Below are 72,089 nucleotides of genomic sequence, written 5' to 3'. Positions count from 1 at the left end.
TACAAGAATTTGGACCCTAAACTACTTTTTCTCAACATCATTACTTACCAGAGTTTGCAACTTACTTTCCTCCTTAAAATGAAACTATCTTTTAGTGTTGTGATTGCAAGGAAGGAGAGAAAAGAAATAATAAATAAATAAATAAATAAATATTGAAAGGAAAAAAACCTCAAATTTGTTGAACTACAAACGACTTTTATGTTATTCAGTGGCTACCTATCAGTCACATTAGTTCCTGTAATGGAAGGTGATGTTTCGCTTTTACAGTGAATTAATTTAATTTGAGTGATCCTTCTAAATCAGTTTATCTGTTTCACAGAGGTGTTTTAAAATATCAGTATTTAAAATTTATAATAGTTTATTCAGTGGGCAAATCATTACAGTTCGAAGGAACTGACAGACCCCTCACTATCTTTTCTGGAAATAACAGTGATTTCCCTATTTCTTTTTTTTGTGTGAATTTATACCATGCATTGAAATTAACAGGCACAACATATCATTAAAAATTAAAATGCAAAACATATAATTACATATTTAATAATTAATTTAGAACAGTTTAGAGCTAGTGTAGTCAATATCTAGACATAACTTGTTACTTTGTTTTCATGCAAAGTAAGCATTACTCAAACACCAGAAATATTTAATTTCCATTTGCAATTAAAAATAGTGCTAATTCATATTAAAAAAGCTTCTGTTTCAGTTTGACTTTCAAAACAGGATACAAATTTTGCTGTGCATGAAACTTAAATACTGTGTTTTTAAAAGGAAAATGATATAGCAAATCTATTTTCATTCAATCTTACAACTAAAATTCATTTTGGAGAAAGCACCCTTCTAATGTCCTTATAGTGCAGGCCACATACAAAAGGACAAGTATTAGTGATTCTTGTTTGTATACATAAAAGTGATTAAATAAGAATTAAATGCCCAGCTCTGATGAAATTAATTTTGTGTCTTTATGTTCACTTCCATTCTGAAGTGCTTAACTATCAGTGAGAACACTTAGAAATATCTTATATAATAATTTTAAAAGGTGTGAGACATACAAATGAGACGTCTCAACATGTGCATTTTGTTCATTATTTGTCCCTTGCTTACATATTTTGCCCTTGGATTCTTTTGCTGTCATTTCTATTTCCAGCAAGTCAATAGGATAGATAGCCAGACTTCAAAAAGCTAATATAACCCTTCCTGCAAGCAAGGTCATTTCTGAGGATAAAATGTCACACAGTGTAATTTGCTTAACTGTATCAAATGTCAAGCTATAGTTTATACTGTTGGAAAACTTTCTTCAGAAAACTGACTGTAGTGGTTTGGTCTAAAATACTCATTACTGTTTATCTTCTGTGAGATAAGAATTAGGAGAAATGCAAAGCAGGCACCAATCTTGAAAGAATATAAAGAAGTTTATTAACAGACCTAAAAGAAGGGGAAAAAAAATTATACCACCTTCAGAACTCTCCTCCTCCCCCCACCTTCCTCCCTTCTCCCACTGACAATGTAAAAAGACAACCCTTAAGATGTTCAGTCTGTTTACCACTTCCATAATAACCGTGTTCAGTCCATTTAGAAAGAGAAGTCTCTTCTTGCTCATGCTATGAAAACATTATCACAACGAGACAGCCGCCCACTTCCAAATATTGTTCAGTCCATTCAGGAAGAGGAGTCTCTCTGCCTGCGTGTGAGTCCTTTCCCCCGACTTGCAGCTTTTCCCGCAACTGCTTTTGAGGGTCCACTCTTGAAGTTTTTTGGGGTACAATTTTAAGGTTGAGCCGTTCAGAAACAAAAACAGAGGCCCTTCTCCTTCCCTGAGAGCAAAGGGTCTTCATCATCTTCATCATTAGAACTATCTCTGGGAGCATCTCTAGGGACTGAGGTTTCTCCTTTCCCATTTGGAGCAAAAGTCCTCATCTGGTCCATCTCTCCCTGTCCAAACTTCTCATGAAATTACAGCTGCGTCAGCATCTGCCTATCTCAGCGCAAGTGCTTTTGCTTACGAGTTGAACACTCCACCCCCCATAGCTTCATGGAATTACAACAGGATACTCTGATATATCATAGCTTCACAACAGAATTTCAGCTTTAAGCATCTCTTCTCTCTCTTCCCTGAGGTTTTCAGCTCTTCACAGCAATAAAAGGGTTAATCTCACCTCGGCCTTGCAGCTTTGCAGCTGGAATGTTGAATTTTTCTTATCGCAGTGGAGAGGGGGGAGAGCCGAGCCGCTCCGGCTGCCCACGGCAAGGCAGTAGGGGAGGGTTCCACGGCTGGAACAGGTCCATGGCTCCAGGATGGCCGTGGCCCGGCCCGGCCTGGCCCAAGCAGAGCCTGGCCAGGCCCGCTGGCCCCCACACGGGGCCCGCAGCCACCTGTCCCAGTGCTGGAAATGAGAGAGAGCTGGGGGGGGAGTCTGTCTATTCTTACGTGTGGATCACAGAGATGGTCACAACTTTAAGTGGCTTAGAGAATTGTCCATATTCAAACTGGCCAGCTGATAGGTTCTATCAGGTCCCAGTGGAAACTGTAAGCACCCCTTAGCAAGGACGTCCCTTCCGGGACTATGCTTGCTAACCTATGACACTGACTGTATGCACACCTATATACACACTATATATTCCTGATGATATCCTTATTGTGCATAAAAAAAGGATAGCCACATAACTGAAGAGTAAAAACAACACCTCACATCTGGGAAAACCACCAAGGTATTATACCAAGTGGGATTAAAGAATTATTGTTTTTCCCTTATATTCTGTATCATAGGTGCAACTTTTAAAAAACCTTATCACAGCCTAAAGTTTGTGATTGAGCAAGATTAAGTATGAGCAGTAGTTTCATCCAGCAATAGGGAGGATATTTCTTATCAGAACATTCACTTAAGTAAATGTTAATATTCAACAAAAGTTTGGTTGTGTTTTATTTAGTTATTTATTTAGTTTGGTTTGATTTTTTTGTTTTGTTATTGAATATTTCTGAGTGGTTAAGCTTATTAAACTTGCTTTCAAAATGCTGTCAACCTTATTTTGCTTCTGCATTGATCAGAATAAAATTAAATCATGCTGGTTTTTTAATGTTTATCTGCACACTTCCCCCAGAAGAATTAATAAGAAATGGCGAAAGCCAAACTGGATGGTGCTGGTAATTTGAAAAGACAGTTCAGGTTTAGAAAATTCATTTAATAGAACATTAGTGTATATAGCTTAAAGACTGCATTTTTAACTCTTTGTGACTAAGGAAGTAATCTGGAGTAATGAAGGACCACAGGGATGCAGAGATCCACCTGCAGCCTATGGAGGAGCCCCATGTTGGAGCAGATGGATGCCTGAGAGGAGGCTGTGAACCCATGGGAGGCCTGCGCTGGAACAGGCTCCTGGCAGGGACCTGTGGACCTATGGAGAGAGAAGCCCACACTACTGCAGGTTTCTTGGTAGGACTTGTGACCCTGTGGGGGACCCACACTGGAGCAGGCTGTGCCTGAAGGACTGCACCCTGTGGAAGAGTTACCCACACTTCAGCAGTTTACAGAGAACTGTTTCGTGTGGGATGGACTCACATTGGAGAAGTCCATGGAGAACTGTCTCCTGTGAGAGGCACACCACAGTGAAGAAGGGGAAGGACTCATCTCCCTGAGAAGCAGCAGAAACAACATGTGATGAACTGACCTTAACCCTCATTCCCTGCCTCCCTGCACTGATGGGGTAGGAGGAGGCAGACCTGGGAAAGATGAAGGGGTGGGGGGAAGGTGTTTTTAAGGTGTTATTTTACTTCTCATTATCCTGCTCTGATTTTGTTAGCAATAAATTCAACTGATGTCTCTAATTTGAATCTGTTTTGCACATGACAGTATTTAGTGAATGATCTTTCTCTGTCCTTATCTCAACTCACAAACTCTTTGTTATGTTTTCTCTGCCCTGTCCATGTGTGGAGGGGAGGGATAGAGAAGCTTTAGTGGGTGGCTGGCATCCAGCCAGGGTTAATCCAATAAACCAGTCAGTGAGAATCCTGCTTACCTGGATCCATCACACTGGTTTTAAGTGGATTTAGAGAGGCAGTGACCCTGACTGGTATGTGTGAAGTGTGTGTCTTGCAGAACAGAAATCTGGGGTTTGGAGTCACCACCCACCTAGTATATACATCCTGCATATTAAATGAATTTTAGACCTTATGTCACTGATTGGTGCGGTTTTGTTCTTGCACCCACCCCACTTAAATCAGAGAATAGAATCACACAATCATTTAGGTTGGAAAAGACCCATAAGGTCAATTTAAATGGGAAAACACTGCCAAGTCCACCACTAAACGATGTCTCTAAGTGCCACATCTACACATCTTTTAAGAACCTTCTGTCTTGGGAGCTCCACTGCTTCCATGGGCAGCTTGTTCTAATGCTTGACATCCCTTTTGATTACGAAAGTTTTCATAATATCTAATCTAAATCTCCCCTGGCACAGCTTGATGCCATTTTCTCTTGTCTTACTGCTTGTTACTTGGGTGAAGAGCCCTCATCTCACTACAATTTTATTTTAGGAAGGAAAAAGGTTTCTCCTGAGCCTTCTTTTCTTCAGGCTGGACATCCCCAGCTCCCCCACCACTCCTTATAAGACTTGTGCTCCAGACCATTCACCAGCTTCGTTGCCCTTCTCTGGACATGCTTCAGTGCTTCAACATCTTTCTTATAGTGAGGGGCCCAAAACTGAACACAGGATTTGAGGTGCAACCTCAGCAATGCCAAGTACAGGGGAATGATCTCAGTCCTGTTGGCCATGCTATTTCTGATGCAAGCAATCCCTTGTATCAGAAAACCCTCTTTATCAGAAATGTCTACTGTCTAGTTCTGGGCTACATGTAGCACATTCACAGACCTGGATTTATACTACATTTTATATTTTATCAATATGTTCCTTAATTTGTGAGTTATTAAATTTTTTTTCAGCTGCAATGTTTTTTTGATTTTGTTTTGCAGCAGTGAAGCCAGTTAGTAGTTGATCAGTGAACAGTAAAATAGAAATTAACTTGAAAATCCAAAACAACAGGTTTTAAAACGCATACTCTAAAAGCATAATAAAAATACTATATATTTTCCTACCAAAACAAGGTCTAAATCTAGTGTTGCTCTTTCATAAACTGCAAAAAGGTTTTTTTTCTGTGGAATAATAACCATTTTGTTAGCTAGATACCTCTTATTTTGTTTAACACTTTCCTGTCTGTTACAATAAATACAACATACCTCTCTAAGAAGGATAATGAGGAAGATGCATCCCCCTAATTGCACTAACTTAGAAATATTTTTTTTCCATACCTGGGCAGCTTCCTTTGTGAATGCTTCATCAATTAACAGAAGTTCAGGGATCATTATTTTGCCCGAGGAATGATTTATTTTTTCCCAACTGAATTATGCATTATTATGTTGCCCATATTATGACTTCAGCCTTGCTATACTTTCATTAGTATTCTTAAGATGAGACAACAATTGCAATTTCAAATCAAACTTTTTTAGACATTACACTTGAATAAGCCTAATTTTGATACCAGAAATAAACTAATAAATTTCCTGAAATATATCTCACTACAAATTAATGGCATTGTAGAAAAATGAACTTGAACACATGTGAAGAATTTGAGGTGACATTTTCATTAACTGTTAGCTAATGTGTTTCCTCCAATCCAAACTAAAATGAAGTTATAGAAATGCGTGATTTGCAGTCACTGGCAGTACAGACAAACCTGCTGTATTCACAGAGGTAAATGCTTAGCAGTTATACAAGTCTCAACCCCACAATTTCTCTTCCTTTCATAAGGGTTTGTTCTGTTATTTAGATCATGAAACTAAGTCCTCCTTTTTTCAGTATTAAGAAAAAAACTTGCAATTCAAGAAACTGAATCATTACTCACAGTTCTGTTACATCATAGTCTTTCAGAGAGAAATTTGCCTAGTTACTGAATGGCAGTATGTACCACACTGTTCATTCTATTCCTTTTGCTTTATCTATATTATCTCCACCTCAAGACTGATCATATATATTAAATTTTTTTAACTGCTAAGTTGACCTAATTCCTTTAGACTATTTCATTCACCTTCGTATGTGTTTTTGTATCAATGAAATTGCTGTTTCAAATTTATTTCTATAAAACACAATGGTGACCAAGCACTTAAGTAGTAAACTATATTCAAATGACTGGTTAAGTTTGCTGAAGATCGTGGCAGTGTCAGCCCAAAGACAGTAACATCTGAGCATAAGTACAAGTACATCCAAACCAACTGTGTGTGTTGCCTGGGAATTTGTTGGCCACACCAAAACACATCAGAGTGTGTGCAGCAATTAAATAGTATAGGTAAGTGTCTGTGTTTTTTCCCCTTTTAGACTACTAGTACAATGTAGTGTATTTGTTTGTTAGTATAGTATAGTGTAAGTAATTTCTGTTTATTTGCCATCATAGCATTTAAATAAAGGGAAAAAAATGTTGTGTTTGGACCAGTATGAATATATCTACAGAGGATTGTCCTGATAGTTGTAATGCCCTGGTCTACCCAGTGGCTTTAGGGAAAGGTAGTTGGATTTACTCTGGGCAGTGAGCAGGAGAAACAACAAAATTCTCAGGAGGTTCAAAAACAACTTTTACTTGCAAACTTTAGCACTCCAGGGGAATAAATCACTTTGCAAAGTTTACCTTAACAAACGTTAACTTGTCTCCAGACACAACAAGGCACTTGTCAAGGCAGTGACTAGAATTTTTCTTGGTCTGACTTACAATATAATTCGAGGAGAAGAAGACATGAAGAAGAAAGGGAAAGGGAGAGGGAAAGGGAAAGAGAAAGAGAAAGAGAAAGAGAAAGAGAAAGAGAAAGAGAAAGAGAGAAAGAGAAAGAGAAAGAGAAAGAGAAAGAGAAAGAGAAAGAGAAAGAGAGAGAAAGGAAGATAATCACCACCCTAACATTCAGCATGACCTCAGCAGGTTTTGAATCAAGGGTAGTGGAACATGCCATGTGGCACATCTTTTGCCACACTCTTCTCACTTCTATTCTGCTGGGGCCCTCCCCCATACAAGTTTATGCTAATTTCAGTACTAAAGTCTCGTGCCTGCATTTTACACAGTTCCAGAATGTTCCCAGCTGGCCCATGCAGTCGACCACCCTCATTGAAGTGGAAGCTGGCAGGGACTTTTCAAATGCTCATGTGTTTCACAGCGCAGTACAGGGTGCCAGGGGAGGCCATGCACCATCCCACCTATGCAGGGCTCTCCCTGTTCCCTACCATTTCCCACCTGGTTGTTTTGACCCTGTCAGCCACTTCTCCCATCTCCTGCAATAGTAATTTTAAAGAGAAAATAAGCAGTATTTTTGTTGCATAATATGTATACTCCAAAAGCTAAAAACAAACCAGAAAACTATAGCCAAAAGAAAGGAGGAAAAAACCTTTTCCTTTTCTTTTCATTCTTGACTGTTGAATAATCATCAATTCACATCTTGTTTGAGATTGGTAGGCTACATGGAATCATAGAGTCCTTAAGGATTGGGCAGTCTTCATGTAAGAGTTTTGCCAGCTCTGTCTTCCACATACCCTTGCACTCTTCTTTCTTATATTGATGAGTGGAAAAACAAAGTATGCATTGGATGGTCTTGGGGATGATCTCAGACAAAAGCTATCAGCTTCTGATATCATCTGGACAGGGATTTTGAAGGTCTACAGCATTGGAAAAGGCTGGAAGGAGGAGTGATAGAAGAACTGTTGTGAGAAAGAAAGCAGAAAAGCTCTTAGGTGGTGCTTGGGAGGAGATAAAGGTTGACCAGGTCTCTGGCTCTCACTGTGAACAACCTTTACAGCTGTGATTTAGGATTTTTTGCAGCAAAAGGGAGAAAATAATGTCAGTTAATGTACAATCAGCATAGACCTGAGTATCATTCTATGTTTCTATTTAAATGATAAATTAGACAAGTATTAAAGTGATAATGGGGGTATGATGGGGTTTTGGGGGGGGGGTGTTGGAAGTGAAGATGAGTTATTTGTGGTGGTGATGGAGAATAATTTTTTTTCATCTAGTTAAAATAAATCTTGATAGTGTTAGAAATCATTGTGCTCAGGTTGTGGAGAGAAATATCAGAAGAAATAAAGATTTAATATATTTTCAAGTTAATTACAGTTTAAAGTAAAAGCACTCTCAAAGAGTAATTCTTCTCCTACTTCATGTATTCCCAAAGTACAGTACACCACACCAAAATAAGCCACCAAGGAGTAAACAATGAGAGAGAGAGAGAGAAACTGTAACTAAAGAATTAGTTCAACTACCCTATACTTCTTAACCAACATTTTAGGTAAGGGCATGTAATTAAGCAGGCAAAATTTACAGAGTATTCTGAGTTGGAAGGGAGCTTCAAGGATCAAGTCCAACTCTTAAGTGAATCACCTATACAGGAGTTAAACCTGCAACCTTGGTGTTATTTGCACCATGCTCTAAACAGCCGAGCTAATGACAGAGATACAGTTCTAACTTTTCCCATTCCCCCGCCTACACTCCACGTCCATCTCTAATTTTGAGATTAAGCAATGAGTGAAGGAATTGAAGTAAAAATATGATATGAAATTAGTAGGTGTTTCTAAAATCCCAATGGATTGAAGGCAACCACAGTTCATAATCTGTCTCATACTGTAAAATGGCAGTGACTTGACTTCTCTACAAATTCAGAAGACATATAAGAAAAGGTCCTTCAGATCCTTGACTTATGTTAAAATGAAAACTGAGGTCAAGAGCAAATGTCTCCTGAAGGGATGAAAATGCTTTTTCTATTTGCAGATGTTGGATGGTAGTAGAGTCTCTGCTAGAATTGACAGCTGTAGTTTTTATGTCTACTATGTTCCTCGTCATATCTTCCACTTCTGAATTTACTACCAAGGACAGATAACACAGCATTCTATTTTGCTTTGACCAAGAAGTGACTTTTTTTTAAAGTCCATTAATTTGTATCAACAACTAATCTGCTTATACTAGCTTTTGTTATTTTTATTTTTTTCATATTCAGAAATATTTTTATTTCTGACATGGACACGTGACCATTGACAAAGACTGAATGGAGGCTACCAAAATCTACATTATTTTTGATGTTTTATATGCTGTACACTACTGTGATTTTCATCCATCTATGGAAATTCCAGGATTACACTGTACATACATGATTCTTGAAAATACTGAAGAAGTGAAGAATGATTTTCTTCAAATGGTATAGGTGTTGCATTTACATAGCCAAGTACATTGTATCAGATAGGACAAATCATACCTCCATTTTTAGTATATCTAGACTTGAAATAGAAGTGGTATTTAAAGTTAATGTGTGCCTCCATTTCTTTTAATTGTCATACAATAAAGATTGTGCTCTCATAAGAGATCTGTGAGCTAGTACGGAGTTTAATTTGATCTTTTAGCATGTAATGAAAACACAGTCCCTAGGGATTCTGACATAATTGAAGTTCATCTCAAATGTTACTGAATTCAATTTTTGTGCAGTTTTCTTTTTTTTAATGAGAAACAATTATAAGACAATTATAAGACACATAAAGAGAAAGAAAGAGGAGAAAAATAAACATATAAATTCTCTCTTTTTGTACTTAAACATCAATGCTGACTAAAGTCTATTAAATGAAAATAAACATTGTACAATTTATACTCACCCCTCAATGTCTCGAGATAAGAATGAATTTAGTTTAAAATGTATTTTAATGAGGAAAACCATCTAGACCCATTAAAATATATCCTGAATATTATCCTTTTAATACAGTTGAAAAAAACACTTAAACCTGAGCACACAAGCTTCTGATGTTTGGCTTAATTTTAATAATTGCTAACAATGAAATGAAACATTTACAAAAGTTATGTGAATTGAAAGTGTTTTGTAAAGTTTGTTTCTGTCAATTTACTATGCGCCAGAATGCCATATGATTAAATAAATAAATAAATAATAAAGGAAAGAAAATAGAGGGGATGGGTGGAAAATAAATTGCTGTACTTTCAGGTATATAGGTCAGTGCTTATCTGCACTTCTAATGACTCACACACCTCTTTTCAAATGAGTTCTACCTATAACAGCCCTGAAGAAAAGGAGAAGGAGAAGGAGAAGGAGAAGGAGAAGGAGAAGGAAAAGGAGAAGGAAAAGGAGAAGGAAAAGGAAAAGGAAAAGGAAAAGGAAAAGGAAAAGGAAAAGGAAAAGGAAAAGGAAAAGGAAAAGGAAAAGGAAAAGGAAAAGGAAAAGGAAAGGAAGGGAAGGGAAGGGAAGGGAAGGGAAGGGAAGGGAAGGGAAGGGAAGGGAAGAAAAAAAGAAAATAGGAGAACCAGAACTAACAGAGTTACTAAGAAAGAAAGGAGGTATACTATAACAAAGCAGATACAAAAAATACGAAACAGAAGGACTTGGTAGAAAATGTCTCATTATTGCCATAAACAAATTCAATCTACACTGCTCAATCATAAGCTTCTTTCAGAAAATCTGGGAGTTACTTGCAGGAAATTTGGTAACACATACTATTTCTAAAGTAAGTAAGTATAGATTATGTACTGTGATATCACTGCTGTAGGCATCTTAAGTATAGACTTCCCGTATCTGTCATGCAGTTTTCTAAAAGAAGAGGGAAGAAGATACACACATTCTCCCAGCTACTACTTCCATGTAGTCAAATGTGGTTTTGCAGTTAGGTATAAAATGCTTTCATAAGGTGATGGATTCAAGGATAAAATTTGTTTAACTATCTTCTTCATCTTGATCTGTGTATCATCTGGAAAGGCCCGCGGTAAATCTTACCAAGGAAAAAAGTTACAAAATTTCATGCATTAATGAAAAAAATTCTGTTATGGTCAAGGTCTCTTTTGAGGTAACTGGACAGATTACAATGTCTTATACCCAGGGTTTTGTGTATGTTTGAACTTTGGTAAGTATGACAAAAAGCTTTATAGATGGAAATAATGCACATTTTTATACTTCAAAAACTTCTTTATAATCATTGGAGAGAACTCGGCTCTTCTAGGGTGAATTTAATGTGAAGTCTTGTAGACTATTAGTTTAGCAGTAAGGAAAAAATAAATAAATTTTAATTTGTGGCTGAGACTACAAAAGAAGAGAGAGTAGTTTTAGATGCCAGTTCAGAATTCATAGAGATGCCTGACTACATTCCTGAAATTTGTACCTAAGCTAAAGTGAAACATAAGTTACAAAGACTACATCTCTAACATATCCTATTATTTCATGTTTCTAACTGTATCTGAGCACCATTTTGTCTCACAGTCACTTTGAGCATCTACTTAAGCCAGTATTTATGCCTTTTTTTTTTTAATAATTCCTTCTACTGTCCTAGTGGCTACAAACAGCCACTCCACAGAGGCAGAAAGACTGCTTAAATTAGCATTATTGCTAAATAAATGAAAATTTCTAGTTGAAGATGTCCCTGGTCATTGCAGGGAGGGTTGGACCACATTATTTTAAAGTTCCTTTCCAACCCAAGCAATCCTACGATTCTGTAGTCACTGGCTCAAAACCAGCCAAATTGCTCTACAGATACTAACCAGATATGAGGCAACTTCACTTGGAAACTGAATTAAATCAGCCACATTAGGTGTTGGGGTTTTTCATTTCATAGATCTGGTTTTAGCTCAGCAAGCTCTCTAGGAATTTAAATTGGATCCACCTCTTAATTCCAGATGCTTAGAATGCACACAGACATCTGCGTTAGGCACTGCAGGCTATCACTACAGTCACTTACCCATTACTGTCAAGGGATAAATATGAATATGTTTAGGGAGTGATTCTTTCAATCCTAAACTAGCTGCCTGAAAAAGGCTGTACTAATTGCTCCTCAAAAGTATTTTTTTGTATTTATTGACCATAAGGTAAAATGGGGATTACTAGTTCAGTATATGGAATTATAACATTAGTGGAGAAAAGCTGATTCATTTGCACACACAGTGCTTCAGGAACTTTGACAGACTGCTGACTAACTTATGTAGGGCAGAAAATGTGTAGTCAACATGAGGAAATGGGCAACTAGAAAACTCTCTGAAAGTCCCCAAAGGGAAGGAATGGAAATCTGAGGATTACTTTGAATTGCTTTTTAAATTATTGCAGGGAACCTTGTATTTAGTTTTGCCAGATTTCTTTTCTTCAATTCATCAATAAGGTGTTAATTCAGACTGTGTTTTGCATAATCACAGGGAGATTTACCTTCAGCTACTTGCTATCAATAAATAACCTTTGTGTTAGCAATGTTTTGTATGGGGTTTTTTCTTCTTTTTCTTCTCTGAAAAGCACACACTTATAACTTATGAAATAGAAGTTTCTTTCTGCAAACATCAAGATTTTTTTCCCTTGAGTAGATGGACTGGCGTCAAGAATTAAAAAAAAAAAAATCAGGACCGTAACAGTATTGAAACTGACAATCCTCAAGCTAGTGCATGCAAATGCATTTACACAGTCTGTAGATCCATCTCCAGGCCTTTCTTCCCAATTCAGTGTGTGTTTGCAGCCTAGAGAGATCTGGTCTCATGAGGGATCTGCTGTGAATTCAAATAAAAGTTGTGGCCTGTCAGTGGGCACAGAAGCAGCTCCAAGTACAGCTGCCTGGGAAAGGGACACTGTATGGAAGACTTAGAGGCATGGGGTCACGGTAACCCCTGTTTTGGGGAGTTGAAGGTCACAGCCATCCTTGCTGAGCTTCAGAGGCAGAGCAGCAGTGGAGAGGTGGGGTCCAGGGAGAGGTGGTTGTTAATGCTACAAGGAGATCAGAGCCAAGGCAACAGTGTGGATTAGTGAAGGTAAATTCATTGGTTTTATAATAGGTTCCTTGTGTGTTTATTAACTGCTAAATTCATCCTGGTTGACATGACCTCTGTTCCCATGAACAATGACAAATTAAAACAGTAATTGATTCATATTTTGTCTACACTTAGCAAAAACAACTACAGCAGTACCAACAAAACCCTCAAACCAACTAAATGCAACACCTGTGAGCGAGACAATAATTTTTCAAAGTATTTCCTTGCCTCTCATGGAAGTTTTGATTAAGTGTTTTCCAGTAGCACTCCATCATATATAATATAACTGTGAGGACTGGAAAAGTTAATCATGTTACAAGACATGGTGAAAGTTTCAGAAAGAAAAACATAATTAATCCAGAAAAAGAAAGTCGGGGTTGGGTTTTTTATGGTTGTTGTTTGGTTGGTTTGTGGGTTTTTGTTTGTTTGTTTTTTTAAGTAACACCAGAACATGTTGCTATATGTATTTTTCCTACGCAGAAGTCATCAACCTGTTTATCTTCAGACTCCCCGTATTTAATTTTATACCATTTGATGTCTTCAGCACCTTATCAGAGTCAAGGGTTACTAATACCTACACCAAAGGGTGCTGTAAGAATAAATTATTATAAATTTTGAAATACTTTGGTAGAAGTTTTAAATATCTGAATAAGCAGAACCCTGGACAGTTCTATAATTAACAGAATAGAATAGATTCCTCTGGAGATAAAAGGTGAAAAAAATTCAATATGATTTTGCCAAGATGAAATTCAAAGAAAAGAGTGTAGTCCATAAAAACTAATATTATCAATATCACAGTGATTTTAGCATTCTTCCCAGATGCTAGTAAGGGTGTTTGTTGACCATCACGCGTATATTCATATTTTTCAAAATTATTTAATTCCTACAATTTCACAAGATTTTCTACAAGAAAATCTTTTTAGTTGTTGTTGAACTACTTAGCCCTTACTTTTTTTAATCAATCAAGTCAAAGCAGGCGAAACTGACTTTTTGACATGTGTTAGAATTTTGACATATGTTAAATTGACATATTAAGTTACAGCTATTGATCAATTCTTCGTCTGAAAGGTACAGTGAACATACCTGTAGTGTAAATCCCAGATAGCAGCTGATTCCATGTACTGCTGTATGGTGAATGAGGTCTATGAAATATTTCATGCTGATAAATGTACAGCGTGACAAAAGGAAAAATAAACAAGGTAGATGTTCCTTGTGATGTTAAAGAGACAAAACAAAGTAAAGAACAGCACAAAAGAAAACACACCAGGAGAAGAAAAAATACCAAATTCATTTGTATTGTCCTAGCTGTGAAGGTTACAGTGAGCTGCTTTAAATTTAAATTCTTGCCTTGCAGTGCTTTAGACGTAGTTATTTGGAATACTGCTTAGAACAACCTAAAGTATTTATCCAGTCATTGGATTTCCACACGCCATATAGTTGAACACATTTTAAATGCCAGAAGGTAGATCTTGGCACAAGACTAGTTCTGTTCTTTAAGCATTCCTTTCAGTTCTTGTTTCTGCTCTTCCAATTCTGTTAAAATGATTGTGTAGCTCTTCATATCAAAGGAAGTCAATGAACTTAAAGCACTCTCTTATTTTCTGCCTGCCTCCTAAATGCCACACATCTGTTTAACTAGGACAACAGGGTGGACATTTCCAGAATAAATACAGTTGTTCACACAAGGATATCTATATTCCCAGAAAGGAAGTTCCTCTTTGGAGATTTGCACTAATTAAAAATGTCTGTACAAATAATATTTTCCAACCAAAACAAAGATTACATTCTGCATAGCTAAATCAGGATTTGCATTCTGAAAAACTGTTTTGTCTTTCTTATTTCTGTTTACTTCTACATAGAAGCCAGTAACTCTTCAGTGAACAAGCACCAAGGAATTTTTGGCAAAGGCAGAATGATCATCAGCTTGTTCTAGCTGTTACTGCCCCTACTGAACAGAGGGCTTGGACTAGATCATCACAGGAAGCACCTTTCAACCTAGATGACTCTTTTTTTTCTATGTGTGTAGTGTTGATGATGCAATACATAATTTAAAAAAACCCAACAAACAAACCCTGTAATACTCTCACTTGCAAAGTTACTCCTAGATGTTTGATATTATACACCAGAAGAAAAATGTCAAGACCTTGCTCTGAGATTTTTCACTGCACTTTGATTAGAAAGGCATTCTGACCATATTTAGATATTCCTTGGTTTCTCCTCTGACAGTATTAGGCCAGAAAACATGAGTGTAAGACATTTTGAATTAATGACCCAGCTACTTAGCCTGCATATTATGTCTGTAGAGCTGTCATGATATTTGAAATTTTTCACTAGCTTACTTAGAATTGGTAACCAGTGTTTTGGAAAATTAAGGGACAGCAGTTCCATATCCATCTATTTGGGAAAAAGAAACTCTCCCTTAAGAAGCATTCTTGATGTAACTTTTGGAATTTTAGCTTTTGATGGAAAAAGCTTACAGAACACAGATTTTCTATAAGCCTTAGCTTCTATTGCAATACGAGGCACTGCAAATATAATTAATTTGATACTGCAGTTCCATTCCATCCTCATTCTTTCAGTAATATCATTAAGATATTTGAATGATACTCAGATGTTATCCACACCTGTTCTGGAAGAAGAGACTCAGAACAAAACAGCGACTGTAGATTCTATTACTAATTACTATGTGTAAATAATAACAGGCAATTTATTTTTGATAAAGATTTCATAGTGTAACTTAGATTAAAATTATCTGTTTGCTGAAATTACAGTGTGAATGGATACATTTTAAAGTATCCTGGAAATTATGTACACTAACAAAGTACACTTGAAATGTCCCTGTATTCTAGCTACGAAGAGGGGAAAAAAAAAAGAAAGCAACAAAACTATCAATTCCATTAAATGCTTGAGCTGAATTTCAATGCATAGAAAAGCAAAGCTCTGGCTTTTCCTCTTCCCAAAGATCCACTAATTTACAAAACAAAGCTTATTTATGTCACACAGCTCTTTACAAGATGATCTTTCATGAGCTTTTTTTAAACCTCCATTCAAGATTGAAGTTATTCACATTATTGACTTTCAGCACAACACGCTTTGATTGTAATCTCAGAATCTCATTTGAGATGTCATGGAGCAGTTTTATTTCTCAACAATAGTATTTATGAATTTCATTGTGAAATAATCAGTTTAACCACTGCAGGTAATACATGCTCTTTACAGTATTGAAAATCAAATTAGATTGGTGTTTTTCTGAACACCACTCTGATTCAGCAGATTAACTTATCCTAAGGCCTTATCCTCAACTAACAAAACCCAAAAGGAAATTACTTTTTGTCTGTCAACATCATATATATTTCTACTCCTAGATATCCTAGATGCCTTTCTAGTTATTTCTTTTAAAATAGCTAATCAAGTTTCCAACCAGGTAAGCTATTTTCATTCTATGTGCAAGGCTGCAAGTGCTTAAAATCCGAACAATGACCCTTACTTCAACAGGGATTGAAGCAGCTAAAATCAATATATGTTTTGTATAACAAAATGAGTAGATTAGATGTTTACAATTATCTATTTTAATTCCAAAATCTAAGAATTTTTGACCTTTTAATTAGTAGCAAGAAATAGTCGTTACTTGAAAGTAAAATATGGGAAAGAGGTCCAATTATAACCCATGAACCCATCCCAAACGAAACTTTTTTCTTCTTTAGAAATCTAGTCATTAATCACCAAAAGTATGTCATCATGAACTCATGGACCAACTTGATTATTTTCTATAATGACAAAAGATAGACTGTGGGGTTCTCCTTTGTCCCCTGCAATGTAGTGTTTTCTAAAAAAACACCCAAACTATAAACAAACAAAAAACCCTATGAAAAGAGCAGAAGGGCATAATGAAACTGACACTCAAATGCATAGCTATGTTAGTGATATGAATATCAAAGTATTTTTTCAAGCTGTATCAAAGGTAAAATTGCAATTAAACTACGTTCAGCTATATTAATGGACATTGTGAAAAATGATACTATAATATGAAGATAAATTCTCTTATGCATTACATTAACTTCAGAAAGGAGATGCTACTAGTAGGAGATATCTGATGATACTTGATACAAAAACAGAAAATCAATTGCCTATTTAAGACAAAAGTATCCAAATATGTATTGTGAGTTTGAATACAAACAATGTAAACTAAAGATTCTATGCTTTTCCTGAAACATAAAGGGAAGCAACATAATCTGCAATGGTTTCACATAATTAAATACTAAGCCCATATTAAAATTTAAAGATTAGAACTTACTCTAAAAAAAGGAAGCCATTTCCAAGCTGATGTCTTTCCCTTCTTAGCATAGCCTGACATTGTTTTCATGCAATGTTTCATAACAGTAGAAAAACCTGTAATATTCTATACTGCTTTTCTATCCAATTCTGTGAAGTTTTTAGGACTGGGCATAGGATTACAGTCAGAAGACAAATGAAACTACATCTATTATATTTTCTTCAGTTCAGAAATATATTGATTAGGAAAGTCATTGCTGAACTTGATTTCACGTAAGGAACTAACTGGTCTCCTGTAGCAAAATATATACCATTTTCAAGTACCATTCAGCCTATGAATATATATATATACCTATATTCAGGGTATACTCTTCTCTTTCACCAAGACCTAGGCTCCTTTTCTTTTTCCCCAATCTATAAACATCTTTTTCTGTTAAGATCTTGGAAAACCTTGGTGATAACGCTTTGCTGTGGATGTCTGTCCTTAACTGCAGAATGATTTCCTGCCAAATTTGATTAAGAACTCTGTCTTGAGGAGTGACTGAGTATATGGCAGACAATGTGTAGAAATCCCACTTTCAGAAACAGTAAATCAGGACATGCTCAACAACAGCAAAAGGGTCAATATTCTACCTCTCCAACTACCTCTCATGTAAAAGGTATTTGTATTCCAGTTTAAAAAAAAAGTTATCCTATATAACCATTATTTTGGAGTTGATGGATAAACTTCTTTTGTTTATATTCATATTGCATCTCTCTCGTCTTTCTATCTCAAAGGCAACTAAAAGGTACTAGAGATACTGGATATCTACAAAGATTTTAAATAATTTTCTCTCAGGAAATTCCCTGCACAGTTATCTGAACCACAGGAAACAATTAAGAGGTTACAAGTTTATGTTCTCTTTTTATACTTCCTGCAAGTTGCAAACTGCAACAAACTGAAGATCTATTAAGTTCAAAATATTGCATTTCCTTGTAAACTAACTGTGTTTGCATGCTTCTATGTGAATGGAAAAAATAACTTCATGGGATTCTGAAAATTTACCCCAAAGGATGCTGCACAGTCAGCAAGGGAGGACTAACTGACATAACCTACCTAGATTTCTATATGGATTTTGACACAGTCCCACAGGGCATCCTTATCTCCAAATTGGAAAGAAGGCTTTGAAGGGTGGATTATTCGGTAGATAACAAATCAGCTGGATGGACACAACTGCTGGAGGCTGGTGATGAGTAGTGTTGTCCAGGGCTCTGTCTTGGGAACGGTGCTTTTCAACAGCTTCAATGACACAGGCAGTGAGATCAGGTGTACCCTCAACTTCCCTTACAGAGCAGAATCCTGACAGCTTAGGTAAGGGGGTTTTTCATATTATATATATGCCAATTTGCTGGAAAATTTTCCAAAGTTCAATTCTATATTCCATATAATATTTCATACTAATTTATTTTAAAAGCACAGAATAGGAATGTAAGTAAATAGAACTTCAGAAGGCATTTTGTACAATTACTAAAACTAGGTTACAAAAAATGTTTATTCAACATTCCCTGTTTTCCTGCACTTTAAAATCATTCTTCATAAAGAGGATTTTTTTTGAGTTGAAATGCTATTTTCTTGATATCTGCATAAAAAATTATATAGATAAAATTCCCTACTACTCTCCACCTGTCACCCTTTCCCTGGTAAAAGTAGAAAGAAACATTTTTGTCTCATGAGGTAAACATATCTAGGAGATCTAAACATCCATATATATATTCCATCCATGTGTGCTTTTGAAAGCTCTGAGTGGTGATGACTTAATGGATAAGACACTATATTCAAATACTGAATTGTCTGACCTACTGAGGTGTTCAAATGACCTTAAACTTTTGAGTTCACATCATTTTGTGCTGGCTGGAAAAGAAAATCTTAAATAGAAAGATAAATAGTAAGTTATTTAGGTCTAAGATCTCTTTTCATATTTCTTTTTCTACATCATATTTCTTTTTCTACATCAGAGGTTGGTTAAAATTCAAGGTTACTTTCAATAACTGCTTTTGCTTTGACTGCAATTATTTTTTTGTACTTCTGGTCTTTCTCCTTGTATTGCAATGTCAGTCATGACACAATGACATAGCATATTACATGTATTAAGAGCTGACTAATGGATAAACCTCAGAAAATGGTAAATTAATTATCATGTGATATAATTTCAATTATTCATCCAACTTTTAGGTAAATATGGAACACTTCACATCAGAATAGAATTTTGGAATTGAAAAACACATTAAAGCAGAAAGTAAAAGCCCTTAGACAGTTAGCTGATAAATATATATGGAGTCTTCCTTTTTCTCTTCATGCTCAGCTACTTAAATAAATCTTGAAGAAATATAAATATCAACATCAGCTGTGTTATTATAATACTATGTATAATCTGCCTCATATATTTTCCACCTAGAGTTCAACCTATATGTACTGGAAGATATTCCAGTCATATTAGTTTTCAGGAGTAATAACCTAGCATTACAAGAACAGAAGTGAAAAAAATCCTCAGTCTAGAAACAAATAAAACCACCACCATAAAGTTTAAGTTGTCATTTTTGCTATAGCATGTGCATTCTTCTGTAATAAAAATTCCAAAGTGCACAGGTGCTGGACTTCCAATTTATTTCACCTTCTATTCAGTTAATAATCCATAAACTCCATCCATTTCATAGCTGTGTCCTCAGGCCACTTCAGTGAGTATTAAAAGATTTCTTTTTCCAGGCTCTTGTACAACTATAATATCCTAATAAACTTCACACACATCAGACTTGAGGTTGAAGTTAGATGCTGAACTCCTGTTTCATTCAGTGCTTCATCTTTCTCAGGATCTATGCAACTGAGGTTCTTCATTAAAAAAAAGTAAGGATATCATCTATTTCTTTACCTTTCTTTTCTAAGAACAATTTCTTTTTAGCTTTTTGTGATAATTTGGATTTGCGGGTCTGTATTTGTCAAATATGGATTATTTTTGCAGGTGAGAGTATGCTGACTCTAAGTCCTACAGAAGGACATTCAGTTAAAATATTTCCACTAAACCAAAAAGTTGGTGAATGAAAGGCAATTTTATAGCCCTGTTGGGGAGGCATGCAGGGTTATGGTGGACTGCAAGAGCATAGAGGGGTAGGTAATGGGTTCTGACTCTGAGTGTTAAAAGGAGATGCATCATGTGCAAATACAATCCATTGAAATACAGATTTGCATACCTCTTCTCTCCTAGTTCTTGTCATTAATCCTGATTTAGGATCCTGCTGACTATGCCAGTTTGTTCAGGAAAGAATGATTTAGATTGCTTAAAGGATCACCATCAAAGGTATTAGCAAAAGCCATTTTAATATGATGTCAAAGTGCAGTTTGGCAAAGGTTCACTTTATTACTGCATGGAAGAAACATACACAGGAAAATTGGATTAGAATTGAGCTAGAATGATTGATGTAGAGACTGGAGACAAGAACGTGTAAAGGGCTGTAAAAACTCCTGTTGAGTTGTGAGATTCAAAGTGGATTTCTTAACTCCTGATGGAGCTTAGTTATGACTGGGTCCAATCTTAGTCTCAGTCTTGGACAATGGTTTATGTGTAATGTAAGAAATGGAAACAAGGGCTATCTCTGCTTTGGATAAGGGTTTCTAAGTCTCAGTTAAAGAAGCTCAAGCCTTTAGTGTTTTTGCACAAGGATGGAGTTACCTGGTGTGCAATCCAGCAGCAATTCAGGAAGAGCTCAAATTGGGCTCATCCAAAGATCTGCCATTAATAAAAGTTCTCTCTGCCCCAAGAGCAACCCTGAGAGGTGTCCCATCTCAAGAGGATATTACTGCCATCCAGCCACACTGCCTAGAAGGGAGAGCTCAATGTATATATGTTCAGCAAACTACCATGTTTTTCCTAAGGGTTGTTAGCTGAGTGTTTTAACTTATTATTATGAGTCTGGACTCATAAAATAAATTCAAATGGGAATAATGTGGCCACAGGAATATAACTACAGAAAATAAGGTAAGATATTCAGTTAGGAGACCAGTATTTAACAGCAAGGAATGCTCTGGGACATGGTTTACATAACTGACTTTGAAATCTCTTGTGGTCTGCAGCTATTTGGCTGTTTGATATGTTTTCCAAGCTTACTGCCACAGGCAACTTAAAAAATAAAATAGAAAGCGTCCTCTCAAACTTGTAAATATAAGAATGTACAATGTCATAATATGATGCTGACTATTTCTTTCAGACAGAGGCCCTCGAGTTCTGAAGTGTGTGGCAGCACAGGTACATTCTCACCAGCTCTAGTATTGCCTTTTCCAGAGTCATGGGAAGAATAGCATTTTAGCCACATGCCTGTAGCAGTGTTGCTAGGTATTTAAACAGTTCCTTAGCATTTGGATTCTGGGAAGCAATTCACTATTTCTTGTGATTACATTTTATGTATCTATCTTGATATTCTTAAAGAAAGAACTTTTAATATGGCTTTATTTTATACATCTGTACAGTTTTTTGATTTTATGTAGCTGTACATGGAGATTAATCTCTATAGATGTTTAGGATTATTAATTTTTTTTTTCATTAAATGAAACCGACCATAGTACATCATGCATGCACATATACCTATGTTTATGTGTGTGTTTGCCTACACATATATGCACATCCTTTTAATATGAAAACAAGAAATAAGGTGCCAGATTGTGAAACAAAAAGTTAAAACTAGTTTCCTGGTCCTAACAGAATGCATGAGAACTTCTAAATCAATTGACTAAGCTGATCATGGGAAGTTCCTCTAACAGAGATCTGTTCTTGGTCCTGGAGAAGATATCCTGCTGAGGGAGGAGAATTTACAATTCCTAAGAACAAGTTTCCCACTCTCAAATGTGGTTTCTTTTCAATTGCTTCTTCCCCAAATTCTACTTGGAACATAGCCCAGCTCAGAAGTAAACCAAGAGGCAAGATAAAGCAGTTGAGAAAAGCTGAAAGAATCTTGATGAACAGCCTCAAAAGTGTCCTAGAAGGAACTGCCATGGTAGGAATTGCCAGTTCTGTTTTGCAGTCTTAACTGCTACTCAAAAATGAGAAGAAAACCTCCTGCTATTTTTGTTCTTACAACTCAAAATTATCCAGTCCATGTGTTCCTTGACTTTTCCCAGAGAGCTGATGTTAAGGAAGGATGGACCCACCCTCTCATCTTCATTTGAACCCAGCCAGGAACCAAGCCCCACATTGACACTCACTCACTCCCCCACCAGCAGGATTAGGGGGAGAATTGAAAGAGTAAAAGTAAGAAAACTTGTGGGTTGAGTTGAAGGCAGTTTAAGAGGGAAAGCGAAAGCTGTGCGTGCAAGTTAAGGAAAGCATGGAATTTATTCACTGCTTCCCATAGGCAGGCAAGTGCTCAGCCACCTCCAGGAAAGCAGGAATTGCATGTAGTGGTGACTTGCAAAGACAAACACCATCACTCTGAGTGCCCACCCCTTTTTCCTTCTTTCCCCCACTTCATATGGCTTGATGCCATACGGTCTGGAATATTACTTTGGTCAATTTGGGTCACCTGTCCTGGCTGTGTCTCCTCCCAAATTCCCAGATGCTCCCAACCCCTTGCCAGCATGGCAGTATGAATAGCAGAAAAGGCCTTGGCTCTATGTAAGCCCTGCTCAGCAATAACAAAAAAATATTTTTGCTATCAAGCTAGTGTTCAGTACAAATCCAAACTCAGCCCTACACCAGCCACTGTGGAGAAAACTAACTTTACCCCAGCACACCTGTACAAAGAGCAATCCAGAAAATACATCAACCAAATGAAAAGCTGTATTCAGAGAAGAGTTTAAACATTTGGTAGTAAAACAATTGAGAATCTTTTGAGATAGCTTTCTGTAAACAGAGACTGTATAGACAGAAACTGTCTCTGTAGACAGAAGCTGTAGAGGAGGATTTAAAGAATCACTTGTACATACTCAGTGAGTACTGATTATCCTGAGTATTTATGGAACTGGGTTCCTAGGGGGAAAAAAGTTGCACGCCAAGAAAATACGCATCATAATGGATATATTAGGACAGGAGTTGGGAGGTTATTAGATAGATAAGCAGCCATTCAGGCATTCTGTATGTTTTTTAAAGCCTGACTTTGTAATGTAAGTATTCCTACAATACTTTGTTTTTCATATTTGTTGGAATGAAATAATTCACACTTTCTCTCAAATATATATAAAGCTACTGCAAAGACAATAAATAGAAATTCTGATTACAATAGAAGTCCTTAGGTTTTTCAGTACTTTTGCTTCATTGAAAAATGTAACTGATAAATAAAAAACACCTCTGTGATGTTTTGGAGAGATACGCACATGGGCACACACACACACTCACATATATATATATATATGTATCTATGTCTATATGGAAAAAGTGTATCAATATCATATTCATCTTCTAGAAGTCCAGAAGATGGTGTCCACATGGAAAATTCTGTACAGGGAGTCAAAATTAAAATTACTTAAAAAACTAAAAATAGATAGAAAACTCTCCTCAAAGGTAGTAAAACAATAGGTTCTGCAGCAAAGACATGGTTAAGGGCTGTGATTTTGCTCCTGACACTATTGTTAAAAAAATACTTTTGAAGGACATGTCAACATGTCCTCAAATAAATATATAAAGTTATTGGATAGGATTTCATAAGCAAATCTGTCAAAATCAGGGAATATTTTGCTGCATGTGCTCAAGAACAGTTATCATGCTGGTCATATAGGAAAGAGTTTGAAATACAGAAATGCAACACGTCTATGCCATAGAGTCACTCAATCCATTTTGATGATGCTTACGATTTCTTTTATTTAGCATATTGCACTTACATTTTGTATTTCTTTCCTTAAAAATTGCTTCAGATAGTTTAGACAAGACTGCAGCAAAGTAAACAAATTTCTACCCTTTTGTTCAAGACAGTAAAAATCTTAAAATTTGAAGAGTAGATGGAGAGCAGTAGGGAAAACCTGAAAGACTAAAGACATGATTTTGAGACTTCCTCTTTAGTGCTCAGGAACAGAAATTTCCATAAAGAGAAATTAATTTCTGAAAAAAGATTAACTGATGTTATAAAATAATTTAATTTTTCTGATTCCTTATGAGTATATTCAGAGTTTTACCTGCCTATTTTAGTAATCTGAGAAAAGATTTTGAAGGAACAAAAAGCAGTCAAGCACGCAGCTTTAAATGACGTTTGAAAAATTTCTGTGAAATTCTCTGCCCAGTATAGGTTGTTACTTTCTTCTGAAGTGCCTTGACTCTTGGAATGCTCTTCTCTGGTTCACACCTCAATGTCAGAGTGTCCAATGAACTTCACACGACAGGCAAAAATCGTTTTTCTCCTTTTGTTGCCCATGATCTCATTCTTTATCAACATTTTTTTCCTCATGTTTTACTATTTGGAAAAGGGTTGTTTTCCAGCTATTTTTCCAAGTAAAGGATATTTCCACCAAGCAGTGGGGTTTTTTTAAGATATCCAGCTGCTGTTCTATGAGAAATGGCAACAATGTAGGTGGAGGATGCATTTGCTTTGCAGAATCTCTATGACAGATATTATACAATTAATATAGAAAAGGAGAGGTGAATAAATGGAAAAAGTAGGCAATCTAACAGCAAATTCCTCTTTAGCAGATGTCCCTGCAATTATTCAGTTGTTTTTGATTGATCTGGATTTTTCTTAATTCTTCCATATTGTTCTCTTCTACTGGAAATGTGTTGTGTAGTGAAAGCACCTGTAACCTCCAGAAATCTCAAAGTTTGCCTTGCTTGTCTAAAACCGAGCACCTCAGTTTGCATGAGATATCATATATGTCAAACAATTATGTAATTGCTTTAGAGATTTCTGGAGAGAGCTGATTAACTTACTACTTATCTTTCTGTTGAATAAATACTGCAGCTGAGTCAGGAATTCAGTCTGAGAGGAAAATTTCATAAGACTGGCAATTATGAGTAACTGATTATATTCCCACAGCAGAGGGTGAATGAATTAGTCCCTGGATCTCTCAAGACATCTTTGAGTGATCTTGCATTTCAGAAAATGTATTCCTCAGCTATTGATTTTGTCCTAACACTTCACAAGGGCCTTGATCCAGGGTAGTTCCTAGTGTGATAACTGATAACTAAGAAGGAATGGTTCACATAAACATGTTTTTCTTGTGGACTGATTAAATTTAAAGTCATACTTTCCAAAACCAGACATTAGGACTCCATTAAACTGAGTGGTACAGGGATTATTAAATATTTATTTTATTTGACTGAATTCTTTCCATAGAAGCAAAGATTTGAAAAATAATTGAGATTAGAAGAGTCCTCAATTCTCAATTTTCATATTTTGGGGTTTTTTTCAGTTGCTGAAAGAATCTGGAAGAAAGATCCCTTTAATTTTCTCTCTATACACACACACAACTCACTTCCTAAGAGCACTTCCTAAATGCTTTTCTTATCCCATGTACTGGAAATTTATATCTCTGAAATTCTGCATTTTACTTAGTTCAAGTAAAACTTTCTACGTAACACATTGTCATATATTTAAAGCATGTACTATTTCTCTGTTCTGCTCCAGAAACATAACACTGACATGTACATCTCAATATTTTTATTCATAATTTTTTTTGAGTTTTGAATTTTCATCTGGTGGCAGTAATTACACATATAAATAGTGTAAATAAAAATAGTTTTTCTTTTAGGAAATAGATTTTGAGTTATTAAATAAATTTCTGTTAATGTGGTAAGGAAACAGTTCTTGCTACTTTATGGAAATGCATCTGGAAAACATTTAGGAGAACTGATTTAAATATTATGGTATAGTGAAAATACAAGGACTATTTTTTTTTAATGTGCCAGTTACACTGATGCATCCTGGTAATTACATCAAAGCTTTAAGTACTGCCAAACTGACTATTCAGTGTAGTGCAGCCAGTGGAGTTCTTGTCTTACTTATATCTTTGGAAGTTGTGCTATTTGCTTCAGGAGTCTGAACACCTAATTTTTTTAATGCTTCTTTTTGTCTTTGTTTTTAATTTCCATCTTCCATTTAAGTACTGTGGTTTTTCCTGTTTAAGAATTTTAACTATGGATCGGATCCCTGACACTATGTGATGTATAAACCAATGATAAAAAAAAAAAAATTCTAAATCATAATTTGGGAAAACACTCTTATAAAATTACTGAAGCATTTAATTATCCGAAGTTAGTGAACAAGTACCTAAGTTCCACTGAACTTGTTTTCACTCCGTTTGTCTTTATCAAGGTAGCTTTTTTTTTTTGACTTGGCTGTATTTAGAGAAGTTATGTGCAAACATTTCAGGTAATTCTGAATTTCAAAAGAAGCAAAAAATACTACAGTAAGAAATTTTCAACAATATCTTTTACCCTTCTTGAACTATTGTTCTATTCAAAGATAGGCCCCAGGATATATTTCTTTCTTTGAAATAAAGGGCTAAGAAATAAAGGGCTTGATTCAGCCCATAACTGGAACTATCAAATGAATTCTTTTTTTTTAATAAATATTTGGAATTCCATACTAAACATTCTGAAATTGGGAATATTGTTAAAAAAATAAAAACAGCAGCAAAAACAACTAAGCTTTTCATCTACCCATATCTACTATTTATGTAGTTTTCAAACATCTCAGGCTAGGAATTTTTGTAAAAACATAGTCTAAATAATTCCTGACGTATTTGTTATAACAGTTGGTTTCTTTGTAAACTGCTGTTAAACCTTGGTCCAAGGTTCCTCTCTAGCCTCCTTCCTTAGATAAAATACAGCAACATATTTCAAAATGATAGCACTTGCTATGTTTCTCAGGTTTTTACATTTCTTTTCACCGTTTTTATGCACTGTCAAAAGGCACAAAAATATTGCTGCAGTAAGGCTCATATATGAACAGTGTACATATATTATTAAGATAAACGTAGAACAAGAGGTGTTATATGTTTTTCAGTTCTTGCTGTTGCTGCACTATCCAGCTGTCAAATTCTGAATAATACTCTAGCATTTTAAAAACATTACAAATGTGTTATGAGTGCTTTAATATCTCACAGGATAATTTTATATCCCAATAAAAGGAGCATTTACATTTTGTTGTTTGTATTTTTATGCTACTTAAGTGCTCAGAGAGTGAATATAGGACACTCTGTATTTATTGCAATGAGGTCAAGAGAGAGGCAATCTCTCTGCAAAGTTGCTGTACCTTTGCTTATCATGGTTTCATAGGTGCCCTTAGTCTAACCTTCAGACAGACAGCTATTCCCTGTGCAAACTGGGATGTCCCTCAGCAAACTGTCAATTATGTTAAACTGTGTCAACCTGTATGTATTGTGTACTTTTCCATTCTGAATTATTGTCTACTAAATAGAGTCAGCTGCAAACATTGAACTCTTGCCATACACTCTAGGGGAAGCATTGTAGAAAATTTATACATTCTTTCAACATCAGCCAACTGGCCTATTGCAGAGATGTGGAGGGTTATAAAAGTTATACAAAAGTATTGTGTATACTATAAAGCTTTATGAAAGCAACAAATACACTGTTTTTAATTTACTGTATTAACAACCCATTTAGTGCACTGTTGCCTTTGAGAACAAGTAATGTAAGTGTTTAACAGAAATATCTCCATATTTTCATTATATTGCAAGACAGATCACATGCTTTCATACCAGAAAAATTAGCCAAGGGGGGGTCTGATGCCAAATTCAAGTAAATTGCTATCCAACTATCAACTACAGAAATTCAGTTTACAGTTCAGTTTAGCAGCTGAGGATCTGCACTGTGATACTCTATCTGCCTTAGGAGCATAAATTCTGTATATGTAGTTTACATAGCTATTCAGTTTAACCATTACGCTTATGGTATTCTATGGAAAATTCTTATGCATTTTTTTTTTTTTTAAGAAATAATACATCAGTTATGCAATTATACAGGCATTAAAGATTTCATTAGCTGTAAGGGGGAATAGTCATAAAAATATTCAGCCAGGCAAACAGTAAAAATGAGACAACTGTAAATATGTGCTTAAAAATAATAGTTGATATAATTTTATAAATCTGCAGCATGCATCAATAGTCATATTTTTTTGTTTAGGTTCAGCTATTTTCCCCCCATTTTTTTTTCCTGATTGTTTACTTTACTCCATTCTTTGCAAAATACTTTGCAGAAATTTAGTACTCTCCCTAGAGATATCTTCTTACAGAATAGTTAGGCAAAAATGGGCCTTGAAATATTGTTTCCCTATTCAATGAAACAAATATTTAAACTATTTTTAGTACTTTTTTTTTTATTCTTTTTAATGTGTAAAGAAAATTAACTACATTATTAAAATCCAGAACAGAATTTCTCAATGTTCCTATTAAGAAGAAATAATTAATATGCTTATACTTGAGCTTGAAAGGAAACTATTGAAACCACCAAGGATAACAATATTCTTTTGCGGTGTAAACGAAGGCAATTCAATAAGTGTAACTTGTTAGCAATTAATTTAACCTGAACATTACTTAGACTACCTTCAAAGCAATATGTGGCTTATAAGTACATTCAGCCATGCATAACGGGAAATGTCAAAGGAAAAGGCTAACAGTTTCATAGGAAACCTTAAGAGAAACAATATATAATAAGCATCATGAGGTTTGACAGCTCTAATCTGTTGTAGGTAACCTTGAAACTTGCAAGGACAGGCTGGTACATTAGAATGTTTTATTTGAGCAGTCATAAAATAAACTGTTCAGACTTTATGGATGTATTTGCTTAAAACAAATTTATCAAATCAAGTTTTAAAAAGATAACTTAAAATAGTATCTTTGTGGAGTCTTAGAGAAAAGTCGGTTTTTCTTTAGCCTCAGTTTGAACCTTTTGTTTCCTTCTCTTCTGCACAATTCAGATCTTAATAGACATTACATAAACCTCGTTAATGAAATGTTTACTTGTGCTTTGAGGCATGACCCTTTGATAAAAAGTTGTTTTTTGATGAAAGCCATAAATAAAATATGGTTGAAGGACCTCCCACCCTTTCCTCAATTGCACTTTGGACTTTTTTGAAGAAAATAAATTAATCTTCCTCCCTCCCCTGATACCTCATTAAGCCGCAAGGTGTTTCTCCTCATAGGAAGAACTTACCAAAGCCGTTTCAAATTGCTTAGGTTAATTCCATGAAAGATTTTAAATATGGCAGAGCCTAATTGTTGGGTGTATTTTCACTTTATGAAATCTATTTCCCAAGTTGTACACAGCTCAAGTGGTAAGATGCCAAGGATCAATGCCTATCTATAGAAGGAGAAATTAAGCTCCTAACATTTTCCATGTACACTGATAACAAACGAGTTCCATGTTTCTTCAGGACTTAATGCAGCTCTCTCTGGTAGGGTACTTAATACTTCTGCCCAATACCAACTCATATTCTAGAAAACTTTCCTGTCTATTTCACAGAAATTATGAAACTTAACAATGGGAAGCTGGAAGAAACAAATTGCCAAGGGGAAGGAAAGGACTTATTCTCTGCCTTGTTACAGCAGTAGGCGTCTAATTGTGGGCAGCAGTGGGGATTCATCTGTCTGTTTTCTTGGGTCAGACTTCTTTCCTAGACTCCTGAAAACATAAGGCTCAGGCTTAACCTATTGATTAGAACAACAACTAGTCCTGTGGAATAGCAGACATAGGAGCATATATGTCCATTGTCATGTTTGGAACAGGCATCCTAACCAAATATTTTTAAAATTATGCCTTTTCTTGAAGCTGTTCCACTGGAACATACACAGAACAGCAAAACAAGAAAATCAGTCCAGTTGTTTAACAGGTTGTTATCTAAACTATCAGACTGTAGGACCACTCAGTTTTCCCAGCAAGACCACTCAAACTTTATCAAACCTGTTTTTCTTTTCTTTAGAGAAATGTTCCACAACTTAATTATTAAGACATTTAGCTCATAGTACCTTAGAGAGTAATGTTAAATAGATCATCTGCACCATGGGTTAGATGTCCTTCCTCAGTGGTTCCAAATATGGCAGAGAAGAAAGAAAACCTAGAGGTGAAATACATTGGCCCTTGTTATGCACTTGGATTTCTAAACACAAGCTTGACCTCTACACCTCTCTTTAGAAAGCAGAGTGTATGATGACCCACCTTTAAAAGGAAGGAAGCACTTAAGATTCAAAAATGCTCATTAGTCAAAAGGAACTAGGAAAGTCAGAGGGTCCACAAACACTCAGCATATTTAATTCATAAATTACACACTTGGCATGGAAATTGGTCTGTTAGACTGATCTTCTGTATAGGCACATGGCAATGGGTTTTGAATAAAGGGGTCAAGGGAAAAGAGTAATCAAGCAAACGGCAGTGGGTTTTGGATAAAAGGGTACGGTGAAAGGGAAAAGAGAAATTAAAGAGGTTAGTTAGAAAGGGAGAGATGAATTAAAGAAAGGCAAAGAGAAAAAAGAAGAAAATAAGGAGAAAGAGAGGGTAAAAAAAGAAATCACTAGCCCTTCTTACAGCACCAACACAGCCGATGGGATGCTGATCCTGGTCTCAGAGCTGACCCAGCTGAGGGAATGCCAGTTCTGGTTTCAGCATTGATTTAAGTGATAAGCAGCAATCCAGTCACACTGGTCCAGCTGATGAGACATTCAGGGTCCAGGAGCACTGCCTGGGCCATGAGTAGTATTCTTTTACAGACATGTTTCTCCACCCCAAAGACAGGTTTCCTGCTTTCTATGCTAATTAGTTGTCATGTGTACTCTGTTCTTTCAGGCCTTTTTGGAAAGGGGTCAGAGGGATTTGAGGGTCTTTGGTGGTCCCAGTCCCACCATATAGTCCATTTCCACTTCCTGCCAATCATTCCTGCACCTGGGCTGTACTGTGTTGTTTTTCTTTCTCATGGAAAAGTTCTGCCCTATCTTCACCTGGCACCTTCTCCAGCCAAAACTTGCTCTTTCTCACAGCATATTAATACCAACAGTCCTTGACTATTACCAACAATCTTGTCTGTTATTACTGACAGTCCTTGGCTGGCTTCTCAGCCATCTGGTTATCAGTGTTTTAGACATACTCAATTACCCTTTATCTTCTGGGAACTGAGGGGTCAAAAGGATCTTTGGACTGCTGTTTGTCGGGTTATTAGAGACTGGGCTTTAGAAAGTATCAAACCTTTATAGTGGTTTCAGAGGAGCAATTTTCATTAATTTAAAGGTGATCATCTAAACGGAATCAGATTTACAGCTTTCTAAAAATGAAGAGAACTCTGCTGGTTATGAAAGGAGATTATCTTCCAGTCACTAGATCCTAGTAAGTACTGGATGTATATAGGTAGAGCACATGAATTCTAATTTATTTGGTTTTTTTATACCTGATCTCAACGTCTACTTACTAGACTATTAAGTCTTGTATTTGTCCTTTATGTGAGTTAAACATTGAAAACTTACTTTGGAAACTGATTCAGAATAAAAATATTAAATTTCTAAGTCCTGATGGGTTTTGGAAACTGGTCAGCTGATAATGAGCTTCATCCAGGAGCAGAAATATGGAAGATTACGGGGAAAAAACCCACTATAACCACAAGGGAAACAGAAGCTCATGAATTTAGATATTTAGGTATTTTCAGGTTTAGGCAGCAACTGAAGCTGAATTTTTAGGATTTGAGCAAGTCCATTTCTTAGAATTGGCCCCAGATAGATATACTAGCTATGTCCTCTTCTGAACTAAGCCATTGCTTTGAAGCAAAATTTTGAAAGAAAATTGAATGGTTTAAAAGCCCACAGTAATTAAATGTTTTAGCTAAGTATCACTCAAATGTGCAGATGAGATTTGACTGCCTCCTGATTCACATCAAGGAACAGCAATATCCAATTCCGAATGTCTGTAACAAGCAAATTAATTGAAGAGCTTTTTGTGTTAGGAAGAGATAAAATAGACTTGACATGTTGGCATGACTCAGTTAGTAAGCTGTATACTTGATTGCTTCTGGGTACACATGTCATTACTGCTTCTCTCTGTTGCCCTCATGCAGACAAAAGTTGCATTTGAGTGCAATAGAAGATTTAAGATTATAAGGAGGAAGAAAGGGATTTTGATGGACAGAGAGCTAGAGACATGAAGTATATTTTGGCTATGAGGGAATAGGGAAGCCACATGGATATTTTATAAGCCTGATATTCTGCAAAGAAAAAAGGAGGAGAAAAAAAAGTTGTGCAGCATGTATTCTTTTGTAATGTTGACTCTGCAACTGCAATTTTTACAGTAGCAATAATAGTTTATATTTTTAGATTTATTAGAACTGCTTCCCTAAATTAATTTGTAAAATCCTTACATCTAAATTCTTATCCCATGCAATATATATTTACTAGAATCAAAAGTTTTAAAATTATTTACAGAATCACAGAATTATTTGGGTTGAAAAAGACCTCTGACGTCATCAAGTTCAACCTATGGCCTAACTCTACACAGTCGACTAGACCATGGCACTGAGCACCATGTCCAGTCTTTCCTTAAAAATCTCCAGGGATGGTGACTTCAACACCTCCCTGGGCAGCTCATTCCAATATCTAATAACTCTTTCCGTGGAGAAATTCTTCCTAATGTCAAACCTAAATCTCCCTTGGGGGAAGTTTAAGACTATGTCCCCTTGTCCTATTGCTATTTAATAATCAGTCACAAAAAAAAAATTTAAATTCCTTTGAATTTTACATGTGACACTTTCTTTGCAAAGTTTTCTAAGACAATAGTAAAATGAGAAAGGAAATATATGAGCATAATTGGAAAATTACTTTCACATAAAGTAAAATGAATGTTCTTTACCACTGTTCAACCTTGTTTAGCAGTTAGTCCTGCATGGCTTTGACTGCAGGATATCATATAATAGTGGGAAAATCTGATTTTATATAATCAGTATTTTTTCTTTTTTTTACTGAAAGTATGCTATATTTACTAACCTTGAGACAGTACTTAATTACTTTTGCTTAGAAATTGAGGAAATACTGAACAGTAAGTGTACCGAAGCTCACTGGAGCAATAGTGTTAGAATGAGAGCAACCACATGTGATTTCAGAACAACATAAGCATGAAAAGAATGCATTTAATCTAATGCTCAGATTGCATTTTGATTTTGGGTCAGGTCATTAGAAATCAGCAAAGGCAATGAGAAATTTGTATATGTGCTGAAACATGAGGCTCACAACACACCAGAGCAGAACAACTGAAGCAGTGTAAGCTCCACAGAGTGAGTACTAGTACTGCTTTTCCAATCCTGGCAGTGTGAGGGTACTGTGGTCATTGGAGAACTGCCAGATATGGCACAGTGAGGAATGGAAGAAAGGAGAAAATATATCTATTTGCATTGCAGTCTAGAAGATGTAAAGCAACACAGAGCTGGTATGTTCTATTTTCCTACCTGTATAGGTTATTGCAATAGAACATCGTATATTAATTATTCCCCTCCCAAGAGCGTTAATTCTCTACAGAATATATTACATCGGGTTTACAGATTTTACAGAGTGAATCTATTACCTGAAAGTGAAAAGGAGAGAGTTATACAGGCCTTGTCTACACATCAAATTGACCAAAAGTGCAGCTGAAAGGGAATATCATACTTGCAAAATTAACGAATTTGATCACCTGAGGTCCACCTGGTTTAAGGTGGTTACTGAAATGGGATTAATCATGTGTTCATGAATGGACTTGAAACACTTATCAATCATGTCTTTCCTGTCTAATGTTTTCATGAGGACACTTGGAAATTGCATATCTTAGCATTTCTGCCTTTATTTATTTATTTGCTTTCAAAAATACTGCATAAAGTAGCCTTGTCTGCTATACAGAGCTGTAGCTATTTTATTTGTTGTACTCTTCTGTTGAATTCTCAAGCACCTGTTGGTTGCCTTCAGGAATAAATACCCTTTGTAGGAAACAGCTTTAGTCTCTACTAGTCAGGTTACTTGCTGGTTTTCTTAGCCAGAGATTTTCAGCCTCTTTTCTTCAACAATGTGTAAAAGCTCAGTCACAAGCATTTGTTACGTAGCATGGATAAGATACAGTTGCCTGAAGGTAGATGTCTGCAGTCATTTGAGATGTTTTAAGAAGAACTTTCCCAGCCTCCTGAATAATAAATTATCTCATGTAAGGATTTTGTCATTTTCCCCAGTTCTGGGTGGATTTCTAAGACCTGGGTTCTCTTCTGTTCCATCAGAAATCCTGCATATCTTTGGACATCTGCAGTCAAGGTTTTGAACACATAGCAATGGACTTTGCATATAGTCTCCTTTAACACAAAAATTGTATGTATACCCAACATAGTTAAATGTTTCTATAATTTTTATCTGAAGAGACACAAAGTACTGACTTTGTTTTTTGAGCTGATGACAAAAAAAAATTAGTGAAAAATACTAGAGGTCATTAGTAATGAAAAACTCAAGAAAAAAAAATTAGTTGCAATTAGTATTTTCAGAGCTTACATTGGACTTGAAAAGACTTAGAAAAAGGTCATAATGCCATAAAGTAATTGAATTTGGAACAGATCTGTGAAGGACAACTGATACAACTTCCTTCCCACTTACATCAGGGCTGCCTTAGATCAGGTGTGATCAAAATTTAATTCGGATAAGCAAATAATCCTTGTACCCAATAGTTCTTTGTACCTCAGAGTTAAGAAATAGTATTAAAACTCAATATATGGAAAGTCCTTACCTGAATCACTACAGAGTGGTGAGGTAAGATGATATCTTCAAGACATCACAGACATAGCTTCCACTCCGCTCTCTTACAGCTTTCCTCTGTGGCTTAGACATCTGCCAACTGCCTTTACGTCTTGCAAGGTCTATGATACTCATTTTATATTTCAAATAGTTGTGAAATACCTCAATATTTAGCTAAACAGTTGCTGCATCCCAAATGTTTCATAGTAGTAATGCAGAGAAGATTGTTTATAAAAGTTGGCTGTTTTTATTGGAAAAATGGCTTGCACTAACTTTCATTCATTTTTATCCAAAACGTCCTTCTTAGAGGTAACAGCCAACCTGAAAGAATCTCCCTAGAGACTAGAAAACTTCTGAATGATTTATCACCCAGGATTAACAACTAAACATCTGACCTTGGGGGGAAGAGGAATGGGAGGGAAACAAATGAAACCAACCAACCAACCCAAACCAGACATTGCCCATGTTCTCATTAAAAAATATGCATCATTAGTTAATGGAAAAAAAAGTCACAATGCATGTGTTTCACAACACACAAAAGGCATTCCATACAATTAGGGATATGTCCTCATGTTCCTGATACAGACAATTTGGCAAATAAAAACTTGGACATGAAAGTGACAGAAAAAAAATTGGAGTTACAAACAGGTAGCTGGAATAACTCAGAAGACAAAATGTAGTGTTTATTCCAGTTAGTCTGGAATAAGCATACAAACACACAAATCACATCAATCAATGAGTATTTCAAACAGTTAAATAAAGTCTATGAAGGCAGAAATCTACTTTAAAAGAACTCCACATTTAGAAACATTGTTTCCTTTCAGAGTATCATGTTCAACATCCTGTTCTTTCTGCCAAATGTCAACAATTTCAACCCAAGAAATTTCTAGCATATAGTCCTGTTATATTTATGCTCACAACACCTGGTAAAATAGTTCAGCATGCTAAAGGACCTAGAATTTTGGACCTGGAGATTCAAATTAATGGAATTCATTATATAGAACATTTTTTTCTTCAGCTAAGAAGTTTACATTGTGTTATTTGTGACTCATACAGCGAAAATGTTAATGGATCAGAGGCTTTAGCCAAAGGTGTACATTTTGTTAGATATGTATTAACAAAAAGAGTATTTTTTTAAAGTGAAAAATAACACATATGTGGCAAGCTTGATTTTCCACTATGTGGTTATGGATGTTAAAAAATAACCTTTACCATTTGCTGGTTCAATTTTGTTGTTTATGGTGTTGTTCCTGGAGCCCAAAGGACAAAGAAGTAAAATTATTCCTTTTTCTCTTTATTAATAGAGATCTGTCACCATATTATATGTGCCACATAAAGATTTGTAATTGCTTTGGAGAGATATTCTGCCAAAGCTCCTCAGTGGGATTTTTGTAGAAAGTAAAATATAGCCATCAGAGAGTAGATATTTCTCTTCTGTTTGGAATTCAGTCTCTGAGTGTTTCATCATGCATATGGACTTGAAATTGATATTAACAAAAAAAAAAAAAAAAAAAGATAAACACTTTTAAAGATTGGAACTGAAAGTAGGAATGAAGAGAATTCAAAAGGAAGATGAATATTATTATAAAACCCAAATTAGAATAATTTGAATAATAGACTGTATCTGTTTAGGAAAAAAAATACATCTCTGAATCCCTTGGATTAACAAAAAAGAAAACGAGGAAATTAAGGAGAAGCATCTTGCAAGGATGTGGAATGACTGATTTGTGTCAACTTCCAGCATGGGAAAGTTGAGAAGATATGTGATTTGGAACTGCTCTCTTCAGGTAATGAAGATGAGTTGTTGTCAGATAATGAGAAGTCAAATGGAGCTCAAAGTGATATATTAAGAAACAAACATTCAAAGAAGCAGATGGTTCTCACCTGAGAGTTCTTTGGGGGAACTTAAAATGAAGTGGCTTAGTTACTAACAAAGATGTGCAATCAGTCACACAATTATGACAGTAGAGAAAGAAACAGTAGGTTCAAACAAAGTAGCTATTTTATTACCAAGGTATTTGGGATGATTCAAGGAATTACAAACCAATGAGTCCAGACTCAATATTTATAAAGCTGACTGAAGCAATAAAAAATACATAGGTAAAAAGCAGAATGAGACTAGGGACAAAACAAAACACAAACCACATTTCTGGTCCTCTTGAAATCTCTGAATAGACCTATGTAATCCTGTATTAGGGGAAAACAGCAAAAGTACTGTATTTAGACTTTCAAGAAATCTTTAATAAGTATTTTCACTAAAGACTGTTAATAACTATGGTGAGAGGCAATATTGGTGGTTAATTAAAAAAAAAAAATTGAGGTAAGACAAGGATTGCAGGGGGCATGGTTCTTTTTCAACATAGCAAAAGGTTAATCAGATAAGTGAGTAGCCTGCCAGGTTAGTGCTATCTCTTATAGGAATTGCTGGCAAATGAGTAGCAGGCTATGTTTAATATTACTGCCATGTGGTATAAGATGTCCTTTTCTGTTGTTGATAATGTGAGGAAGGGTTGTTTGGGGTTATTTTTTGCTTGTTTGTTTGAAGGAATGTTTTGGAGATTAAGAAATGCATTACCTTCTTTAATATACTTCATACTTTATACCAAGAAAAACTTTTCAGACTTAAAGAAGTCGGTTGAAATGGAAACATTTATACACAACAAAGCAAAAGCAGCTGAGGATCAGAGAGAAATGTCACAACGTGTAAATAAGGAAGCAATTTTTCTTGGGGTATTGACTGAAGTAGAGTTCATACGCACAAGTGTTTGCAGATTTCCACCCTTAATATAGGCAATGAGGTTGCTAATTATGGTGAAATTATTAATATAGTTATGAACTGAATAAACACAAACCTAGGCCTTCCCAATGTACCTGTTTTTCAGTCATCTATAAAATAGTTTACTTCTGACTCCCATCTGTCAGATAAGGTAAGGGAATACAAATAAAATTACTGTTCTTAACATGAGTAAAAATTAATAGTCTTAATTTCTTTTGCTTTTATATTTTTTGGTCTGTTTTACAGAGTTAACTAAATGCAGAAACTTATTTTTTATTGTTAATGTGGGGTTTCTATGTGGAGGTGGATTCTTCCTTCTTACCTGTGTATAACTTCTACGAAATTGCTTTTAGAATTCTGCTATGTCTGGGTTTGGATTCTTACATTGCACTTAGTGGATGGCAGTGACTGCAGTCTACTCTGAGCTGCTGGTCCCCTCTCTGTCCACAAGAAATATATGTTGGAGCACAGCATGCAGATGGCAATCTCCAACACATTTCCTTGTTTCCTTTCCGTGCAAATCAGGGAACAGAAAGTGTCTGTTGAACTCAAGTCTTGTTCTAAAAGGGAACCTAAAAATGGCTGAGACGTGCCTGTAGCCTGTAAGTCCAAAGCTATTGCAGCTTTGGTAAGGACAGGCACCATGTTAGGCACACAGGTGGGCAGGAATGAAGGTGAGCATCTTATCTAAAAATGATCATGACATTTACCCAGCACTTGGCATGCAAAATTCTCAATTGAAATTGAAATCAGTTAAGTTCATATTCATTGTTCTCAAGGTTATATTTTAAATACAGGGAATTGCACAAGTAAGAAATTATAAATAGTGTTTTTAAATGTCAACAAATAAGTAATTTTTAGAAAGCTGAAGGAAATGTCCATTAAATACATTTAGAAAAAAAAGTAAATTTTGTTTTTTTTCCAAAATGTGTTCTAATAGCACTGGATAATAGAAACTTTCCTTGGTCTCAAAATGGAAAGAAGGGACAAATATATGCCTCATTTTTCCACTTCCTGACATGATAGTGTTGAAGCCTCAGGAAGAAAACAAATCAAAGAGAGAGAGAAACAGAAATGTTAGAGCTAAGAGAGATAAGGTGATGAAGATATTTTAGATCTTAGAAAAATAAACTACCTATGGTGCACTTTCAAAATATTAAACCAGAAAACAATAATTTCAAGTATGTACAAACAAATTCCTATATTATTATTTAAGAATCTTGATATAATGATAAATCAATATTTTATTGTATTTTATAATTGAAGAAAGATGCAGATTTCAACTAATCAGAAAAATTGTATTGAATTAATGGTATACAATAAAAATTCTAAAAATAGTTATTGAAATTATGCCCATTTTTAACAACATTACTGCTAACTCAGAATTATACACTAAAGCCTGAGTTTACTGTAACAGAGAAACAAGATAGGCAGGTCTTCATTAGAGAAAAAACCCAACAAAACCAAAAGAAACCAAGCAAAACCATATGCAACCTCCAAAGAGCTTCTAGGGAGAAGAGTTCCAGTGTGAGTATGGACTCTATGCTACTGAGTCATTTTTAAATCCTGCTGCAAAATTCTTTAGCCAAACTTCCTGATGTCTTCAAGGCAATGTATCTGGATGGAAAAGCACCAAACAACTTGGAGCTACTAAAGCCATAGAAAAACATTGCTATGTTATTACATAGGACAGTGGCTTAATGATATAATCTTGTCACTGCAACTTGTATAAATTAAAATGTTTTCAAAAAACATTAGCCTCAATCATGTGTTGCCAACACTTACAATTTTTCCTGTGCTTTTATACAGCATAAGAGAACTTGGCTCTTTTTCATTTACTTCATGGCCTCAGAAACAACAGAAGGTTTGGTGTAATAGCCTTATGGATTAGAGTTTATCTGACAGCATAATGTCAATTTATAGAATTACACTGGCTGTAATTCTTATTATTGTTGCATTTATTCTTTGAAATGTGAATCACAGAAGAGAGAACTGGTAGCAGATAATTGCATGTTCTAAAAATCTGCAGAACTTAGAATTTAAAGGATAAATCCCCCTTAAGACTGTGAAACAAATTAGAGGGCTAACTTGCCTGAAAATACCTTATTAGCGATTGCCAATTGGTATCCCAATTCCGAGATTTTCTAACTACTCTATCTGCTCATATTATTTAAATACATTGTGCAAAGCCTTTGAGAAGAAAAATGAGGCAACTTCCAACTTTTTGTTCCAAAATACGTCGCTTTAAAGATTGACAGTTGATTTCTTTTCCTCACATATTATAATTGATTATAGTTTCACCGTCATGATTGTGATATCAGTTGACAGTCATTAATTAGGCAATTTTGAATTTAGTAGCCTATGAATTTAACTGCAGAAAAAGCTACTGGAAGGGCTTAAAGAGTAAATAGCATTCCTTTTTTAATTGAAATTGTACTCAACTGACAGATTAAAATTTTCTAGACTTTTATCCTTTTGCACTGTTTTATAAATGATAGTGATATGTAAAAAATACTAACTTTCCTAGTAAAGTAAGTTCCTTAAAGAGAATACCTCACTATATTTTGTATGAAAATGTACAAATTTTCTGATGGGTAACCAAAAGCAGAAAAATTGCCAGCATACAGGGATAACCAGCATGAATGATCATGTCTGGAAAAAAATCAACAAAATATCACACCTATAAATGGCAAGAAAATCATACCTGTTTTCCAATTCCCACCTATGAATAGAAAAACATAGGAATAAAATGCTGAAACAAAAACATCTGAAAAAAAAAGGAGAGCTCCATAATACTTAGGAGTTCAAAGTTACAGAAACTAAAAACAAAGCAAAATGGATTGCATAATTTTTGCTGCCAAGATTCTAATTGCTAGGCTTCCTAGATAGAGTTTTACAAATGTATTGCATTACAGAAAATGAAAACATTTAACCATCTTGGAGTGCCTCAGTGTAACTTCGTGGAACGGTTCCTGTATGATTGATACCCTTTCAGCAGAGCCATTAAAGTGTGCTTCAGGGACTACACAGAATACAGCAGCTTCTTTAATCCAGTGGTTTGGGGAGTTTGTAAGGCTTAAAGCCCATTATCACCAGCTTCTGCAGGTTATAAATTCCTGAGCAGCAATAAATGACAAAAATTTCCAGAAGCTATACTGCTGAATTAGTAGTCAACAAACATAAGCTATCCTCTCACCTTTCATTATATTAATATCACTGTCTTTACAAGGAGGCAAAGAGAATGGATTTGCACTTATAAAGGATGGTTTAATCATTTGAGTATTTGGTGTAAACTTAAAGCCTATGAGCAAACAGAATTTGCTTTCTGATTCCATTAACAGAGTATGTTGAGATGTAACCACATTTTCCGTCAGTAAATACAAGGGCCATTGTTTGCATTTTAACTACCTCTTGCAAAGAGTGTATTTTGATAAGTATAATTACCACACAATGAACAACAACAACAAAAATGCTGGTGTGCATCCTTAGCATTTACAAGTAGAATGTCTTAGGTGAGAAGTGAATCAGATAGTATAAATACAGTGATTATCAACATCAAAATAGTAATAGTGGAATTTGAAATATTTTAGATGGCATTCTGGTGCCCAGAACCTGTGGTGGGGAATTCACATTTCCAAGATACCACATCTTGGATAGGCACATATAAATGCTAAATTCCTAGTTAGGTGTACTGAAACTTTTCACCTAAACATCTAGTTTTATATTTACATGCTCTTACCCCATTTTTGATATTAGGCAAACTTGCTTACTGCTGCATTCAAACTCTAACAACTAACATAGTTATTGAGACTCTCAAGTATCCACAAGCTGTTCATGTCTTTGTCAGAAGTGTCCTCTGTAGAAACAGAGGGAAAATTTCCTAATTTTCAGAGAATTGCACACCATTCATGCCTACACTGCATTCTACAGTCAGGATAGAAGTGATGTTCTGTGAATACAAACACTATTCATATGCCAGACAGAACAGCCACAGTTTTACTTGCTGAAACACATGTATAATTGCTGTAAGAGAGGAATTCCTATGTTGTGGAAAAATCAGGAAGAGATAAAAGGCCACTTGGAACAGATCTCATGGTATGGAAGGAAGAAGGAAGCATGTGTATACATTTGTATTCCTCATCTGCTTCAGGGATTCCACTTGCTTACATTGATCAAAGAGAATTGAAAAAAAATAAAAGCCCACAAAAACACAGCAAAAGGCAGCAGAAAGCACTGTCTGCCAGTTTAATTAAGTTAGACAACAGTGCCAAACACCTTTGCAATGTGTATATCAACACAATAGAAGATCAAAGCCAGTTTTGACTCCTTTCTGGCTTAGCACATGACACAATGAATTCTTTTATTCCCTCTACCTTTCCAACATGATTTAACACACGCTCCTAAGTGTCACCTAGAAGGATTGGACTCTTCCCTTCTCATTTGACAGGTTAGTGAGTTCTTTCTTGTGAGTTCTTTCAAGGGTGAGTGAAGCTAGCAGCCATCATTCTGCCGTCACTGCTGCCCCTAAAACTCACGGAACTGCAGTCCTACCTTTCTTCCAGTCCATGGCTTGTGATAAATATATCCAAATGATCCTGTCCTGTGATACTGACAGCATCCTCAGTATTGTACAGGGTCATATGTGCTCAAAGAATGGACTGTTAAGATGGTAAAATATGTCATCTTTGTCTTATACCCATAGATCTAATTTCAAATACAATGGTCGCATTTGTTTTTGTTAAAGATAAGGGAATTGGGAAAGGATTGCCACCCATACCCTGCAGAGAGACCAATCCCATCCGGAAGTTTGGTTCTGGAGAGATTCTGAAAGAGGATTAGAGACTTCTGACCTATCAGTGAAATCATCAGCCATCTTCAGAAAGACTGAAGGTGAAGCAAGTGTTAAGGTTCATACAGCAGAGGTGTTTAGAGATATTTTAATGGGAAATAACTGCTCCCAGTTAGGAGGAAAAGAAGGGCAGTCTCAGCTCCCAGATCTCTGGCAAAGCTGTTGCAAATTCTTCATAAATAAAAGCATCAGTATAACAAAACATCATCAACTACTTTCTTTTCCATTTATCTTCATACTTTCAGAAGAAAATCAGGATGATATATGTCACTGTTACAGGAGGTAATACTGCTGTTGCATCAATTTCTCCAGTAAAATTATTCTTCTAGGAACCATGAAATCCCTCATTGCTTTTCCATGACTTCTTTTAACCCCCCATCTGACAATGAGCCAACTGGAATACCTCCTTAAAAACTGTGTTCCAAGCACCACAGAACTAACTTTTTTTCTTCCTTTCTTTTTTCCTTTCTTTTTCTGTTGTTTGGTTTATTTTGTTTGGGGTTATTTAATGTTCTAAGTTAGTTTTTTTTTAATTCTATGGTGTGCCAGTGCCTGGGGCTGCCAGCTCTCAGGACCAAGCTTCCAAGATTATGAAATGTTCAGCTGGGCTCATGTAAAGATTTCATCTTCCGGTTATGCTGGCAGTTTCATGGCATAACAGCCCTCAGGACACAAGCCTGCAGCAGAAGTTGCTATGTGAACTCCTGCATAAATAGATACGACATTTGAAATTCTTCTATCTAGAACATTTTTGGGCTGACTAAAAGTTCCCCAGCACAATTCCCACAGCTGCTTAGAAGCAATGGTTATCACAGTGAAGACTGCCACTGCAGCTGGGAGCAGCTTAAAGAGCTGCTGCATTTGGGGAGGTTGGGGAGAGCTTTGCAACAAGCATCAGGTGTTTCACCAAGCCACTCTGGCTCATTGGCAAAATGACCAGGCCACTAGGAGCTGGAACACTCACTATACTGTAACACCTGATGTTTTTTTCTTTATTTTTCATCTCTATATTTTAACATATTAAGTGTAAAAAACTATTTTGTTTTCCTTGGGGTATTTTTTTTCCCCTTGACCTACATTTCTTATTTTCTCAAGAACAGTCCTCTTTGCTGGGATGTGACATAAGGAACTTAATTTGTTGACAATGTTGAAATTTCATTACTCAAAATCCTGAGAAAGCAGGCTAAAAGTTTGGTAGTTTCAAGCATTCGTGTGGGGGGAGGCATCAGGAGTGTCTGCTGAGCCTCTGTATGTGTGTCCCACTAGATACTAGTAGCTGTCCTGTCTATCAGTCAACACTTCTGGTTATGAAACAGGTATTATAATTAGTGGAAGAAATCTCACTGCATTTTGAGAATTTGAAAACTTGTTTTATTCAGAGGGACCAAATGTTAAAGTGGTGTTAATGGTCACTTTAGGAGTCTGTAAGGTCAGAAAGTTTAGGCATGCCCTTATGTAGAAAGAGAAAAAAGAAACTTATGTTCATTGTTCATATTGGTAGAGTTACAAATAGCTTTCCCACATCATCTTTCAGACTAGCACCTGCTACTAGGTTGAAATTAAATTGGACACTTAGATGTGTTGAGAGATGAGCCTGGAAAAATAAATCAGAAGAGGTTTATAGGTATTTGCTAATGGGAGGTGACTGATGAGTCTTTGTTGCTGTCTGCATGCTTGATTATTACCTTCATATGTCTGAGACAGGTTTCTTTCTAGGTCTGACCAGAAATGATATCTATATCATGAATGTAAATGTCTTGCAGGTATTAGAAAAGTAGTGGGAGAAGTTGTAGTAATGTATCATTAATAGCATTCAGACATCTTCATCAACTGCTGATGGATAATCTTTGTCAGGCGACGATATTAATGACACATTAAAAAATCACTTTTCCTTGTTGTCCTATAATGCAATCATATTAAAAGAGGAAATAAAAAAAAATATTTTTTAAAGCACTGCCACTCTGAGATTCTTCATTTCAACCAGTTCCGTTTTATAAGTGCTGCATTCTCAAGTGCATACCCTGTAGTAAGAATGCTCATGACTAGTTGCCAAATCAAAGGATGTTAAAAGTAACACACAACAGATAATGCTGGAATAAGCCTTTTTCTTGGAATAAAAAGCAAAGATATTTTCTTTTTGTTTGTTCCTTTCCATTTTCAATGGCAGTTTTCTCTTTTTCACTTCCCATTATTTAAAAATATTTCCCAAAAACCTTGTGGTTACCTAGAGGTTCTGTTTTACAGCAGAATTTTTTGAATTTTTTTTGTTGTTGTTTTTTGTTTTAATTTTTTTTTTATTTTACTCTTTTCCTCAACTTTTCTGTATGTATGTCTGTCTGCCTCCCATCTTTCCTTCCACCATTCTGTAATATAGACATGTGGTCTGATAACTTTTCTAAATGTAGCTAGCTGATGTAAAGATAACTGCTTCTCCCACTGTAACTCCTTCCAAAAGTTTAGAAGCCATTGAAAAAAAAAAAAAAAAAAAAAAAAAAAAGCAAAATATTACACCAGCAGTAAGAGGAAACAGTAAAAACAATAACTTACATGGAGGAACTAAACATGGATATTATGCATGTTCTACTATTCCAAGGCAGAAATAAAAATATGAGATTAGTAAGAAAAAAATAAATAAACGAACCATGGTATGTTGTAATTATAGTAATTTCTCATGCCTGTGAAAATATTAACAACCAAAACTGTACCAGAAATTATGTAATATATTGGGCAGAAGGGGAGTTCTACATTCATTTTATCTGTTTAACCACTGAAAAGGACAAAGAAAAAAAGATAGAATTTCATTACTTTTCAAAAGGAATAGAAAACATAGAATACATGATGCACTCTTGATGCCTTAGGTTTTAACTTTTATATTTTTCAGATTCTGTACTGCCTAGTGTGTAACTCTGAAACTTCATATAGCCTGTTAGCTACTGTTCTCTCATTCTGGTTAGACATAACAAACCCTCTCTAGGTTTGCACTTCAAGGACACCTTGTTGTCCCAGACCCCAAAATATGTAAACTAAAGCCTTTGAACAGGGGGGAAAACTTGGGGAAATTACTTCATTACTGAGATTTTAATTGGAGAATTAACCCTGGTATGCAAATGGACCAAACTTATGAAAGTATGAAAAACCCATGACCCGGGATCCATCTTGTGTGAAGCCTCTTGACTGCCCAAGGGGTAGCTTTGAAGGCCCTTCAATAAATACCTGCTTTTAGTCTCTTAATCTTGTGTAGCCTCTGTTTTCAGGTAGCCACTTCAAGGCATCACTCTCAGCACCTCATGCAACACTGCAACAGCTGTCCAAAGAAAAATAATAGAAGTGAACTTTGTTAGTAGCAGTTTTGAAGTGTTATTTGATGTGACATTGAACCTAATATCAAATTAAAATAGAAGAAGTTAGAGAGGATACATTCTGGGGGGAAGTTCTTTTTCTTACTTCCCAATCATCTGAAATTTTTTCTCAACAGTACTGTCAAATAATTCATTCAATACCCACTTGTGTATGTGAGAAAAGGAAAAAAAAGTAAGAGAAGCTGGAAAAGAGTATAAAAGGGCATCATCAAGGCCTTTAGTGGAACAAGCTTGGCTGGCTGTTTCAAGGTGAGTGACAGTACTTCAGCTGGTGGTCATAAAAGTGATATACCTAGAGAATCAAACATCTGCAAAGGCTTGAAATAGGATGAGTTCATCCCCTGGATGTTTTTTGTCTTTGTAGTTTTTAGCAAGCTTCTGCAGAAGCTAAATTTATGGTTGTAGCTGACCCCAGTGCCCAAGCTCCTCACACCAGGCATTTTTTTTCTTTTTTTTTAATCTTGAATGTCTTTCTGGCTCTTCCTCTATCAATTAGCAGACTGCAGTGTGCAGTTCCTATGGTCTATCTCTGGCTTCATATTAGTGCTTGAGACCTAAATTGCCAAAGCAAAGCACAAATGAGTACTGGCTACAATGGTGAAATAGACAAGCAAAGAAAAGCTTTTGTCATATTTTACCTTCACACTTCATGTTAAACAATTCGGCCCAATACAATAGGAAACTAGTAATTCCAAAAAAAAAAGCAAGCTTAAATTGTGTGTCTTGCTTTCACTGAGGTGCTGCTGAATGTTTCTCATGGTTTACAAGGGATGTACAATCTGTCTTCTGCCATTTGGCAACTGAGCTTCAGTCAGTGAGAAATGTATTACCAACTGAGATGTGGGAAGCCTCTGATGGATGGCCCTCTTTAATGGTAAAGAATGTTTTGTGATCAGAAAGACCACCTGATCAAACATTTTTGATTTCAGAGTTCTCAAATATCTAAAGAAAAAAACTTCTGATAACTGAGATGCCTGCATTGTCTTCAAAGACTGGGCCAACACAATAATAAAGTCTGCTGGAGGTTTTTTTCTGGTAGTAAAGAGTGTATTTTGTCTAATAATAAAGCTACAGTTATTATCCTTAAAGGTCAAAATTTTTTAGTGCAACTAACTTCTCAAAAGAATGCTCATAAAATTAGCACCTTACTGTAAGGAAAGGTTAATACCATTTGCAGCATATGTCCTTGTTCCAGTTTGGCCAAATCTAGAAATATATCCTCTGAGAGAAGGCAGGGTACAACCATCCCTCCCCCACCAGGTTCGGGAAAAAATAAATTTTCCTCAAAGGAAAGTGAAAGAGATAAATGCTATTTATTTAACAAATACACAGGAAAAGGATAATAATGCTAAATAATAAAACCTCTCACTCTGCTGAGAGAAACCTGGGAAAATTTCAGAGTCCTTCTGTAGATCTCTCTCTCCCCCTCCTTGGAGCTGGGACATGGTGGTGGGCCCACCTACAGGGCCAAGGCCTCGGTGGAAATTCCTCCCGATGTATTCTGATGTTGCAACAGTCCAGCAGAGAAAAAAAAGGAAAAAAAAACAAAGTCCCAGGAAAACAAAAGTTCAACTCTCCGAAGGAAAAGGAGCTGAGGAAAAAAAAACTGGCCAAAAGCTGTCTGGAAAGAAAAGCAAGCCGGGTTTTCCCCTTCCCTCTCGCTCTCCTGCCACACTTGAAAAAAAAGTCTCTATCTCTGCGTGACCTTGAACAAGCTGCAAACTGCTTTGAAAAAGTTTTGCTCAGTTTTTTCTTCCCCCTCTCAGGCTCAGTTTAAAGGCATAAAAAGGCACAAAATTAATTTCTGGGCATAGGGCAGCGATATGGGATACATGTCATAAAGTCACCCCAAGACAGTCCTCAACACCTTCTCAGTGGTGAAACTTGAAGAAAACACTACAGGCATCCATGCACAAGCTGCAAAAAGAAACAAGTTTCAGTTCTGGCCTTGCTGAAGCAGAGCCAAACCTGAGACTCTTCACAGCAACATTCCACTGTGCTGTGTTATAGAACAGGTGCATAACTGCACAAGCTCGAGAAGTGGGGTCACAAATAGGACCCTTGATTTGGGGGTTACCTTCTTCTTGTGACCCCTAGAGTAGTTCACTAAAGTTTTTGTAATTTCAACATGTTAAAAAAAAAAAAAAAAATTGTTAGAAATTATTACTCCCTACCAGCTCAGCCTCTATTTTTTCTAAAAACTGTGGAGTGTAGATATAACTAGAAATTTTTATAAATGGTCCAGGTTGACAAGACTTTTCAGAGAAGTTAACTGAAGTTTTCCTTGATGAAGTGTCAGCAGCCAAGGGTGATTTTTTTTTTTTTTTTACATGCTGGTGATGGAAAAATAAAATGTAAGCAGGTGTACCATAAACCCCACACAAATTACCAAAATTAGAAAATAAAGAATGGGCTGTTTATCATCCTCCTTATCTGACAATATGTACATGAGATAGTATCAGATGCAGAAAGAAATGATGACCAGAAAATACTGTGTTCTTTTTGGACAATTTTAGGATCAGATCCTCAACTTCAGGCCTTGCCTAGTTCTGATTGCATTGAAAGCACACCTTTTCACTGATTGTAATGCATGTTGCCTTAAGAAATTAAGCATCACCTAAGGAGTCTGGTCAAGGAGTCAATAGGAATAACAGTAACTGGAACACAGTGTTGATGATTCTGTCATCTTATGTTAAAGAAATTGAATGTAATTCAGTTATAGTATTAAACTGTTAAATTCTATGTAGCATATTGGTTTCCTAGGAAGTGATTAATGACTTAGAGTCTGAAGCAATCTGTTAAACATGCACATTCTTGGACATAAACCCACTGTGCTGGGAGAAGCCTACCAATAAAAACTGAGGGAACATTTATTTCTTCTTATCCTGCCTATATTCTGATGGTTGCTTCTGGAAGTAGCTAACAAGAAGATAAATTTGTTATAAGTTGAACTAACTTTTTTTTCCCCACAGAATTCCTCCATACCAGTTCTGGAATGGCAAGCTACTAAATATGTAAACATAAAAAAATAGATAAAGTAAATCAAGTACACCCACATTCATGCTCTGGCATTGATTTCTTGGGCATAGCAAAAGGTATTTCCATATATTAGTACCTTCCCACACTTGATTGCAGAAAGTGATTCGTTCCAATGAGTCCCTATTCTAAATAGAATTTTCAAGATATCAATTTAATATAAGTTGTTATTTTAGCTATAAATGTCATGAAAATGCATGCAGCTATGTAATATATGTATCACTATGTATGCAATATTGTCTTCATCAATGTGGCATGTAATGAACACAATAAATTGCTATCATTATAAGATAAAAGAGCCAAAAAAATAAACAAGTAATACAATGAAGATGATGAAAATAGACAACTAAAATCGAAATTTCAGAAAGGTTAAAAGCTTGTTTGAAAGTATCTAAAAATGGGAAGGCAATAAATAACCATACAAACAAAAAAGATCCAAATATAATACTTTCTTTTCATATTGATTTAAGAAGCATTTAAAAAAATATTTAAAATACAAGCTAAAAAATAAAATGAATTCCATTATTTTATCAAATTTAACTTGAAACCATAAAGGCAATTTTGCAAAAGAATGTCATCAAACCAAAAGGTAACTAGGTAAGAGCTAAATAAGACGATCATCCATAAAGAAAAGCTAGAGTAGGATGCAAGGGTGAACCATTCATTACCCTTCATATTCGTGCACATATGAGGCTGACACAGCAAAAGGATTATCAGCCATCTCATTTTCAAGGCAGAAGCAATTTCAAAGGGTGCAGCACCACTGTGATCGAAGATCAGGCAGCAATCAACCATAAATGGCTGAGTCCCACAGCTAATCTATTTTAAGTAATGAGGGAAGATGACAAGGACTGCAAGGCAAGCGTTACAATTTTATGTTAAAGTCCTCTCCCGAACCAAGGTGCAAACAAAACCAAATGCCAGTTCAACAGTGCAGACTTTATTTTGTGATGTTTAGTTTGTAGGGAAAAGGAAGCAAGGGGAAGAAGGGGAGGGAGAGGGTGCCCTCTTGTAGGGCTACTTTTATTGACACTTTCTTTTTTTCTCTGGAATGTTGTTCCATAAGCCACCTCACCTGATAAGCCCTCAGAAATAGCAAGTTATGCACTTTTTTTTTAATATCTTCCCCTCACTTTTTCACTCACTAATTCTTCATTAAACCTTAGAAAAAATATTTATTTTCTATTAACATTTAGCAATTGTTTGGATTTCTGTAATTTCTCTGGTGATGCAATGCTACAGAAAGGATTTGAGTTCCTCAGGACATATACTTTTGGTCACATAATTGGACTCCTTGGCATGTGGTTCTGCTGAACTCTTCAGTGGGATCTTCTGTCATTCAGTGTACACAATAGTTGTAGCTGGAAAGCTTGCGGTTTCCACCCATAATTAATGTCAGCTGTGTGAGACAATTACAAGAAGTATAGTTTTACTAATTTGCATAGAACAATTATATATGCTTGATTTGTATAAGATGCATTATGAAGTGTGGTGGTTATATTGTTTTTCTGACAGTGATTTTCTAATAAAAAATATCTAAACATTGATTCAACATGGAAATGGAAATATTTTCATCTAAATTCCATGTGACAATCCTTATTCCCAGGTCCAGACACTACTTAATTACCACTATGGTACAACAGTTTGAGAGAATTTTGTTGTTTTCCTGTTTTGTTGTACTGGCCAGATCTTCCACCTTGAAGATGCAGATTCATTTTTCCTTTCATCCAGAAAACTGTTCTCAGTCTCAGATTGAATCTTTAGTTTGTCGAATTCAAGCAGGTTTCACTGTTCTACAGAGAGCGTGAGATACAGAGATCACCAAGTCTCTACATATCAACATAGAGGATGCTCCTCAACATAGGCATTAGGCTGCTTGATACTGTCAAAATTTGTCCACTCAGGGGTTGAGAGGAGAGAATACCTCCATTTTTATTACAGCCATATATAGACACAAACCCCTTTTCATATTTAATTACAGTAACTCTTACTAAAATTTCTCTTCTTTATACGTTCACTGTTTAAAAAAAAATATCTCTAAGGAGGTGAACTTATGTATCAGCACAAGACTGAGAAAGCTGGGGGCTCCATCCTTATCACTGTAAAATTGTAAGTAATAACAATTGAATTAACACAGTCACAAATGAATTTCATTTCCAAAATAAAAAAAAAATAAAATAACAAATTTTTTTAAGTCCTTCCTGAGACTTTTACCAACTCCATGTGAAGTGCCCAATCTATCACTCCTGATTTTTTTTGATTTTCAGGGAAATTGTATTAAGATATGTTTGGTTTTTGACTACAACAGCTGTTGTTACATGGATAGTTTTGCTGTTCACAGTCTACCTAAACCATGCCTTAACTGAAAGTAAATCCCATTAAATAAATGTGACATGAACAAATGAAACAAAATACATGTTTCAAGCAACAAGTAAGTACTGAGCAGCTTTCTACATTAAAAGGCCAGAAATGCAAACACCACTGGGAAGCACTCGGAATTTAGCACACGGATAGAGGGAGGCTGCTCTCCAAAGAAATACTTCAGGGATGATGGAGCAACAGCCGGTTTCCTTTTGTTTGTCTGAATTTGTTTAAAGAATTCACCACATCTCATCTGCATGTTCATGCATATGCGTATTTTAGCCTTCCCTACTCCTCTTTGGTTCCATCCAGTGGTGCACAGGAGTGAACAGCATCAGTTCCCCTGCCCCACCCCGTCCTGTCTACTTGGCCTCCTCTAATCCTGCAAGCTTTCCACAAAGCGTATAGACAAACAAAAAACAGCCTGAACAGGGAAAGAGACAGGCTGATCATCGAAAGTTCTCTGCTATGTGTCAGTGGGGTATAGGACTCCACACCAACAGGAAAATGAAGATTTCTGGAAAACACTGCATTTCACCTCTATTAGATACTATGGAACATGGGGTGGGATCGAGTGCAGATGTCTTTACTCTTCCCTGAGATTTTCCCAGCTGAGTTATTCCACACAAAAGACCTTTGGACGTCCCATACTCTGAACAGCATAAATTATTCTGAAATGTGTAAAGAAGCCCTCTCAAGATTTTCTCTATCGCATCTGAAGAGTTTGAAATGCCTATTCCAAGGTTAACCTTCAAAATTAATCAGTGTAAAGGGAACTGGGTGAGGAAATCAAGGGGCAAAATACAATTTTCCAGAGAAACATGTAAATATAAAATATCAATTCTCCTGGACATCAGCAGCATAGTTTTCATTTGAGATTCCAAGAACATCTGAGAGAGCAACTACTATCTATAGCTTAATAATTTGGAACACCTAGAAGCCAAATATGAAAACAGTTGTGCCTGACTGACTGAATTTCAATTTTGTCTGGACATGGAACAATATGCTAGTAGTCCCAATAGCCAGAAGTAGGAGAAAAATAATTCTAAGAAAACTTACTGATTTACTCTCCACAGTTATATTTGTTGATAATATAGCACTTCAGAAAAGATAATTAAAGTTTGTAATTCAATTCTGTCACAGGAGACTGTAGTGTAAAATTCTTTCAGCAATATCAGTTTCTATATTCCTGCTAATTTGTTAAAAGTGAATAAATAAATCTTATGAGATAAATCCTAGCAACTTTTATTTGCCTGTTCAGTAGCTACTGCACCCAGTGAAATAAAGGAAACTAGGCAGAAGTTAAAAGTTCAGTAATTGTTAGAACTTTTCAATACATTTGGGATTCTATATGTTACTTTATAGTGATGCTAGTTTTAATTTTATTGTTAATGGATATCATAAATTTAACTGATTTTTCTGCTCTTCTAATGCCAAAGTAATATTTTTACATGCTTTACATTTTCTTTTACAAAAAATCCATGTAAAGAAAAATAAAAAAAAGTTCTCTCTTTATTTTTTAATCTCATCCTTCTTTGTCTGGATTGATAAAAAGTGAAAATCTACCAGACTTAGTCATTAAGAAGCAGGACACCATGCCATAAAATCAATGTGAGCTGATTAAATCCTTACCAGTCCTAAAACACTTTGAAAAATACAAGTTTTGTTTCACTTGACTTATCTTACTCAGATTATATGCACTGCACACTGCCTGGCTCAGACTTTGTAATGCCTACATAACTGTACAAAAGTGGGTGTGCATCACCAGCTGATTGCCCCCTTGATATGAACACAGAGATTATCTCTTACTCAAATTTGATCACAAAATAAAATGTTGTTTAAATACTGTATCAGGCAGTGAGCATTATGCAGGCATATTGCTTAAAATTTTATTTTTTCAGAGCTGATCTGTGCACTTCTGGCAATCTGCAGCTCTTTGTGTCTTGGGGAACAGGGCAAGCAGCTTTTAAGTTTCACTCAAGCTTGACAAAATAGAGTGAAGAAAAAAAATGTACTTTTTAACCTGAATGTTTACAGCACTGTTTTGAACAGGTTCTAAAAATAAAAGATATTTAATAAAAGACAGATGAAAAGGCACCTAAAATTCATCTGCAAACAAGAACTAAATAAAATGTGACTAATCATGGACAAATTTTATCATTAATCAGATTTTTCCAGGTTAGGTCTGCAAGTCAGTTTTGTAAACACAGCATCTCAAGGACAGAGGGAGATGATAGGAAAATTTACTTTTATTTTCATTATCACTCAATGAAAAAAAAATATATCAATTATAATAATTTCATCATCTTTTTAAATTATTATTATTAATTGGGGATTTTTCTCTCTTTTTTTTTTCCTACTTTTTGCCCTAATAATTTTTGTATCAGGGAAAATTTCTATCAATCCACATAAGTCAAAAGAACTGAATATGAATAAAGTAACCTTTGGCCTAAAGAAATGACACTTTTTATTGGAGAAATGAAGAAAGAATGACAGAAAAGTCAGAGAATATAGAACTGGAGAGCATGGAACAGAGGCATTAGAGGGGGTTTTACAAGTCTCAAAGGAAGTCAGTGTCATAAGTCTTTTTAGATACAATAAGATTTATTTTTATCTTCTAACACCTGAAACTCATTTCTATAGCGTGTCCAATAAAATGGGCACAAATTTTCACACAAAAAAATTCTTTTTACTTGAGCTTTGATTTCAAATTTTTGACCTATGTTGGTCTACCATATTCAGCTGCATCAGACATTCAAGTGGGAGCTATAGAGTCCAATAATATTATATGGATTTAGTACATTGCTTGGAATATTAGGAGTCTGAACAGTGATAAATTATTACAATGAACAATAAATATATTACTATCATCTGTAACAGATACAATTTTATCCCAGCTCAATTTAGGATTTGTACAAAGCAAGAAAGTTTCCTTCCTTCCTTCCTTCCTTCCTTCCTTCCTTCCTTCCTTCCTTCAAACCCAACCAAAACAAAACTTTCACCAACCCAAAACAAATAAACAGATACTACAACATTTTGGAAAATGAGAAGAACTTCTATGAATTAATAAATATGCACAAATGTGCTTGCAAGCCTGAAATTTTGAAAAGTGGCTTTAAAGCATAAAACATATACTGGATTATAGTGATAGACTCATTTAGTGATGGGCTCCTCTCAGTCTCAACTACAAATGAGACTTTATGCAGTTCTTGTACAGTATGTAATAAAATAATTCTTGCAATATTAGCTGATATATTTATCTTTCTAAAACACAGAATATAATATAGGATTTATAAAAGAGAAATAATTTATAGATAACTCTTTTTGTTGTATCATTTGTGTGGGTTTTCCACAAACTTAATTTAACACTTCAGAGTTCAGTGGGTTTTTTCAGAAGTCAAGTTGGCTGCAACCTAAATTATCATTTAAACTTCCCAAACTAAAAATCTCCTTAGTTCATGACGAAATCATAAACTGAATCTTCTTCATTTTTGCCTCCAAGGTTTAATCTGATCTGTTTTGTTGACATACGTCTTTTAAATCAGGTCTTTAAGCACAGAAAAGAATTTTGGCTTTGATAGTTTGGGTTTTCCTATTCATAATCATTTGCTTTTATTTTTAGTATGTTGTCCAAAAAATCACTGAGTACACTGAAAACCACTTGTTCTACTTCTTTGGATTTTTCCAATAGTAATGCTAAAAGTATTTAGTTTTATTATTATCATCATTATTAGTTTTGTTTTGTTTTGTTTCATTGTGGGGTTTTTTTGTCAGATAGTGCTTCTGGTACCCTGATTACACTTGGTGGTTTTCAGTGATCTCCAATCAACTTTTAGGATTTGGAGGAAAATCATACATGAAACACAAGTGGAACACAAGATATTTTTAGGAAAAAAAATAAGCAGATCAAAAGCAAAGCATCTGCTTTTTCTAATGTGTATATCCATTTAACTTGCCCATATGAACTGTTGTATAACTTTGCAAAGAAACTTCCCAATTTCCTACTATTTAGATTTCTAATAAAATATGCTTAAGAGAAAGATTTTGATGTAGGAATCCTTGTTGCTATTTAGCATACAATGTTAATTAATTTTTTGCTTGTCATCCTTTTAGCTTTTCAGCCAAATGGGACTTTTTTCTCTTTTTGTCCCCCAAAAATGCAGCAGTGAAGGAAAGCTCTGGTACAGGATCTACAGATCCCAGTAGGTTTCCAATGCCAATCTCCAACAGACTATTGAGATTTGTACAGTTCAAACCATACAATGTACACACCAACCTGACACAAGGACTTGTCCAAGGAGCATCAAGCTGAGTTGTGCAACTGAAGGAAGCTTCACACTCAAGGTCATGTCTTAAGAAATGCATTTTAGTAAGAAATCAATTTTGTTTAAGTTCAGCATATACTTAATTGTTTTGCTAACTGGAGCAAGACAGACCATAAGCATTTTCTTTTCATTTCCTTCACTTAGTCGTGCTCCAGGAATAATCACACCTATTTATTTCCCTTTTTTTTATTTATTTAGACTGAAATCTCTCTGTTAATAAAAGTTCAACTCCTCAGCTTTGTCAAAGGAACTTTGACAATAGGTGATAGTGTACCACAATAATAAGTCATTAGCCTTATTACTGATGTATTATAAAAATATATATGAAGGCTCTGGGACTATACACTTAACACATTTTTGAAAGATCTTCAAACTTTTAATTATATAAGTAATGGCATTTCCAGAAATCTCTCTTTTAAAGTTGCTTATAGATGGCTACCCTCCCACATGCTGATGGAGAAATAGGTGAGGATATATTAACAGAACTAACCATTTCTATGGTACCGCAGATAAAATTTCTCATTCATTTAAAAATAAATAAGAAAAAAAGGGAAAAAAATGGAACTTTTTCCAGTTCTTCTCACCATTATTTATAAAAAAACACCTTGTAGAAATTAGTGACAGTCTGTTCATTCCTATAAGAGACGACTTCCTGAAATTGCCAAGATCACAAGTGTATTGGTTTATCTGATGTGTACATGCCAGCCACATAATTTCAGCAGCTCTTATGGTTTATGAGGTTCCTTAGGAATCTAGCTTTAAAGTAAAACAAGGAGAGGTGAAAAATATATTCAGCACCATAATAGGTGAGGAGGCCATACAAATACAGTAGTTAGGCTTATGGAATCATAAGTATATTGCATAATTTAGGAGGGTTATGCTCTGATACTGAGCCTGTGGTTGCTGTGGAAACTTGTATTCTACCAACATACTATGCATAGAAAACTCCCATGGGAACAGTTTATCTGTTTATTCTCTATAGCCTGTTTTAACCTTTGACTTGGTGTCTGAAGGATCCTCACTAGATTTACAACTTTGTCCTCTATAGTAAGTGACCTGCAGGATAATGTAAGGACTGTAAACATTATCGGTTCAGCAGTGTGAATATAATTCCAACCTCCTTGCTACTATAGCTTCCAAATGCATGCAGCAACAGTTGATAAACACTTGAAAAAAAAATCCTCAGTATTCTGGCTTGCAGACTTGAAAGATAACTTTATCTGATGCAGATTATAACTCTGACCTTAGTTTTTAGATATAGGATCTAGATTTTAAAGGACTAAAATCTTCAGAAGATCTGTATCAAGGAGTTCTTGCCATGTTCAGATGGGCCATGTTCATAAGGAGCAAAATGAACATGGAACTGTAGTCATTGCTTTGTTCCAGATATAATGTTGACATCAATAAGCTTATAAAGGATACCTGTGAATATTGTATGTTAATAGTCCCTAGTTCTGGAAATATTGATTCATTAATAAATTTAACATGGTCATATCTTAAAATCTTTAGGATATTTAGATGCACCACTTTCTTTGTTGCATACTGTGATTAGAGTTCATAATATTTTGAATATTGCAGCAGTGCAAATCAGTCTCTCTTGTGAAACTGCTTATGTGACAGTCTGTCAGTTGTCTTTTGCACTAACAAACCAACTCATACTGGTTCATAGAGGGTACATAGATTTTCATATTTAAGCAATCAGTTTGATAGTGTAGGATTGAAAAAATATTTCTAATGTCATGCACAATGATTAAAAAGTATTTAGGATCAATCCCTCCTGGCTTTATTGAAAGAGTGACAAAAGTGACACAGTCTTAATACAGTCACATTTATTAGGGTTGAAACCTGTGTTCTATTTAATTATCTTAGCCTGCAGAGAAAAGTTAAAATCTCTTTTTCTGTCACAATACCCTGAATATTCTACAAAAGCGAGGAAAACAGGAAGAAAGAATATTATTCAAAAAATAATCCTCTATAAAAATCTGACTTAGATTCTAAACCTAAAGTAACCATATGAAGCTGTAGAATTTTGGACCTTATCCCATTGCCATGTCCTATTACTTGCTCACTTCAAGAAAAGTGGAATTGAAAATATATTTCTGATACAAAAATATATTTTCAAACACATTTAATACCTTGATTTGGTGGTTTCCCATTGCTCATCTTTTAAAGGAAATTTTAAGTGAAGTAACGAAAAATTTAAAAAAATTATAGAATCCTTTTCTGTATGCATGGAAGAGTAGAGAAATACATTAGCCTAGCTTCAAACTCTTTAGGTAAGAATTCTAATATTATGCCTAGTACATGGCATTTTTATTCTTCCTTCACATATCTATTTCTCTTTGCTAATGTTATGAACCTGCTATTTCAGCCTCAGATTTCATTTGCTATGATCTATTGAGGTAATTTTACATGCAGTCCACAAAAGGAAAGTAAGAAATACAGGAGAATAAGCAGCTTTTACTAAGCTACTGAAAAAAAAAAGAAAAAAAAAAAAAAAAGAAAGTCTTTTCAGCTCATCAAGGTCATGGATTTCAGAATTTCCTTGTTCAAGGAAATACTAGTCCTTCCCAAGGTCTAACCTTGGTACATAAAATTATCAGTCTTTTTTAATTTTTTTTTTTTTTTTTTTAGTTTTAGTTTTAATATTTGGTTATTGTTGGGTTTTTTGTTGTTGGTTTTTTTTAATGTCATATTTTCCTTCTACATTTAAAATAATAAAAATCATAAAAAAAATAAGAGCCTTACAGGTATGGTGCCATCAACACTTCACACCAAGTGCTGCAAATAAAAAGCAAGTAGGTAGGTAGGTAGATAGATTGACAGAATAATAAAGCAACTAATAGTAAAACAGTTAATACAGAAAATGCCAAAGTTACAACTTTTCTCCTTAAAAAATCACGTACCTAAGTCAGAGCTGTGGCTAGGACACATTAACAGAAATTGGGGTTCTGATCACACAAAATTTTAGGCTACAAGAGCTAACATTGCTCTTTTGGTTCAGCAGCTCTCTGGCAGTAGTGAGTCCAGAAGAGTTTCTCAGCCCCTCTAGTTGGATCCACATCTAGGTTAAATCCTGACCCAGTCATGAGGATATACTGAACACATACCATCACCTGTAGTTGTCTGAGCTTGAGCAGAGGGAAGCCTCTTTTGCATCAGATTAGACAGTGGTTTTGATATTTCATTTTTAACACTGTAACTCTGGTGCCAATTCTGTACATGAAGATGTGTTCTAAAATAAAGGAGATGAAAAGTGAAAAAGTAAAAAAGATGATAAAATATGACTGTAAATTAATTATATGCTCAAACAATGCATTTAGCTGTAGCTTAAGAATACAAAAATTATATACAACCCTATGTTCCAAAATCTATTTTTTTAGGGTGTATGTGGTGTCTGTGCAATGAAGCATTATAAAGATGTACTAAAAAGTTGCAAGCAAACCAGTGCTGCAGAATTGCTAATTATCTTTGCCTCCGAATGCTATTTCACTGCTACTTGATGTGGACATATCAAGTGGCTCAGAAATCCTTTCTGCAGTTCAAATATACTACTAAATTATATGGGGGAAACAGGCCCTTGAGTTTGCATTGAGTTCTGACCTAATTTTCTGAAGCAAAGATGTATATTTAAAATGCAATAATTGAGAACTAGCAGACTGATTTTAATAAGCAATGTATATTTCTCCATGTGGGTACTAAGGACTCCAGCTGTTAATTTAAATTGAAAAAAATATTTTCTGTAGTTTTCCATATACATTTTATTTCAATTGAAACATTCCAGAAAAAAAAATAACTAGAACTTTGAATTGACAAAATTTTCTTCCTAAGTATGCATTCTCTAGGGTTGAGGCTCTGGTTTAAACTTTGTTTAACTATTTTACAACAAAAAATCAGGGCACCAAAAAATCTCACACTAAATTTCAGTGTGAGAAACCCAGTTTCTACTGGGTTAAATCTTATGTCTGTTACAGTCATTAGTAAAGCTCTCTCTTGACTTAAATAGAATTTTTATTCACTCTTACCTTGCTGTTCAGATATTTGTTATTCACTTATAATGAACCAAACTGACTTTTTAGAAATCATAAACAGTATGGCTTTTTAGTTGCAAAATTAATTCAGAATGAAAGTGCTTTAATTTTCCATCTCGTTTTCAGATTTTCTCAAAAGCTCCTGATAAACCCATGAAACAGAGGACAGATGGCAGTCTCCAACCATGATGCTGAAATTAATACTATAAAATATGACTTTCTGATTTAAATTTTCAATGCAGTAATATTGGTTTTACTGGTTTTTGTATAAAACATTTGAATAAACATTTGAGGATGTCTGTTAAAAATAACAGAAATAGATTTAATTGGACTACCAAGGTGAAATATTTATCTTTTACCATAGGGGTAATATAAAAAAATATTAGAAACTAAGGGACAGGATGAAAGCACAGGAACATTGTGCCAGTAGAGATCTTAATTTACTAATACCTCAAGCTCTATTAGTGTTAAGATTAGAAGTTGTGGTTGGAAGGTACTTGTATCGTTTTCTTAGTTTGAGAATTTTAGCTAACCTTGGAATTACTGACTTCAGAGAGGGCATGGTAAGATGTGTACTCTTGTAGGCTGCAGAAGTATGGTTCATTTTTTTGCCAAATTTAACTCTCTTTAATCAATAATATAAATTCCCATTGTATTCAACTGCCATATACCTTATGCATATAACCTATCACCTGTGTAGTGTTTAAGACAGCTTAAATAATTGATCTCGAAAAGATCCCATCCTCTCTAAGTTCCCTGCTATATGTTGTTGTGTATTTAGGAAAAAAAAAGAAAAACCAACCAACCAAATAAAAATTTCAACAAAAACAACCAAAATTTGTTATGGATGGATGTATTAGAATCACACTTGTGACAGAGTAGGTCTCATCTAAGACAAAAGGAAACTACAGTTATTTCACATTTAGTACTTTATTTCTCACTGTATTGTCATAAAATGCTGTTATCTGGAGGTGCTCTCCACACTACAAAACACCAGCAGTTGTTTTATGTTCTACTCTAGCTCAAGAGACTGATCAAATGTTTGCTGTTGTTTCATACCTCTAGCTACATAACTACACCTTTCCAAAACCCATAATATACCAACTTTTCTTGTGATAGCAGACTTACTATATGATTAACTGGGAGTGTGCCACTTGCTTTGAAAGAGAAAAAATTAAAAGTACTTTAGTTTTCCTTACTCATTACTTACTAACAGAAGAATTTTCCCGAACTTCATTTTGCCAAAACCTGCCTGGGAATTAAAGATTATATATTCACTCATGCCTAAAATGAAGCCAGAGAGTGACACTTGAAAAATGTATTTTTCTGAGGACTAATAGAAAGCTCTTTAATTGCTCTAGATCTATTTTTATTTTGCTGACTTTAGCATTGAGTCAAACATTAAATTATAAGCAAATGTGGTGATATTCCTTCCAGTGCAGGAACTTCATGAATATCAGATATCTGCAGCACTCACTTTGCTACCTAGAATACAGGTTAGGAAATCCAAGCAATATCTCCCTGCTTTATATAATGTAATAAATGCCTTCTTTGGCTGTGTAAATCAAGTGCCAGTTTATATTTTTACTAATTATTAAATAACTCTTCTTCCTCGAACCTAGACCTTTATTGTGTACATTTGTTTATGCAATAAACTCTTACTTTTTGTTGCTTCATCTTTTTCTATTTAAGTTATTATTTTATTCCTCTTCCTTTTGTGTCTTTAGTTATTACCTCTTGAATAGTTGACATGCTGTTACTGACACAGCATATTGTAACTTTTCAGTCTGATTCACTAATTTCAGCATCCCCAGCTGATTATGCCAGATGGGTTTTGTTTGAGCTATTACCCAAATATTATATGCCACAGAAAATCAATACAGATTTATGAATTTGAAATAAAATAGTGATGCATAGTAACAGCAGCTGATTTCCTTGAGGAATAATTCAATCGAATGGCTTGAAATTTAAAAGAAATACCTTATATGTTGCTTATTGTGAAACACTATTGAAAGCCTAAAAACAACAGATCTTGTTCCTACACAGTATAATGTTTGAGATATATATCCTTCATATCAAATGGTGTTAAGGGCTGGGCTTCAGGTACTCCTGGGTTTCATGAATGGAAGGTCTCATGCAGAGAATTTTAGTGGCAGTGTGGGTGCGCACTAATATTGTCTCCCCCAGAAGACAAGTCATCTGACTTATAGTAATAAGCAGGTAGGATAAAATAAGTGATGTGGTGGGTTTTTGTTTTTTTTTTTTTTCTTGGTAATCACATTACTTGGAAATCAACATAACTCCAACCTGAATGTTTCTTTGTTTACCTTTATAAAATTCCTTGCCGACATTGAACACAGTTGCAGTCCTGGTTTCTGCTCATCAGACTTTTATTTCAGTGGCTGAAAGTTATAGTATTGCTTTTGCTCCCTTATTTCACCTTCTTAGTCTTTAGAGACCTTCATTTTTGATTTCTCTCTGTTGTGAATGACATTAGTTCTGTTGTCCTGTAAATAAGTTGGCTTTAATTCTGCTTGATCCTGGAGATTTGCTTCTTCTGAATCTCCCCAATTAATTTAATCCTTTTGCCACACAGACTCTGCAGTCATCTAGGATGAAGTATTCTCACTGTCTGTGCCAAACAGTTAGTGTCCTCTATTGTAAATATACTCAGAAGCATTGATTAAATATGCTGATTATAACTTTTTGTTCTTCTTGAAATCATCCTTCTGTTTGATGTTGCTTGAAACTCTTTGTTGAGGATTTTTTGGGGACAGAAATAATAGTGGCACAGATCAGACTAACGTGTTTAGGACTCATATGCAATGTCTTATAAAGGGTTTCTGCCCTGTTATATTTCCTGTCTTTCAACTTCATCCTTACGGTTTTTCTCTCCATTTGAATTCTTCCCCCTTTTTCCTTGTTTCCTGAATCATCTAGCTACATAAGCAAATAGACAGCATAATATATTTCTATACATATATTTTTTACAGCCAAGCTATAGGAAAAAACTACATAGAAGGGAGACCTTCATTAATAGGCTGTAGGGGGTGAACAGAAATTTGGATTTTGCTTGTTCAGAATGTGCTGAGGTTGATTAAAAGTGAAGAAAAAACATATGGTAGTAAAAGTGAGAGAAGGGAAAGCCACATAAAGCTCCACAAAACCAATTTTTGTTGCAATCTGGGAGCCAATGAATGTCTGATAGAATGGAATGGAATGTGATTTTTTGTTGTTTCTGTTTAGGAACCCTGCAATGGTATGTTGAACAAGATGCAGCTGATAAATAGATTTCTGGTGACACTCCAAGGGAGCCGAATTACAATAGTGTAGAAGTTGTAGACAAAATGAACAAATTAAGACTACTTCACAGTCAAGTACAAATGTGAGCATTTTAGAAATAAATAAATAATAAAAAGGAAGTAGCTTGCTATTGAATATTAATCTAAGAAAATTAAAAAACAACATTTCCCTGCATAGCTACGAAGATGAAATATCTGGAGAAAATATAGGGAATAATTCACTGCTAAATGAAATGTTTATGTATAAATACAAAAAGACATAATGAGAGAACCTTCTGGGGAAGAAAATGCCTTATTAGATAAGAGCATTATTTGTTTCTTTTACAACTGTCACCAAAACCAACCCAACCAACACAAAAAATGTGACAGATCAAATGCCTAGAGGTACCAAAAATTAATACTCAAATCAACTAGTATTTTTAATATATTCTCAATTGTCTAGAATGGACTACAATCAAGATTTTGTCAATATGTTTCATTTTCCACAGTAGAAAAGCAGATGGCAGAGAGGATAATGACACATCTGCAATGCATATGTGTGGAAGGACCAAACACCAGGTGAGTGTTTATGTTTTTAGGTTCAATGCTAGCAAGAAAAGGCACCACGCAAGCAAGAAGAATTCTTAGCCTTTAGCTGTCAAACCAATATTTACTGCTGGTCTCATCAGTCTGGTAACTTCACCAACGGAGTCTTTGAGGCACATTAATACACAGAGATGTTTAGAATAGAAATTGATAATAAATTATGAAAGTGCCTAAGTAATACAAGACAGCTACAATTACACTGTACCAAGTTTCAATCTTTGTGTTGGAGGGCATTATATATAGATCATTACTGTGAAGTCCTGAAAAATAAATATAGTTATTATTATAACAAAAGACTAAAAGCTTTCTGACACACTATAGATTATTACTCAGAAGAATGACAAATTCCTGGGATTTATAGCTTTTATGTATTTAATGCAAACATAGTCAGGAGAATATATCATTCTGCTATCAGGAAATAATTGAATTTCTGTGATTGCCAGGAATCTGACACTGGTGGTAATTTTGATTTTAAAGCTAGTGGAAGGAACTTTTCACACTGAGAATTTAAACTACAAATGGCATGTAGGCAACATGTAAATTTTGCTGGGAATAGCATCTCCACAGCTCATAAAATAAGAATCAAAATGACAGTAAACTTTATCATTTAAAGAACTTGCAGACTTTTGGAGCAGGTAGCTTCATAAACAGGAGCATAAGAACTAATTGGTCTGACAAAGTTGGAAACTGATCTGACAAAAAATCAAGATAATTAGAAGTGCTAACTGCAGTTTTAAGTACTGTCTTGGATTACGCATTGAGGCCATGACAAAAAAAGAAAAATGTCTGATAGACAAATATTTTATTTATATAAAACCCATGAAGAATGCAACATAGTCTAATATGTAATGGAACTTCCACAGTGACAATTTGCTCTGAAGGAAAGACTATGATTTCAAATCTTGGATCATAATCTGTAATCATAAATAAAAAAATTTGGTTCTTTAAAATTACACCAGGTAACCAGGAATGAAAGTCATAAAGAAAGGCAAAACTTGTAAATATAGATGTCAGACTTATGGATTCCCTTTAGAAAGATGAATTTTGAAAACCTGAATAATAGTTTTTACAATTAAATTTTAATTCTATAGCAATGGAAATCTACTACTATGTGGTTCTAAGAAAAGATGAATGGTACTTTCTGATGTTCCTCTTTTTAACTGGAGTTTTCTACCGAAGGATGTGGATTGATTTCTGCTTCATACACCTCTTCTCCCAGGACATTAGGACAGCACAAAATCAGTGGCTGCCTTTTTTCACAGGAATCTATGATCTATGCATTACTCATTCCAGAATGGAATCATTCCTATGTTCTCTGTCTTTGTGCTTCATCACTTATCTTTTTCCTTAGAAGCCCTCACCCTACTACACTTACATAAACGGTGTACTCTAAACATCTACTCTAGCTGGGGAAAAGAAAACAAACAAACAACCCAAATCTTTACTTCCTTTATGCAGGTATAAAACAAAATTTTTGCAAACGAAATTATCTTCACCACTGCATTGGAATCAGTCTTAAAATACAGATGATAGTGGTCTTTTCTGAATTATCAGAGTTCACTCCCCCAAAAATCCCACCCCAATTCCCTCCCTAAAAGCCAAAGGTGTTTTGGTGTTATCTAAGTTTTAAATAAAAAGTGAAACTGCCATAGAGTCACAGAATGATTGAAGTTTAGAGGAACCTCTGGAGGTTATCTGTTCCAAGTTTCCTCCTCAAGTAGGGCTGCCTAGACACAGTTGGTCCACACTGTGTACAGGCATGTTCTGTGACCAGCCCATGGAAAGGAATCATGCTGTAGCAGTTTTGTTTAGTTTCTCATCCACTTCTTTTCCACAGCAAGCATGAAGAGAAAAATCAGTATAAATTTTCTCTAAACAGGACATATTTTTGCATGCTAAAGAACATGTCTAATAAATTTAAAGAACTCAAGGATCCTCTTCTTCTAATTCTTGAGGGCTCTCGGTGTTACCCAAAAGAAAAAGTTCCTTAGAAAGAAGGTGTTATTTTAGATTTTGATGGAGACAAGTGAAAAGAAAGAAATTATCTAAAATTTTGCCTGTATTGTGTGTCTTCTTACCATCCTCTAGACAGTCTTAAGACATTCAAACTTCTGTAATAGTTATTAAAACTTTCCTCAAAAATATAATAGGGATTATAATATTTAGTAATATATTTTAAATCAATGTAATTTCAAGCAGTTACTATGATAAACCTTGGAAATTTCATTTCTTTGAAAAATACTACTTGACTTTCACATCTTATATAGGCTGTACACTGAGCACAGGGCAAAAAGCCAAATTTTTGCGTTTTTAATCTTGGCTCTTAAAGTTACTTTCTCTGCAGTTTATAGAAAGTCACTTAAGAGTCTCTGCCTTGATAGATTTATATTTTGCTCTTACCTCAGAAGTTTCTTCTTCTGAGTAGTAATTACCCAACATCTATAGAACAGTTTAAGACTATAGAATATGTTATGTTTCTGTTACCTGGTAAATCCACCATTTCATTATATGTTGTGATACCCAGATTTGTAACTTATATTTGTGAACATGAAGCAAGGATATAAAATTTCCACTAAACAGTGACATTAGGAGTTTAGTAAACCTATAAATCTCTCCAAATGATACTAAAAATCTGCAAACTCACTACAGAAAATATCATTTATCAGATTCAAAGCTTTTTTCCTGCTCTTGAACAATCAGATATTTATGACTTCCATACACCTCAGCTCTGTGCAACTCATCACAGAACCTTCTCCAGACTCTGAGTTCTAAATATGTGTCAGTCTGTAATTAAGCATATGACTTCTCTGCTGATCAGTGAGACCATCTTGCCATTGGTTTTGTAGTGCTCAATACAAGTTCATACCTATCTCAAACAAGAAAAACATCTATACTTTCTTTACATTCCTCCCTGATTTAAAATACGTAGATTTCCCTTTTGGAAGATAGCAGTGACATTTGGGGTTGTGTTTAGGAAATCCAATATCATTTATTGCTAGAAAAGAAACAGAGGATAAGCAATTTAAAGGGCAAAATGTTGCTGACCCATTCTTCATCTGTTATTATTACTTTTTAATGAATCTCTACAAGAGCTTGATCCTAAACTGTTGAAGTAAATGGGAATATTACCTTTAATGGCTATAGTAGAAATGGATAAGTCTGAGGGAGCAAAGTGTTCTTCTTTAAAATGTTTTGGTGAGTAAAGTAGACTCTTGAATCAGTTTGCTTTTGACCAACAATATTTGTCATGATCTACAGTTATGAGTTTCCTGTACAATTATGTGGAAAAGCTAAAGATGCCAAAAGGAACAGGAAGATTATATTTAAGGTTAACTTAAGGTCCACATTGGCAGCAATGTTTTGCTGAGTCGTTTTAAGTCAAGCCCTGTTCATAAAACAAGCACAAATAAATTCACATCCATTGATGTCCAAGGCAGACAGACCATCAGTCTAGCCAATACAGAGACTTCAGGGCATTACTTTAGTGCAGGAGGTGGATAGACATAAGTCAGGACAGAAGCATACTGACAACACACTGAAAATACTTTCCAATAAAAAGCTCAGAAAACACCAGCTTGTTTCTGGCAGCATTCTGATTTCTAGATTTCTCAGAATTACAGCATTCAGAATTTCTCAGAATCACAAAAATGACAGGGGGAGGTCCTCTTTTAGTTGAAAAAGACCTATTGCCAATGACATGAGATTTTTTTCAGGTGAGCCTTGAAAAACTCCAGGGACTTCTCCCGTTTGTCAGGACAACAATTTCTATTTCATTACCCTGTTGGCAGTGAGCTTTTCCCTAATGTCCACTTTGCAACTCCCAAGCAATAATTTGCTGGTATTGTCTCTTGGCTGCTACTGTTGGGAAAAGTTTTGATCCATCATCACTGTAACAACTTTTCAGGTAATAGTAAGCAATTGTTAGATTACCCTGTAGCCTCTCACCTCTCTGTCAGACTAAACAAGACCAGCCCTCTCATCCTGTGTCCATTAGACATGTACTGTAGCTTCTTAAATATCTTGCTATTCTTCCATGTGATTCCTTCCAGTTTCTGTTTCTCTTCAACTGGTGTCCTACTATTCAGTGTACTATTCCTGTTGCAGCCTCACTGTCACTGACTGAAGGATGATGATCACAGCCCCACTGTGCAAACCACAGCCCTACCAAAGCAACACAGCCTGTGGTTTGTGTTGCTTGCCATGAGAGCATGTTGCTGGCTCATATTCAGTCTAGCATCCACCAAGACCACCCTCAAATACCAACACCAGTAGCAGTAAACCTATTGATTCACAGCCTGTTCTGGAGTATGGTGCAAAACCTCCTGCACATTCCCTTTTCATACTGTATGAGGTTTCTTTTGTCCTGGTCCTTATGTTTATAGAGGTCACTCATTTTTTCTTGAGGAAAAGCTGAATTGTACCTCTCCAATTATACCCAGTTAAAGGACCACAGACTAAGCAGAGGAAGATAAGGAAGTTTTTCAGTTTAACTGCACAGCTGAAACATCTTTAGGGATTTAACTAAAGACTAATTTTCAAAAGATAAATATCATTTGTATTCTGCTGTTAAAATTTTGCCAGATTTTTATCTTTCTCTACTAACTACTTAGAGCCTTTGAAGAGTGCTCAGAGCAAGACCTTTGGAAAGTCCTATTAGCAACTTCTGGAATTTTGAACTCCATTTTTTCCTTTTAAGACTGACTGCAAAAATGCTTACTCTCAAAGTCCAGTTGGGAGTTGTGAATCTGAGTAATTCAAACAATTGCAGAGGGTATATGAGATAAAGTGGTTGTAAAATCAATGAAAATAAAGGACAGTACATTTGTAAAGAGTATAACTGGAGCAACTGACAATACAAGAAAGTACAGGAGAGTATTCTAGTACAAAATAAAAAATGAAACCCATGGATCTAGGCTTTGTAATTCAGACTATTAAGTGTTCAAAGGAAACAGAGTGTTTAAATGGAAATGAGGTGACTCAGAGTCTTTGACTTGATTTAACTTGCTCTACTAAAGCTAGAGAGAAAAATAAGACCACATTTCAGTGAAAGGGAATATGCCAATTTGAAACTAAGAGCATTTAATAAAATTTCCTGAAAGGAAAATCTATCAGACTGCAGAAAAAAAAAAACCAAAAAAAAACCTCCCAAAGGTAATAAATGCCAGAAACCCCAGCACATGGAACATTTTAACTGATCTTAAACTGATCAAAACACTTGTGAATGAACAATAAGGATCAATCCCAAATGGACAGAGAGGCAGACAAAATAACCTAATAGGTCTTTTCTTTCTTTAACGTCTGTGAATTTCTGGCAAATTAAATAAGCATTGGGATATGGTGCCAGCACTGAGGAAATAGCATGCAAGGGAAACAAGACACTAACCTTGAAAAGAGAGAACAGAGAAAATAATATCCTAGCTAGTTTGTAAATATAAATTTTCAACAATTAACCTGGGCCAAGCTCATTTTAGGAGAAAATAGCAGTGACTATTCATATCAGGCATGAGCAGAGATGGGATAAATATTTTCAAAAACATGATGAACTTTAGTTAGAGAAATGGGGCATTGTTAGGGAATTTGTATGAGATGGAGATATTTAGATTAGATAAAATGCTACTTTAGGGAAAGTAGAGCTTAAAAAAAAGTTTTGCAAACAGCATTTGTTTTTTTCATGTGAAAATGAAATCTATGATGTACTGATGTCTAAATTCATATATCATTTTTTTGAAGTATCCTGACTTAACTTTCATGAGATCATAACCATGAGGTAAAAGGAATACTCTGTACTATTTTATTAAAGATTGATTTAAGCCCAAAGCTCTGGAAAATATTAAGGGACAGTAGGAAGCAAAGGAAATAAAAAGGCAAGATTAAGCTTTACAAGATCATTTTCTCTATTCCAGGCAGTAGTACAAAGAAAGACTGCAGATTCCAAACCTGTAACTTCAGAATGTTCTGAATGCAAGAACTTTTCTTTCACTACAGACCCATAGTTTTTCATTCCTGAACTTTTCCGCCAGTAACTTATATCTCATGTTTCATAATTAAACAAAAAAATTTATTAGTTGGCTGTGAGGTTTAGAATATGCATAAAATTCTCCACAGTTAAAAGAGAAATTTTTTTCAGCTAATTTTTTAAAATTTGTTTTGTGTGGGGGTTTTGTGTGGATTTGTTTAGTTGGTTGGCTGATTTGTTTTGTTTTTAATTTTTAATTTTTTAATTTTTAATTTTGCTCACAATAAGGAGTATTGCAAAGTAATCATTGACAAGGCTGTCACTGTTTCACATGCACTAGCCAGCAGATAATTTTAGTTTAAAAGTCATAATCTGTTTCAGCAGTTCCATAAAATTCAGGATGTTAAAAAGAAATCTTAGCAAATATTGACACTGCTGTTGTCTGCTGCCTTGGGAAACAAAAGATACTAATTCTACAGAAACATATCTAAATTTCTTAAATAATCCAAATAAAGAATTTATAAAGTACTGCAGTGACTACAAAGAAGTATTACTGTCAACTCTGTTTGGAATTCAATGCTTGTGTCCAGCCTCTAACCAACAAAGAACATATTTAAAATTTTAGCTTTATGTTTTGATGCTGTGTCATGGTTTGCTGCACATTTGATAGGCTGAACCACAGTCAGGTTATTAAATGCCATATGTCACAAACGTGAAGTCATCAGAAAAACAAGTTCTATACCTGTTTTCCCCAAAATGTATAATCCATTCAAGAAAGTATTTGAAATCAACCATAAACAGTTTATATCCTTGAGAAAAAGCAGGGGGTTTTGAGGCTGTATGGACAGGCACTGCAGAAAACCTAAGACACTTGGAAGGATTTACACAGAAATGTAAATCGTGAATAATTGGGCATTCAAAATTACACTGATGAAGCTTTCTTGCATATAGCTCTGAACCTGAATTTCTCATTGAAAGTCCTATTCTGTTCTGTTGCTTATTTACAAGACAATCTATCACTCACAGTTTTTTTAGGACAAAGTAAGGTCCTGTTAATACTAAAAGGATACAGCATAAAATGGAACAGCAGAAATTTCCTATTTGGACATGTCTCTTAAATGAGTCTTACGGTGGAATCAGTACTTCTTGGCAGTACAGAGTGACACAGAGCTGCACAATCAGTAGACTGTACTAACACGGTTAATCGAAAAGCGGTATGTGTGTTGATACCATTTTGTTGAAAAATGACTGATTAGAAACCTAAATCAACACTGAAGAAACATTTAGAATTTCTGTTTATTTATGTACCTTATGTTTAGAGTAACAATCTAGCAATACATGATCCAGCAGCAATTTCTGTACTATGCAGCTTTTGGCTTACTTTCCTTGGTAATGACATCATACATTCTTAAATTACAGTATCTGCTTCTCAAATGATAGCTCTGTTTCTTCCCCACATGGCTGAGCAGTACAGAACTTAGGGTTTTTATAAGTCACAGCAGATGTGCTGTTGTCTTAACTGAGGTGACAAAATTAAAATGATCTAAACTGCTCTAATTTCTTCACTCTCTCCCTTTTGTCACTACACTTCAGAAGTGAATTTGCAAAGTACTGCACTGCATTTTTAATGTGCACTTCAAATTCGGTGAAGTTATTCAGCTAAAACCTTTCCAGATTCTTTTAAGAGAGATTGTGTCTCAAGGTGTATGTGGATGTCTAAGGTTTTCTCTCAATGATATCTCCTAGAAATTGTACAATGGGGATTACCAGACCAATATTCTTTGGTTTACATCCTGCAACTAAAACACATGCACCAATGTTTTACCTAAGAGTAAACAAAGGTGTTGATTTAAATGCCTAAAGCCTCTCAAAATGTACCTGAAACATGATTCACTTCATTAGCCCTATTTACTTTAGTGCTGCAACCATGTATGAATAAAGAGCAGGTAAAAGACAGATTGTACATAATCACCCTTTCACTAGTGACTCTGCATAAATCTGCAAGTGAATATCATTATGTGGCAACTAGCAGAGACTGGACAATCTGGTGGCAATTCTTCATTATATTTTTATAGTGGTTTCTATCAATAAGGTTCTTTGAGAACCTTCCCAACAGAAAAAACCCCTGTGTACCAGTGACTCTTCCACCACAACAGCTCTGCCTCTCTTCCCATGAAGAATTCTCTCTGAGGAGAAAGGAAGTGAGCTAAAGACAATGAGAGATGCAAGTACCTCTGCAGTTCTCTGAAAATTCAAGGCACCTTTATGCAGTCCATTTTTATATTCAGGAGTGGATGTAATGCAGGGAGTCTTAATAATACTAGTCTATGTCTTCAGCCCCTACATACCTATAAAAACGACTGGATCATGAGAAAAGTTATCTTCAAATGTTAAGTTAATACAGGTAAAGTTTCCTCTCTGTAGAGTGACCATTTTCTCCTATTTACCTAAAAAATAAAATGTTGCAAGTTCTGTAGTATATGCCATCAGTTGTAACAATTAAGCGGTTTTAAACACTTTCAGTGGCTGATAGCCCTTCAAAATTTACCCTTCAAATCACTCTGCAAAATTAGCTCTTCAAAGTCAATTATTATTGTTTCCAAATTTTCTAAATTATATTCATGTAGTGAACTGTCTAATAAAATTCTATTTATTTTTGGATTTAATCTTATGTGTCATTAGTGGTATTGTTTAAAGATCTTCTCAATACCAGAGTGGGTAGAATACAGTTACTGAAACGTACACCGCAAAAATGTTTTTGAGGCAT

The sequence above is a fragment of the Corvus hawaiiensis genome, chromosome 2 (assembly GCF_020740725.1).
Source record: "Corvus hawaiiensis isolate bCorHaw1 chromosome 2, bCorHaw1.pri.cur, whole genome shotgun sequence".
Taxonomy (NCBI): Eukaryota; Metazoa; Chordata; class Aves; order Passeriformes; family Corvidae; genus Corvus; species Corvus hawaiiensis.
This window is presented reverse-complemented; position numbering follows the sequence as displayed.